General features: G+C 31.9%; 2 protein-coding genes and 1 long non-coding RNA gene across 3 annotated transcripts; all 3 read left to right on the forward strand.

Moving 5' to 3' along the window:
• The first annotated feature begins 2,454 nt into the window (after positions 1–2,454).
• Positions 2,455–12,634, forward strand: LOC128169742 (uncharacterized). The gene is made up of 3 exons (XR_008241588.1): positions 2,455–3,580; positions 3,895–3,927; positions 12,484–12,634. It is a non-coding gene; the product is annotated as an uncharacterized LOC128169742 (long non-coding RNA).
• Positions 12,635–25,046: 12,412 nt separating this feature from the next.
• On the forward strand, positions 25,047–26,264 carry LOC128169743 (uncharacterized). The gene has a single exon (XM_052835831.1). The coding sequence runs from the start codon at positions 25,047–25,049 to the stop codon at positions 25,917–25,919; it is 873 nt and encodes a 290-aa protein (XP_052691791.1). The 3' UTR covers positions 25,920–26,264.
• Positions 26,265–54,771: 28,507 nt separating this feature from the next.
• On the forward strand, positions 54,772–65,238 carry LOC128169744 (uncharacterized). The gene is made up of 4 exons (XM_052835832.1): positions 54,772–54,974; positions 56,316–56,927; positions 57,726–57,758; positions 63,335–65,238. Exons 1-4 carry the CDS (start codon positions 54,809–54,811, stop codon positions 64,144–64,146), a joined length of 1,623 nt encoding a protein of 540 aa, XP_052691792.1. The 5' UTR covers positions 54,772–54,808; the 3' UTR covers positions 64,147–65,238.
• Positions 65,239–65,704: the final 466 nt, after the last annotated feature.

Here is a 65,704-nt window from a genome sequence, read left to right on the forward strand (position 1 = left end):
CGACACGTTTTTGTTGTCGACTCGCGGAAGGAGCATGTGATGCAGCCAACGGGCCGAGTATATATATATATATATAGCACGTGGACTCTGAAACTCCTGGTTGAATTTCATCATAATAGGCTATTGTGCATTATTTTATCGATTAAAAGATTTAATATATGACAACTAGATTAGATAAATAGCTTATATTAGTGATTTGAAATTAAATGTACGTAAAGTTTAGGCTATCACACATTCTCTCTCTCTCTCTCTCTCTCTCTCTCTCTCTCTCTCTCTCTCTCTCTCTCTCTCTCTCGTTTCTTGGAACAAGTGATGTAGCCTATAAACAAAAGGTTTCTAAGTGGTTTGATAAAGATGAAGTCTAAAATTTTAGACAAGATCACGAAAGACACTTTATCTACTGATTCACTAATTCTGCGCGCTTAAAAAATGAATATTTACATTTTTCAGTGTCTTTGACTGTGATAACACTACGTATCGATTTTGTACTGTACAGTCCAATAAATTCAAATGACGTATAATTGGGGTGCAAGTTGGGTTTGATTATTTATATTCAAATAATTATTCGTACAATTGCTGAAAATTATATGAATATAAGTAATAAGATATCATTCTTTGAATATTATGAGGTGATAATTTCAGTGGGGCATGATCAAATCTATCATAAAGCCTGTTGGGCTTTATTGGATTTGATCACGCCCCGACCTAAATTATCACCTCATAATACTCAAAGAATAATTCCTTATTCCTTTATTATACCGGTGTATGAAACATGTGCATAATTTATAGGGGTGGGGGGGGGGGGTTGGGGAAGTAGATACTAGTAAATATAAAAATGTTTTATAGAAAGAAAATATAAGTTCAAATTAACTGCATATATTGTTCTTATCGAGAAGGTATAATTGTTTTCATTAATATTTTAGATTTGATATCGCTGAATAGAGTAGAGCCCGAGACACATTTCCAAAAACGAGTAACGGCGGACTCTTTTTTTTTTTTGGGGGGGGGGGGGTAAAAATGGGAATAATCGGGTGACAGTCGGCAGTTCATCAGCCGTTGTCTTGGACGATGTCGTTTTCATTTTTCGTCGGCCGACCAATTTTGTGTCCATCGGGCCAAGTTACATTTTTTTTCTGCGTCGGTGGCCGATTTCTTCAGTTAAACCAGTCGTTCAATACTAGTAGTCCATCGAGCAATTCTCGATCATCTTCCGAACTTCGGAAGACAGTTCTTATATCTGTCGGTCGATCGACATTTCGGCATTTGGATTTTCTTAAATGTCGGCCGACTGACGATCGAGGGTCAACTGGTCTTTGGGGCGATTTTGATAAATCGGCTGATGCACTGACTATCAACCGTATACGGATTAGGTTTAACATTTACCGGCTACCAGTTAATATATAAGCGGCGGTCAGGCGCGGAACCCTTTTCTTTCATAATTTGAAGCAATGCCCCGAAGTTACAGGTGAATATTCAGCAATTGCGAATTGTCTATTTAATCGGCCGACCATCGTTACTAGTCGAAAGTAAGAAAAGATTACGGAAGACGAAGACAATATGACAATATGTCTAACGTCTGTTCAGGTTATGTCGGCGATTATTTTCTGTTATGATCTCAACAAAAATCCACTTTAAAAATTTTATATAATCGTTTACATCTAAATAGTGTGTGTGTTGTAATTTTCTATTTATTTATTTATCAATTTATTTATTTCTATTTCTTTTTTCCTTTTGGCTTCTCTTACGTATATAAACAATTATTTTAGATTATTATAAGAAAAACCCTCTTTCACCGGTAAAAACCGCGTGTTACGCCGAGTAACTGTCCGTGTCGGATCGCGTTGTTTGAATTACGTTGTTAAAATGTGCAATTTTGTAATCTTTTTTGCTAAAATTCACATTGTTCACAGTTATTAACCGTCACTATTTTCAGTATATGAATTTGTTATGATACAGAAAATAAGTATGTTAAATATAAAAGTGGTTAATGCATGTGAAAGGTTTTAATTTCAACAAAGATTATTCATATTTCTATATATTATAACGATTTTTGGAGATCATTCAATGTTTAACGTACACTAGTGACGTCATAATGAAAAATGACGTCATTTTGGTGCCTGTAGAATTTAGCCAGTATCGAACTTAGTACAATGCACCCCATCAAAAAACAAAACTAAGACTTTGAAAATATAATAAATTTTGCGGCCAAATACGGCTAATAATATTACTTATTAGGTTAGTTACTGACTCACTACGGAAATATATTGGGTTGATCAATCTCATAGATGGCGAGGCGAAGCCGAGCCTTCTATGAGATTGATCAACCCAATATATTTTCGTAGTGAGTCAGTAACAAACCTAATAAGTGTTTTGTTTTCTCGAGGACTTCCAAGCGACATATTTATACACAAATAGCGATGATCTACCAAAGCCATGTACAAGATGCCTTACATCTCGTCCAATTTAACTTATTTAAACTCTTCAAATTTTCATTGTCACCTTTCAAATACTCTTTCAAAATCTTTGCTTCACCCATGTTTACTTACAATGTTTTGTTGCTATTCAATTTTAAATGTTTTCTCTCATTCCTCTGCAAAGATTTGAGCAAATTTCGACGCTGCCATTTTGTTCTGCTCCAGACAAAACAATGTGACGTCAATATTCTAAGGGCAACTACTCTAATTTTAAAGAATTTCAAAGGGCAACTACTCCAAATACTTTAAGAACTTACGGCATGCAGTTTCTGTATAAAATACTATGAAATGTCGAAATGAGTAAGCGAAACGTCTACCAATGACGGCCATATTGCCTAATATTATTTCTCACAGAACAAATATAGAGATATATGAGGCAATCACGTGCTATGTTTAAACCAATGAAAATGTAACATTTCAGTCCAAGGGAAAACAACGTCCCTTGTTCTTTAAAATATGAGCTTAAAACGATTTATTCAAAAAAATATTTAGTAAAGATATTCATATTTTATCATTTCATAACCTACAAACTGTTTTATTATTTTAAAAAATTAAAAAATAAAGAAAACCTTGAAAATGGTGGATAATTTTGACATTTTTTTCAAAAAACATATAGAGGTCACTAGTAGAAAAAGTTGGTCATTGACATAGTTATTTGAAAGTGAAAAATAGCACCACAATAGTGGGGCTACAATGAACAATAACTAGTTTTTCATTCCTATAAGTGGAATTTTTTTCACCCCCGAGTAAACGTAATCCTTAATAACTGTGCTTGCCAGAAGTGTTCTGTTCGTTGCTGAAATAAGAAACCAATTGATAATATAATTCTCGTTTTTAAATTAAAATAACCAGTATCAATGTTTTGTTTTTCAGTATCCTTAAATTTGACAACGCTCATGGAAGCGATAGTACTTGAGCATTGATTTACTATATGTATATGTATACTATATGTATATGTATATGTATATGGGTGCAATGAAATGTTGTCGTAAAGAATAAATACATTGTTACATATCTCTTCATAGTTCAAATCTGAGTTTAATTATATATCCTTTATTTAGGGTTGATACATGCACGGGTATCTGCGTTAGAGGAAAATATAAAGGGTATGTATTTCGAACAGTCAAAAGAGTGATAAACACAGACACCATATGTTTAATGACCTTTTTGCTTATCAATGACTTAATGTATCTGATGGCATTATTGATATGCATAGCACTCTATATCTAACTCTTACTTTTAGTTCCTTATCTTCACAAGTGAAGGCTATATTTAGAAAAAAAAATACTGCTTATAATGTGTTTCATTCTTTAAATTTTTAACTGCTTACATTCATGCTTTGGAACGACGAAAGTTTAAACGTGAAATAATAAATTTGTATTTAGTTCATTGTTAAGTTTGTTTTATCTTTATGAATCAGGCACGTTATCTAGAATGGAAGAGAAAATGGAAGGTATGTATTAATGTCAATTTTACTGCGTGTCAAAAGAGTGATATCAAAGATTGAATAGAATTATAACTTTTGCATCCAAAAAAAGTGATACCAAAAAGATTAAATTGTTTTTTCTTTTTGTTAAAATACGTAAAATCCAATACCCGTTAAAGAGCCACAATGGGTATCCACATGCATATTTCCAACTTTGATTAATTTAGGTAACGTAGAACACAATGAATACAAAATTGGTCACCGATTGAATTAATATATGAACGTGAAATGATTCGATAATTTAAGTTAGAAATTAATAAAATTAAATCCTGTTTATGTACCTGCACTGTTTTCAATGTTTACATGTACAAGGGTTGTTAGAAAAGTTCGCGGACAAGTTTTATTGTAAGCGGACTATTCGCATGATACCAGCGTAACTTTTCGTATTTAATCTTGGCGTTTTTTTTTCGTAAGAAATATGTAAAGATTAGTTTATTTTAAATGAACCTTAAAAAATATACAGATTATTTATTTTGATAAGATATGTTTCACGGAGCTTGTCAATTTTTAATTGTTTTATATTTTGTACGCAATATTCCTTATTAAGAAAATGTACACTTTAAGCGCATAAAAATAAATGATATTTCTAATGAGATCATGGTTAGTTCTGAAGGTCATTTGGTGAAAGTTTCTTTTAAATTGAAGAATTTCTTACCGTTTTATCGCCAACTATGGACGACCAACGCTAGAAAAATGAGTAAAAAACGTTCAGGTTAATGGATACCTTGGAGCACTGGGTCATGATTCAATTTTGTGTGCACGAGGAAAAATCTCCGACGGAGATCAAAAGGTTTTTAGATGCTGCTATTATTATAGGACAAAGGTTTACACATGGAACCACAATTGGCATTAAAGGTTTAAAATTGAAATTACTGATATATTGAGCTCTTTCATCACCCCGATCCCCCATACAGACTGGATCTTGCATCTTTAGAAACTGCGTGGACAGAGATTTTCGGACCTTAATGATCTACGATACCACACAAAAGACATTGCACAAAAATTGACAAACAATCGTTTGAACAGGCGTTTATAAATGGGTTAATGGCATGAAAAGTGTGTGAAATAAAAGGTGCTTATTTTGAAAAAAAGTGACAGGTTTAAATTGCCTTTTTAGTAGTTTGACATCACCTGACGTCGTGGAAATAAGACATGGTGCTCCGTAAATCCAATTCTTGCAAAATAAATATCACTGTATCTTTTGATATCAACTTCAAAACCATATGATTTTTTGCAAACTTAGTGCAATTGGCAGTCGTTTAATGAAACATACATCATCCTACAAAGTACACAGTAATTTTGCCGTAAATCCCTGTGTCCGCGAATTTTTTTAACAACCTTCGTACCATCAGTAAAGTGGTGTTAAAACTGGTATTTAGTGTGTAAAAGCCAAAAATATTCAAGGGTTGTTAGGACATTATTAAGACAACACAAACATTTCCTTTTCTATGCAACGAATGTTGGTGAAATTGGCATCAACATTGAAAAAACTCCAAAAATTAAACAAAGCAATTAAAAAAAACCCAATTAATATAGGCTTTAACATGGAAGAAACCCCAGCAAATAATTATACAAAGTAGTATAAAAAAATATTTCATATTTTGTTTATGACGGTAGATAAATCTGGCTGTGGTCGTTATACTTGGCGCATACATAAACTACAGTTTATGATAAAAGAAATCAAATAATATATGCTACTTTTGCGATTTATTGTGAGTAACTTTTGTTTAAGGTCCACTAGTGTTCGAGTTGAAATATGTACATGGTACAAATCAATTTACCAAGCAATAAAATTCGGACAAAGACAGTACATTAAATTTTGTTGTCAAAGCGGCGCTGCAAATATACATCAACTTGGTAGAAATCTTGGAAGAAGGATTATTCAGGTTACGCAACTGCTTTAACAAAAACTAAGCAATGGAAATGAATAAATAGTGGCAGTTGATCGTCTTCTTTCAATGATTGTTTAACTCTGATTAAGACAAAGGGATTGCAATTTTTTCACACAAACATAATAATAGAGACAGTAGATAATTGTTTACATCTTGAAATAAAAACAAAAGATGGGAAATGAAAAATAATTCAAAATACCATTTGTTTGTAAGGTATTAAAACATATGAAAAGTGTTAAGGTGATGTTGCGATAAGTTTACGGTTGCTCCTGGTCACTGTATGAAGGCAAGTTGGTCAGCTTACCAGGAATGATCTAATCTGGGCTTGGACTAGAAATGTTTCACATTGATAAACTCTATCCTGATTTTCGTTTTGATGAAATTTCAAGGGAGTATCTTTTTTCCCCAGGGAATAAGAGTTATTGTTATATTCAGTAGTATATTCTCACTATATAACTCTATATAGACAAATAGTCAATAACTGTAATATTAGCTCGTCCGAAAAATATTGACCGGTCAATATTTTTTTAATATTGACCGGCTAGGAATAATATCTAGAGAACATTCCCTCTATTTCAAATAATCGCCTCTGATTTGTTGATTCGTAAACGATGACGTAAATAACTTTTCGCGACTCCAAAACAAGGTGACGTCATAATAGACACTCAATCAAGGCAAGTAAACTAAAGACGCGCAATGCGACGATTTGCTATCATAACGGATATAAGGATTTGCGAATTACTGTGAAATGAAATCAGGTAGAACCTCTGTATGTTAATACTTACGGTCGGCGGAATATCGCATAGCACCCTAACTCCGTCACTACCCTAACTCCGTCACTTTCGGAAAACTCCTTGCAGTTTGAAATCAAGTGCGATTATGACGTCATTTTTTGCATGTCAAAAATCCTCAATCAAATGTCAACAATTTACAACGTTTATATTTAAGAATGTGTTCAAACATAACAAAATTACACCCTGTTCATTTTATGCAACAATAATTGCGTGAAATCAGCTAACACCTTTTTACGGGTGCACTAAAATAACGATATTTCTGACATGCGGGCCTATTTGATTATTTACTGTGGTCAGTCATTTTAAGAGAGGTCAAAATGAAACATTCACATGTAATTTATTTTTTATTAAGGTTATTAATACATTTTTTTCAGTCCGCAATAGCCTTTATGCACTAATCTTGATGATAACGTCAAATCGCTCATGCCGTAATTTTTGCCTTATACAGGGTTACAGATATATACGGTGTGTCGGTAATTATAGAATATGCTACATTTATTAAAAATGTAATAAATAAATAATATAACCATTAATATATTCATTATTGATATGATATATTTGAAACATGTAAGGACAGAAATCAAACGACATCCATACATTCTGAAAAGGTCATTGTGATTGTTGTTACATGGACCATTTTTTTTTTATTCTGGCGATCATTTCACTTTGATGAAATGATATACAATTTAAATTATAACTTGCCCTAAATACAAGTTGAGTTTAAACTAAATTGTTAATGTGTCTTCATTCCCTGGCGTATCATAGATCATGTGGGTGACGGAGTTAGGTTCATAAGTTATGATAGCACGTGTGATAAACGTCGTATTCAGAGGGCTTATTTGAATAATAATAAAAAAAGTTTCATGTTATATTTAGTGATTGCAAATGATAAAAACCGCAAAAAATAATTTGAAGAGAAACGCGGACTGTTTTCTGCATATGGTGACGGAATTTGGGTACTCGGGGATATCACCAGTGACCGTTTGATGCTGATGATATTTTGAAAATGAACTTTGCACAACATTGAAGTCGTGAATTGTTTGTTGAGCTGAAAAAATTACGGCAATCTGATTTCAATTACTTTCTTAAATTTTGGTTTGTTTCTTCATATAACAAAACAAATGTTGACTGTGTTTTCGGGCAACATTGATTATATTAGCCCCCGAGGGACGAAAATATTGCCCTCCGCTTCGCGTCGGGCAATATTTCGTCCCTCGGGGGCTAATATAATCAATGTTGCCCTCAACCCCAGTCAATATTTGTATAATGTCTCAATAATTTCCGAACAACCCTCTATGCTATTATAACAGTAACTTTGCTTTGCGTCTTTTTTGATCTGATAATCCTCACCTGGCGACTTCAAATTACTGTCATAATGATCAATTTATTACATAATATTGCCCATTTTAAAGTTTTAATTACAACTTTATCTTTTTTAAATCAATTGGGTACCGGGAACGTTCGCTCCATCTACCTGTTCGCCTGAGTCCGTGCGCTGTAACTATAGAAATCCTATTTCTTTATATTCGTGTAATATGTTTTGAAAACAAACGAAAAGAGAAATAAGGGCGTAATATAAACCAGGCCAAAATAGGAGATAAGCTATATACTTTTGATATAAAATACTTTTAGCTTACACAATTTACTCATAATCAATAAAATATCCTTGAAGTAGGTAATGCAGCTTATTAATTGACAATGTCTTAAGACATGATATTATTGTTTAATTACATACGGTTTTACATGCATTTTATTTGATATTTAACTCACCATAGCTGAAAGTTCAAATGAGCTTTCCTGATCACTTTTTGTTCGGCGTCAATCCGTCCGTCCGTCTGTTTGTCTGTCTGTCTATCTGTCCGTCCATCCTTCTTAAAGGTAAAGTGGATTCAAGTTTGTTAAAATAAAGGCTCACACCCTCTTTCTAGGGGAGATAATTAAAAATCATTGAAAATTTGTTAGTATTTTCTAAAATCTTCTTATCAAAAACCATTAGGACAGAAAAGCTAAACCTTGTGTGGAAGTATCCTCAGGCATTTTGTTTGTTCGTAACATGATCCCTGGGGGTAGGGTGGAGTCACAATGGGGGTTGGATATTTACATATACAGAGTAAATTTTTTTAAACTCTTCCTTGAAACTGATTAGCAAGAAATGCTGTAACTTGTGTTGAAGCATCCTCAGGTAGTGTAAGTGCAAGTTTCTTTAAATCATAATCCTCAAGGGAAGGTTGGGGCACAATGGGGATCATAATTTTACAAGAAATATATAGAGTAAATCTTTTAACATCTTCTTCTCTGAAACATCGGCTAGAAAAGCTGTAACTTGCGTGGAAGCATCCTCAGGTAGTGTAAATTAAAGTTTATTCAAACTATGATCCCCAAAGATAAGGTTGGGCCACAGTGAGGGGCAAATTTTTACATAGGAGTACATAGAGTAAATCTTTTAAATTGTTCTTCCCTGATCAGCCAGAAAAGCTGCGACTTGTGAGGAATTATCCCTAGGTTGTGTAGACTGAAATTTGTCAAAATCATGATTTTAAGGGGTAGGGTTGGGCTACAATGGTCGAATTTTACTTACATTTATAAAAAGATCTCTAAAAATCTTCTCAAAAACTGATCAGCCAGAAAAGTTGAAAATTGTGTGAAAGCATCCCCGGTTCGGGTATATTTCAGTTTGATAAAATCATGATCCCCAGGGGTAGGGTGGAGTCACAGTGGGGGGGGGGGGGCATTTTTCACAATTGAATGTATAGAGGAAAATTCTTAAAAATCTTCTGAGAAACCGATGGGCCAGAAAAGCTGCAACTTGTGTGGAAGCATCCTAGGGAAGGGAAGATTCAAGTTTTTTCAAATCATGATACCCGGGGGTATGATGGATTGGAACATAAAACAATGCAGGTTTTTTTAGCTCGCCTGAACCGAAGGTTCAAATGAGCTTTTCTGATCACCTGTTGTCCGTCGTCCGTCCGTCCGTCTGTTCGTCCGTCTGTAAACTTTTCACATTTTTGACTTCTTCTCTAAAACCACTGAGCCAAATTTAACCAAACTTGGTACAAAGCATCCTTATGGAAAGGGGATTCTAAATTGTTAAAATAAAAGGCACAACCCATTTAAAGGGGAGAAAATTGCGAAACTGCGAAAATTGGGTGGATGTCTTAAAAAATCTTCTTCTTAAGAACCACTGCACAAGATATGCCAATATTTACACCAAAGCTTGTATATATAGTGAAGATTCTAAATTGTAAAAATTGCGACCCCCGGGTCAAAAGACAAATTTAACATAGAAATATATGGGGTAAAATGTTTTTAAAAATGTATTCTCAAGGACTACAGTGCTAAAATTAGTGAGATTACTATACAAGTACCCTAAGATAGTGCAAATTCTAAATTGTGAAAACCGTGATCCCCTGACCAATACTACGTACGGCTCCAAAATATGTTCAAAGTTTAACATATATTTATATAATGGGAAAATGTTTCCAAACTCTTCTTTTTAAGAATTACATTGCTACAGTTTGTGAAATTACTATGCAATCATTCTAAGATAGTGCAGATTCTAAATTGTTTAAATCATTTTTTATTTAAAGAAGTATTAAAAAAAAAAAGAAAAAAAAAGAAAGAAATTTCCATGATAAGTTTATCATAGTTAAATTATCTGGAAATACATGTGTGTGTGTATCGACTAGTTTTTTGTTATTTTGGAATTTCGATCCTGACATCAATTACTCACATATCGGGATCCAAGTGATCTGGATCAAAGATCAGAAATTCAAACAACTTCAAAAAGGTGTGGATTTTAGTTTTTACGAAGTTTTGATTCACAAACGCACAGCTAGGAAAGATAAAGGAACAAAAGATAAAAAACTGGTTATGAAAAAAAAAGTAGAAATCATTGATAGACTTTTATAAATATATATAGACTTTCCATGTTTTTTGAGCTTAGTCCATAAGACAGATGATCGATGAGAATGCAAAATCTAACATGCCTAATGTCCTCATCACACCTGCAAGATTTTTATTTGATGAATCGATTAAGAAGCTTTTATTGATTGAAATACAAAACAGATACCAATATCATCTTTTAATTATTTCACGAAAATTTTCAAATTTTTTTCAGTGAAATGGGTTTTTTTTTTTTACTGCAAATGGGTATTTTAGAGCTTAAAAATCAGTCTCATTTGAGGTGTAAAATAACTATGAATAAAAACATGCCAAAGATAAAATTGTTTCTTTTTTTATGTATTGTTTAATATAGGGCAAAATCTTGAAATATGTGAGTTTTACAATGTTTTTTCAGAGTTCATTTCATAATAAACACTTTCGAAATAAGATGATACAAGAACTATTGTTCAGGTGAGCGATTTGTGGCCCATGGGCCTCTTGTTTTATTATAAAGGACCTATTATACGTCAGTGTTAAGATTTTTTTGTATATAAATCCACTAAGCTGAAGTTGTTATATCTGTTAAAAGCTGTTGCTCAGGTGAACAATGTGGCACATGGGCCTCTTGATTTTGATGTTTTCACACAGAAAATTAATTTTGAAATTCAATGTTTAAAATTTATGACGAACATGCTTCAGGCAAAAGAAATTCATGGCGAACGGTAATAAAGGCGTACGACGTCAAGGGAAACGATTTTTGGGCAAACGAACATACATTTAATCAATTATATGACATTAATTGTTCATCATTATTCATTTTTAAAAGATTTTTTTTTTACATAAAATACAGACGTTATTTATTCTGTTCTAAGTCATCAGTTTCATTAAAAGTGATATGGATTTAGATAAAAATCGGACCACACTATACAGTTGTTGACAGGTGTCGAGGGCAACAGTTGATCTGTCGGACGGGCTCGCAAACTGTTGCCCAAGGTCAAACAGTTGATTTGTCGGACCGACTCGCAACCTGTTGCCCAAGGCCAAACAGTTGATCTGTCGGACCTGCTCGCTAACTGTTGCCCAAGGCCTTCGGTCTCGGACAAAGTTTGCGAGCCAGTCCGACAGATCAACTGTTGCCCGAGACACAGTCAACAACTGTTTTGTTATACCCCTTCTAATTGATACCACGTTTCGCGGAATGTGACGTCATCATTCAACAATCTTTTTTTAACAGGCAATTTTAACAACTCCAATCTAACAGTTCCTGTCTAACAGTCAAAATGCTGGACTTTTTTCGGATAGAGTTATATAGTAATTGTTTTACAGGGGTATAACAATCTGTCATATTAGCAGTATCCAAAAAGAAAAAAAAATATGATAGATAATTAATAATATATAGTATACACTACATACTTTACTTTAACAATTAATCTCCCAAATAAGTATTTCGTTTGTCGAATTATTAGACACTGAAATAGTTAATTAACATTTGTAAATAAATAACACATATTGATCGCTCCTTAAATTTTACTTCCCTTTTATTTTTGTTGAGCCAACACCCAGATATTGTATACTTTCAATGTTCCCTCAGTGTGGCACCCTGCTAAAACTGCACTTTTTTACATGCAATATAAACTTTTTTTTGTCAATGTAAGTTTGTTGTCTTTTTGCTATTGTCTAGAATTTTTCTCCTTAGACAAATACTACCTTCCAATTAAAAGAAACCTAGGGCTTCTTTATCCTTGTTAATATAAATGTGTTTTCTTAACGTTGATATCATTTATAATTAAAGATGTCTCAAATGCAAGAAAAGTCATATATATCTAGTGTTAAATTTCAAACATTGCATATGAGAGTATGGAATGAAAACTATAAATGTAAATTGTTTGTTGGTGTGTTTCACATACTGTATCAGGGTATCAAATTATAATTTCAATACAATTTTTTACATTTAGAAAAAAACTCGAAGATGGAAAAGAAAATTCAACGTAAGTACAAAATTAGAATTACACATAAAGAGAGAAATTTGCATTTTTCGAGCACCCTCTCCGCACCGCAGAACTTAGCAAACTGGCCACGCTACACGCTCTTCAAGATTAAGGTGGAATACAGTTAAACGGCAATCTGAGTGGATCGTATATATATATATATATATATATATATATATATATATATATATATATATATATATATATATATATATATATATATATATATATATATATAAAGCACTGAATAGAATCAACAACACTAGGCATCTTTAAAGTGTCGGATCTAATATATAGATACTAAGCCAATAAACTGAATATAAAAAGCACTAAAAATGGCTAACGACACGAACAATAGAAATTGTCAAATTTTCGGGACAACCAGTCCCTTCTTCAGGACCAAAAAATAAATTACATGAGTACAAAACAAAATCTAAAGCTACTACTAAACTACTTAAGGAACTATAAAAAAAAAGAACAGCTACATTATAAACATATGTTCACATTCTTAATGACAGTAGCAACACCTTCTTTAAGAATGTGAACATATGTTTATAATGTAGCTGTTCTTTTTTTATAGTTTCTTAAGTAGTTTAGTAGTAGCTTTACATTTTTAGTGCTTTTTATACATACATATATATATATATATATATATATATATATATATATATATATATATATATATATATATATATATATATATATATATATATACATATATATATATATATATATATATATATATATATATATATATATATATATATATATATATATATATATATATATAAAGCACTAAAAATGGCTAACGACACGAACAATAGAAATTGTCAAATTTTCGGGACAACCAGTCCCTTCTTCAGGACCAAAAAATAAATTACATGAGTACAAAACAAAGAAAACAAAATCTAAAGCTACTACTAAACTACTTAAGAAACTATTAAAAAAGAACAGCAACATTATAAACATTTGTTCACATTCTTATAGAAGGTGTTGCTACTGTCGCCGATCGCTCCAAAGTAATCAATCGACTGCCAACTTCACGCCTGATTAAGTTAATTAGCTAATTAAAATTGGCGTCCGAGTTAACTAATGAAAATTTGAACCGTCGTTGTTAACTCGTACGGCACTAATGATATAGACTCGAATTTTGATTAAAGAGAGATAAAATTAAATTAAAATAAAAAAAAAAATAAAATTAAGAAAAAATGATTTACAAATAAAAGGTAGTATAGAAAATAATAAATGAATGGAAGAGGCGCAGTTGACAGATTTCATGAAATTACTATGTGGGTGTCAGGTGATGTATGGCTATGAGGCGTTCATTTTAGTGAAGTCCATTTGTTTGTTCATGCCATCAGGTCTGAATGATTTAAGTCTGTGCATCCATAACTTTTCCTTGCTCTTCCTCTCCGCGTCTGTCCAATGAAGATTATGGTCAATAACCAATACTGTCATGTCTTCCCATTTGTGGCCACTTGTAATATGTTTTACGGTGCGACCGTTGGGGCGAGCGCAGCATGTGATCAAATAATGAATCATGAAAAATCAATAAAATTAAAAGTATCAACGTAACGTAAATTAATTTGAATGCAAAATAAAATATAAACATGCCTATTTTTTCTAGTAAATTTTCATTATTCATAATTAATAAGATTGTTTATTTATTTAAATAGAAATCATCTCAGATACAATAGGTTGTTTAATAATAAAGATTTTAACATAATGTTTATTGCAGTTTATTTCCTCTTTTCTTGCAGCATACATTTTTCTTAAACTTGCATATAAAAAATTGACTTATCATAGAGCCCCCCCCCCACCCCCGCGTTTAAAAAAAAAATATAATTTACGTATAAAAAAAAATTTGCTGATCATATAAGAAAAACGGTTTTGGACCCCCCCCCCCCCGGAGGACGTAATAAATGTGAAAATAAAGATACTATTGAGCAGTTTAAGAGCTAAATGCATACTACGCACTCACCATTCCTCACCCGGATTAGAATTTCCCTGATTTTGAGAATTTCTTTTTCATTTTGCTTGTAAATATTTTTTGAATGATGCTGCCGCGCCCCCTTTTAAAAAACGTTCCTGGAAATTAATTACTGTAAATATATAGTGAATAAAATAAATGTGAGCATTCATCCAAATAAGAGCAAGTTACAACTGTTTCCTATTAAAAAAAAAAAGATGTCCCCATTCGTTAGCTTTGCAAGATTTTGAGAAGATTTTGGCATTTATATTTCAGCAGATTTACAATTTAACTACTTAGAGTAATTTCCCCTTATTGTGACGTCAAAGTTCACGTCGGTCAAGTGTCGTCTGTCTCTTTGAAAAAACCCTGAAAAAAAAAACTAAGTGAAATATACTGTTTTAGTTACTTAAAAAGCATGATATTCTTGAAATTACATAATTTATCTGTTTCTCAAAAGTTTTACTTTGATTCCTGCGAGAAGGAATCAAGTCTAGTGAGATCGTCCGACATTGATAAATTGCATTATGGGTCGAAGCGAGCTCTACCGGTGTAACGAAGAATATTGACCCGGGTTGAAAATTGACCCGGGGGTCATTTTTCAACGTTGAATATTGACCCGAGGGGTCATTTTTCAACGTTGAAAATTGAGACCAAGGTCGTGAAATTTATACCCGGGGTCATTTTTCAACGGTATGAATTTTTTTTTTACTAAACTTTGATGATCTCGACACGTTGAAAATTGATCCTGTTGAGAATTGACCCTAACTTCAGAGTTTTGATCTGAACTGGAACTTACTGTACACGGTTTAAATGTACAATCATGAACATCTTTGAAAGTTTCAGTTTTAAAATTTTCATCCAGGTTTAGCACCAGATGTAATTCAATCAATTTTTTTTCCAACTGAACATTCATATCATCTTAGGTTGAATGACCTTTTTTCCTGTCTACCACTATATCGTACTGTTTATTACTATAGCTTTGTTCCGTCTTCATGTAAATGTTGGAATAATCTTCATGCACAAACAAAAATGTCAAAAACTTTATCCATCAAAACTTCAAAACAAAATATACCAATAGCCTACAAACACTTCAGTTTGGGGCAATAGGAAATAAAATATTATTTTACGTCAGCTACGTAATAAAGCTAGTAATCTAAATAAAAAAAACTTACTTATTCAAGGATTTGTTATTAAGAGTCGATGTTTATACTGTGGGTTTGAATCTGCAGGAATTATGATTTTTTGGGGATGTCCAAAATACACTCAACAAAGAGAGGCGGTTTTTAATAGGTTTTTAATATTAACTATTATTCATATACATTATAGTAGTTCTGATTTTTGAGATAAATAAAATTGTGAAATTGTTCCCCATGTCTATAGTTATACTAGGGCTCCCAAGCGTTTTTGATTCTCTTAAGTTACACTGTTTAAGCCTATTTAAGTATTATACATGTATATTTCCTTATTATATAGTTCCCTTTTATTTACTGTTCTTTTCCAATGGGCTGGATCATGAATATCTCATTCTTTTGTTTGTATCTCTGCAAGTATAATTGAAGGTGATAGTTTGTTTAAAAAAAATGTTTTTTATTATAATGTAGGTGCCTATCATAACGGCACAAGTACAACACTAAAATAATATTGGCTATCAAGATATATAGTTAAAACAGTATCATTCATGAAAGAGTACATGTTAGCGTCTCATCATTCTGTACACTGTTATTGCCTGGATGGATGTGAATGAAAAATTCAGATAATCACATTTTCAACAAACTGAGTGGGTGCAAACACAAAAATCACAAATCGACATACTGTAAATTTTGTATTTACACCCACCCAGAAAATTTACAATAAACAGTATATTTTCAATTTACTGGGTGAATGTAAAACCAAATTAAACAACATGACGTATTGTAATTTCTAAAAAATTATTTATCTTTGTTCACTTGTCCAGCTAATTAAAGAAAAGGAGCTTTACTGTATTGAATAGTTTAACGTCTAACCATGTACACAAATATTCTGAAAAAACATTGTTTTAAATATAGATATCAGACAAAACATCATTATAAGCTAAAGGTTTATTGGATTTTGAATAAAACAGTTATTACATATTTAAAGAAATGATGCGTTAATTAAAAAAATGATTTTTTTTTGCCCCCCCCCCCCCCCCCCTGAACCATAAATAAACATGTAAATCTAAAGAATAAATACGTAAAAACTGATAATTTTTAATTAAATTGACTCAAGTTGTAAATATTGATTTGTTCATTTGTGCTTCTTTGCTGTGGAATTTTGAACCGGTTTCATGATCAAAATTCCACGATGCGGGTCAATTTTCAACAGATTAGGGTCTTTATTCAACACCTTTGGTCTCAATATTCAACGTTGAAAATATACCCCCGGGTCAATTTTCAACCCGGGTCAAAATTCTTCGTTACACCGGCAAGGCGTGTGTGAATAGAAAATTCGGAATAGTTGCACATTCATTCAACGGATTGTTTTGGCGTCAGTAAATCGGACCAGTAATGCCTTGTTTTAATCGTCCCAGTAATTCCCTGTAAATATTGTTTCCCATTTCACAGTCTCACGAGAACAAGATAAAAGACTATGTACATCATGCATTGTAAATAAAATAATTCCATTACATAAGACTAACAGAGTTGTCGTTCCTTCGAGTGACGTCACAATGTATTTCTTGCACATTGATCCCACAGAATTTTTCGGCGTCAGTAAATTTCGACCCACAATGCAGGAACGTTTTTTAAAAGGGGGCGCGGCAGCATCATTCAAAAAAATATTTACAAGCAAAATGAAAAAGAAATTCTCAAAATCAGGAAAATTCTAATCCGGGTGAGGAATGGTGAGTGCGTAGTATGCATTTAGCTCTTTAACTGCTCAATAGTATCTTTATTTTCACATTTATTACATCCTTCCGGGGGGGGGGGGGGGGTCCAAAACCGTTTTTCTTATATGATCAGCAAATTTTTTTTATACGTAAATTATAATGCAGTCATAGACTTGATATTGGCTAGAACAAATAATATATTTACACATATTTTACTCATTTGCTCTGTCTTGTACTTACACTCATTGCACACTCCATGTTTGCCCCAAGCCTGTTATTGCATGTTGACCCCATTACAACCCCTTTCTTTCTCTGTACACATCCTCTGCCATCTTCTGTGTTACCCTCTCTGTAGGCCTATGCCATCCCCTGTATGCCCTTGTCATCCCATGTGCATTTTGTTGTGTTTTTTTTTTGGTCATTGCTAAATTCAAGTGACAATAATTTAAAGTTTGTAGCCATAAATTATAATCAAAGTACTGAAGTATTGACGGGAATTGATTTTAGAGATCATTATTTATCCTAAAATCAACGATAGGTTAATTTGCTTGGCAAGTAGTATATAATCTGTATTTGAATTACGCAATATATGAATTCTCGGACTTTTCCGACAAGAATTTCGAGAAAACCTCTTATAAATCATGTTGTGTAATATTTTAAAATCGAATTGATTTCATCAAATTATGTATCGGTATTCAAAATATTTCAAATATTGTATGGATCCAACCAATAATGAACTCTAGTCTTGTTCAATCAGATGTTCGGCGGTCTCCGTTAATTCGACCTCTAAATATAGACTGACTCTGCTTGTCTGAGATGTACGGAGACAGCCGATGGTTGAACGAGACTACATTTAACTCTGGAGTAGGAATACATACGACTGCAAAAAACTTTTAAATTGTTCGTACTATTTAAAGTCTTCCTATTTCCAACGGTATTTGTAAATACGTTTCTTTAAAAAAAAAAAGCTTCAGCGTACATTACATCGAATTTATCGATTATGTTCAAGAAATAAGTCTTGTCAGCGGTGATGATTTATGCTTGGGTCCAAACACTGTTTCAGTGTCGTTTTGGCAGAGTAACTGCATAGGAGAGTTGATTAAAATCAATACCCAAAAATCATATAACAAGAATTCTTGATTTTCATTTTTATTAATATCATTATATCCAAAATATCATAGAAATTACCAAGATTACTTGATGAATATTTATAGAAAATGTTGATTTGTCGATGTACCTGAAGTTATATTTCGTACCTATTTTAAGTTTCATGCACATGTCTATTTAGACTAAAAGTACGCATGTCTTAAACAGCTAACAGTGGAACGTTTTGTGTACACAAGAACTATTTTACCCTTTCACTGCAATTCTCTTGAATACTGTTTCACTTATAAATATTTAATTCGCGATTATTTGCGTAACATCCCTTCTTTGCGATAGTATCGGCTGAAAGTTTAAAAAACATACTAATAATCAAAATTTGAACCTTCTGTTAATAAAAAATTAAAAAAAAAATTATACACAAAAATGTGTCCCCGTAAAACTTGTTAAAATTTGTAAAATACGGTACATCATTTAGCGCATCTGCATTTACGATTTAAATATTTCAAATATATGTTTTTTCATATACACGTAAAATTAAATGCTGTCAATAATGACAACAATACCCGCATCAAAGTGTTTGCCCCAAGAAACATTCCTTTATCAAAGAAAAGGCCTGGTAAATTCAATTTCCTCCTTAAACGTAAACATAATTGTTATGCATATAGAATTCAAATATATGCTGATATTCACAATAAACAAAGACACATTACTTGAATCGATAATCAATTTGTGCACAGAAGTAAACATGAAATTGTAAGAGTAGGTTACCGTTACCATATAAAACTAAACTAGTATTAGTATTGACTAAATCTAGCATAAATAATTGGTCAAACAAGTTGTTTCTAGCTCTAGAATAATTTTTTTTAAAAAACGAAAATGAAACATATCATCTGATTTACCACATTAACACAGTGGATAATTTTTAAATTCACGTTTATATAGATCATATTTTAATACATGTAGTTGAGTCGCAGCTTGGTGTGAATTTGAATTATGTTGGTAAAACGCATACTAGAAGAAAAATACTTATGGGGTTTCGAAACATTAGGCATATGTATACAGAACAATTGGTTGAGTTGGCTGTTCTGGCTTTTACATTTAATGAATTCAGCTGGTTAACAGCATTGATTACACATGATTTTTTTTTTAATAAATCTAATCTACATTTACTAACATTAAACTGATCATTTTTTCGTTTGTTATAGTGTAATAGGTCTTCAAGCTTGCTAGGAATAATATCAAATGAATACTTAGGTACAATTATCCCCATGACTTGGCTCTCGGATCAGTGATAAAACCAATTCTATGTACAATAAAATATTTATATACAATATTTACAAATATACCAAATGTCAGCAACATAGAACGCGAGAAGGTCCATCGCCTTATGCGTCAATCGTCTTATCTCCGCTACCCCAAACCATTGTCCACTGTGTCCACTTGTAACCTCCTGCTCCAGGTAATCCTCAAATTCCGGAAACTCTTCCGTACGTCCACCACGCGCTGTCAGTCACCATAGCCACTCTCATGCCAATGCATTAAATGAGACTAACCCCCCGGGAACCTTTAACAATAGAGCTTACATAAATATAATGTATTAATGACCCTAACCAGTCTCCGTGCAATACATTTAAACAAAGTGAATTCTCGACATTTAGAAATATTTTTACACTGTAGCGAACGGCACAGGGAGCTACACTATACTATATATTAAATAACTAAACATAACACTACACTATAAGACTATAATGCACAAATATTGCGACATACACGTGACACTGTTAAACATACAACGCTAAGGTAACATTCACCTGGCAACTCTTGTCCGCTATTTATAGTAATAGTAAAATTATCCTGTCAGGAGGTTTAGTTACCAGGCAATTACTAAACTATACGTTGTCAGATCCGTGTGTAGAAATCGTGCGCTTTTCCCAAAACTGCAAACCCTTAACCTTATAAAGCCCTAACAACGCGGGTAGAATGACCCAGGTTGAGTCTTTACTGCTGACCAATACCAAAACTGAAAAAATTAAGCTCCATACGGGATAAAAAAATTAATTTCTATGAAAACACTGGGGCTAAGTACAGGATAAATCCACAACATAAAAAACAACTGATACTACTGCAATTACTATTTTTTTACGATTTGGTCGTGACAACCATCCCCATTTTAATTTTGAACATAGTTGTTATCTCTGCAATGTAGCGTCTAGTTTAAAAGGTTTCCATCCTGTTTCTGAATAAAGCACATCCTTTGAGCTTATAATTGGCAGCGCAGTAAAAATTCCATCAGTGCATAATTGAACCTTTTCAAGTTTGTCAGAATCATGCACAGAACAGCCATCCAGCACAATTAAGGCATTTTCAAGAGATGTTCTCTACCAATTTTATACTTAAGATTTTGTAAGAGTCCTAATATTTTGTATGTAGACTTTACATTGCAATCAATGTATTCAGACCAGCTGAGATTTTGTGATGATAAAAGTAATTTCCGGTGTTATTTATAGATTATAACTTAAATAAACGATAAACCAACGTTAAATCCGCTTTTTATGCCGTGCTTCGCGGATCTACAGAGGGGGTAGGGTCTGGACCCCTCCTGCGAAAAATTCAAACACGACCTATTAGTAATATTACAGAAAATATGCCCTCACCCACGGCCAACGCATACACATTTATTGCTTTAATCTAACTCAGCTCCACCTCCCTGGAAATATTTCCTTGCTCCACACATTAACCGCTACTCCCTATGAGATAAAAAACATTATGTTTATTAGTGCTCAATAAAGGCTGTAGTATCAACAAAGAAAATATCAAGATGTTCACATGGCAATATAAAAGATGTCATGCGCAGTGTGTTTTACTGCCGTGCTGGAAGAGGAGAATATATATTTATTTATAACTACCACATGTGTTTTTCATGGTTTATTAGTCTCCTACCGGTTTTCACCGGAGATGACTATAACTTTCCTCTGCGTCCGTCAGTCTGGCTGACTGTCCGTCCGTCTATCCGTCCGCCTGTCTGTCCGACTTCAGTTTTCCACACTTTTTTCTTTATGCGTTTGAGGAATAATATTAACTTTGCTGAACAGCTTCAAAATATCAAACTACATATCAAGTTTACACTTTTGTAGCATCTGGTTGTCATATTGTCGAGAAAATTAATTTTTTTTATATTCCAATTGTTTAATGTTCGGGTTCGATATTCTGCATTGCATTGTTTTCACAATTTCCACAAACCGGTAGGGGACATGTATTGCTTATGCTAATTTAGTGATAGGGGGTTTAAGAACAAAAATGTATGAATGTTATAAGCAAACGATCTTTACCAGGGTTATTTACGCAACTCATCGTTTTGAGTTGTTCACGTGTTGAACATTGTGTTTTCGAAATGCAGAAAATGATTGATTAAAAAACATAATCGTAGGTATTCAGCTAAAGGAAATTCATATTGTGCTAAGTTTGACTATCATTATGATGTTGTAAATAAAGATATGTACAGTTATACGATAAGAAACGCAATATTATGAGACACTGGTATACATGTACATACATTTTAAAAACGTTATCTCTCTTTGCCAAAACGCTGTATTTAAACATGCAAATACCATTAATATTCGTGCATTTGTTATTTTTGACTTACATAATTTAATTAATCCAATACAGATTATCATACTCATTTTTGTGTTAAGATCAATTCTATGTAAGAATCAAAATTCGGTGGCCACGCATACTCTCGGATTTTTTTCATACTATACAATTTGATACTTTGATGAGTAAAAAAGGTTAACAGAATTTATTTGTTGTTATGTGGTCCCGTTGTCATGGTAACAGAGGGTAAAGATGTAAAAATGACATTTTAATACCTTTTTGAGAACATATTGTAAGTAATGTGCACAACTTAGAGCATTTAGGGTAGAATATATTATTAAACAAAATTGTCATTTTTCAAAAAAAAGAAAAACATTTATGTAGAAACACATTTAATTTGTTTCCATGGTAGCTAAAGAGAAATTCAAAAATATGATTTCTTCATTTAATTTGAATTAAGAATGCAAATCTTTAACTTATTGGTATACACTATTGCGGTTGTGCAATTATGAATTTATAAATAAAAATTGAGAACCGTTGCTATGGTAACAGACTAAAAAATATGGCGTATTCTAATATTTTGAGGAATATTTGAATGGGTATTATTCTTATAAAAAGTAAAGATAACTTTTATCAATGGGTAAGAAAATATCAAGTATGTCCTGAACTTGAAAGCTGCTTAAAAAAACCCTGACATTTGCTAAAAAAATTTTGCCGTTGCTATGAACTTTTCTAAAAGTAAATTTTCTGTGTGATTTTCTACGAAACTTAAATTTCCATATCAACAACACTTCTGTGTTATTAAAAAAAAACCTTTCGGGGTATACAATAAAAATTTAGGCATATTTTTACAAGTTCCAACAAAAACAATTGCTGAACATTTTCAAATCAGGAATTACAGCATATCAAAATCATTTTCAATTTTTCAGGTTTTTCTGTTTCTTGGCCTTGTTGCCAAAGCAACGGGTGTCAATTTTTCATAAATAAAATGTATTCTGCATGGACATTGATAACGATATAAAAAATAATTGTTTACCATTTCAGCTTAAAAAAACACAAAAGACGAATTTCAAAAATTTTAAACTGTTTTTATGGTAACATTTCAAAATTATTGGTTTGTTCATCAGTTTTTTTCTATAAAATAAGAATGGATAATAGAACATAGATTATTTAATGTCTTTGATGGTTAACATTAGTGGGCAAAATCTTCTAATATGGCTTTTAAGTAGATAAGTTTGGCTATTTTTCCATCTTTAGCCTCGGTTACCATGGCAACGGATACCCCTAGCCTCCTACCATTAGTGTATTTTTGCGTTTTAAACTTAGGTGTGTCCATGTATATATATAATAAAGAAAGAAAGTTAATATGCGTGGCCAGACCCTTTTATTAAATTAATCATTGATTCTTACATGGAATTGATCTTAAATAGCTTATTTTTCAAGAAAAATAAGTCATATGATTAGAAAAATGATGACCTTTCTTTTAAAATACATCTAAAGTTAGTTATAGAGAAAAAAGGAATTGACCTCCCTCCTCCCCCCCCCCCCCAGCTCCCCAGGTTCCGACGCCTATGAACAAAGTGTAATATAGGAGGAAACAAACTTCAAATTACACGTCAATACAATATTTAAAAACGAAAATGCATAAAAAAGAAAGAAATACGAAACATCTTAAACCAAGGGCGGAATACAACACGTCCGCTACGATATAAGAATGTGCAATTTGGTAAACGGAAATCACAGGGTTTATGTGTAACCGGTTTATGAGCCTTGTTCATCTTTAACTGAGTCATTACGTTACTGGACTTTTAAAGGCATTGAAATTGGACTTACTCAAGCCTCTTTATACCGGTATTATTTAATTCTGGTTGAAACGCGCTTTCGGATTGGCTAAAAAAAATTATCGTATAACGAACGTTGCTTACGTCATAGTAAGCTTAACGTCAAAAAATTAATACGCCTGACGTAACTTTTGAATTTCGTACAATTTTACGGCATTTTAAAGGTAAATGACCTTTTTTATCGACAATGAAGAATAAAAAAATTAAATCATCAGCAATGATTTCAATGTTTATTAGTTTTATACGATATAAAATGGTTTGAAACAGTTTAGTTAAGTTTTTTTTTTTTTTTTATAAACCCTAAACTGTTCCAAACCACTTTATATCGTATAATACAAAAAAATATTGAATTCATTCCTTAAGTAGTGTTTATATGTTTTTATATTTCTTACACATCTGCCATCCTTCATTCCCCTGAGGGACGCTTTAGACCTTTCTTTAAGAAATTGTATATGCGTTGTTGGAATCCATTCTTTAGCTCACAAACATAGCTACATGCACATGTTTTTCTGCTTTTGTTCAGTTTGCCTTATTTGATAACTTTTCTTTGAGTTTATAAGAGTGATTCTGGACTAGCAAAGGTAAATGTAACATCAGCAAAGTTTCATAATTCACTCAGATGATGAACACTAATAATGAGATCGTTTTGCTTTAGATACATTAGGCATGCATCTGCGATATATTCATGATTTTAAAGTGTTTTTGTTGAGGGGGAGTGCATATTGGAGAGCGTTTTGGATTTTTTGTCCCATTTCTATGTTTCAAAAGCACAGCATTTTTTTTATATACTTTTGATAAAATAACTGGTATCGGAAATGATTCGGTGTTGATCTAATTGGTCAGATATTTGAGAAAAAAAACCAGAACTGTCCTCTCAAGTGATATATTTGACTATATGAATGAGTTGAGAAAATAGAAATATATATTGACTCTTAATACACTATTTAGTATATTTAATAGAATAAAAAACAATAGATAAAATCGATGAACAGTCGATAACAAGGGATCACATATGTTAACAGAAAAAGACATTGGATTTCCGTATAGAAATAGGTCTTTGAACCAGTCGTGTAAACAATTTTAATGGCATGCAATCATTTTATATCAACTTGAGATGACATTGATTACCTGTTATTAATATTTATTTACTTTTACCTTGACAGACACCTTAGACAGAATGATTTTACTTCCGTCTGCCATTCCTACACTGACCATTGATACACCTGTTCAGAATACAACAAAACTTTTATATGTCAAATCAAAAAGACTGTGGGTGATGTCTGATTTGGATAATGACATAATTCAAGTCGACACTAAAGGAAATATGAAAGAAACAGTTTATTCATCAGGACCGTTCTGCGTTTCAAAAGATGATGCCTTGTTATATAAGTCAGATCCGTTTATGGAATATGAAGATGAAGATGAGGATGAAGATGACGACAAATATGGCGATCGTATTAAGAAAAAGACTTCAGAAATATCTATCACACTGCTTAAAACAAAAAAATCGGAGGATATAATTGGTCATTATAGTTCTTTTGTTAATGGTCACATCTTGGTATTAATACAAATATCTACTGTAACAGAAAGTCCTTGGCAACGTCATTTATCTCATAAGATAACAAGGTACGATGAAAATGGACTGAAGATTGAGGACATCTGGATAAACGACAGAATACAAGGATGGCGGTTTTCGTCATTTGAATATGCATATATCACGGAGAACAAGAACGGAGACATCATCATATCTAGTAAGAAATATAAGACAGTAGTGGGGATGGACAGGTCAGGAGAACATCGGTTTCGGTATTCACATCCTGAGGATTTGACTCCCATGGACATCTGTACAGACAAATACGGACACATACTTGTTGCTTTTGAATCTAGTATTCATCTCCTGGATGAAGACGGGGCTTTTAAGAAAATATTGCTGAAAAATATGTCATCAAACATAGTATTTACCTGTCTTTGTCTAGACGACAAACAAAATATATATGTAGGGAACGATCGTGGCATCGTGAACGTCTATAAGTATTTGAAAGACGAATAAATATCTTTTGATATAAATTAGACATAGAGTGGAGTTAAAACTAAAAGAAAGTTTCACTTTTAATCTTATTTTTTTTATGTCAATGTGCTTTGTGTTATACATATGTAAATATTATCATATAGTTATCAATACATGCACGGCTCTGTATAAATATGTACGACAATTCCCTATTATACTTTATTCAAAGTGTTAAGAACATTTCAAAATTTGAGAAATTTGATTTGCTGTCAAAGTGAAGATAATTGGTTTATTGTTTGAAATAAAATTGATACCTTCTATTTATATTAATTGCTTTATAGTAGTTAAAGTTCACTACTTATATTGATGGGTTTATATTATTTAAAATATTAGTTTTTTTTTTCAATTAGGATAGGGTTTTAAGCAAAAAGGTAAATCCTTGACATATAGAGATACTAAATAACGAATAGCTTGTCGCATTGTTGTCATTAAGTACGCCGAGGTATAAATGTTAAAATTAACCAATTTTTCATCTACATGATATATTGTATGCCTGATTACATTTCTTGTATTTATAATATTAATTTCATGATAACATCTTAAACCACATAATAAAAGAATATTAAAGCTAGTATAAACTTTTTTGATTTCCATATCATACTAATTGCTATTGGTTTTTTTCCTTGTTTTGTTCGCAAGAGTTTACGCGACTATGTAGGCTTTACTGGTCAGGATTTCTCCGGTTTTTGTAGTAACTGTCTGTGTTGTTTTTAAAACAGTATTTCTATGTATGTCGTTAATGTGTATAATCAAAATGATGTAAATTTTGGATGGGAAAAAACCTGGGTCCGTTTCAGTACATGTTAATGTTACTAGTCTTGTTCCACGAGGTATGCTGAAAATTGGTCGGGCTTAGTTTTTAGATTTATCTTAAGTCTTTGACAACGCGGTATTGATTATGCGCAAAATGTTTCTGTCAATAGTATAGATATATATAATGTTTATTAACAATAAATAACCGGCGTGAATGTCATTATTTGGTTTTTTTGTAACTGGCATTTGCAAATATGAGACAATATTTTTTCTTCTACAAATGATCTACTTATGTTGTAATCTTATGTTTAACTGACGAATATTTTTCACAAATATGTTAAAAACAAAATAAACAAAAAAGTAAAAACAATATTGATTCTTAGGTCTGTAAACTTTGTTCATGTAATTCAAGATGTCAATTTATTTGTGTACACATAAGTTTGTATTTGAGAGATAAACAGCAGTAAAATAAAATTTCGATTATCACTATCAGGCACACAAATGGATATCCTTAAATATAATAGTTAATGCAAAACAAATCACCTAAATAAACCTTTTATTTAAAATATTTTAGACAAACTTTGACTGGAATAATTCACAAAATTCGCAACGTGTCGCATACATGTAAAACAGCAAAGGCCAACAATTGCTTACATAGATTATTTATGATTTATTCTTATTTTTCATTTTCAATCCTATGAAAAGCAAAAGACAAATACATACAGTATAAGAAGAATATCACAAGCACAGTTATAGATAAATACATTTTGAAGCAAGGCATGCTGTTTTATTTGAAGGCATCATTATTTGTATTAATAGCAAAGCACACTAGATGGTTGGCGGTAAAGTGCAATTGTTTAAAGAAATCAATAAACAGAAAAATAATTGTTTCTTTCCGTAATGTAAGTCGAGATGTAAAGGACGCACACATGAAAGTATAAAACATCAATATAGATTACTTCTCTTCATTTTATAAATTTACTCGTGTCACATTTGGCGTTGCCAGGCACGGATCTTCAATTGCATGTACTTGAGTATTTGATTCGGTTGAACAGATCTTCCTATCTAATGAAGAATATTGACCCGTGTTTAAAATTGACCTGATGTTTATTACATATTTCAACGCTTTCTATTGCAATAATTCAAGGGTATTTTTAAACATTAAATATGGAGATCTAAAGTTGAAATACTTTAATAATGAATTTTTTTAAAGTCATATAAAAAGGTTTTTTTCTAATATCTGATGACGTCAACAAGTTGAAATTTACCCTTGTGAAATTGACTCCTAAATTGCTCAGACAGTCTTTGTACCAGAATTTCTTAAAGCAATTTTTATAAATCTACGGAAATTTTAGTTTTAAGCTGCTATAGTACCCGAAACTTTCTTCTTTTTCACCATGCTTTGGCTCACTATTCGCTCAGCGTGTAATAGCCGTGTATTCTGCGTTCAGTCACCGTGCGTATAACCTGCTCAGGCGGTGCATTTTTAGTTCACATTTGTGTGCTATCCGCTCCGCTTGCGCTCATCGTCACAAAGAGTTCATGATCATTGTTCACTCACAGTGCGTTGTGTACATAAATGCGCTCAGAAATTATTAAGCGTTTTTTTTTTATTTTCATTCGAAAGATAAAGGTGTTTAGAAAAAAGGACACAAAATGATAACTTGTTCTTAGTAACATTAGGAAATTCATCTCACGTGTCGTACTTATATGCGAATTGTGTAGTCCATCATCAGGAAAAAAGCAGTAAGTAAATACATCTATTATTAATTAATTCGTTCATGAATTTTTGTCTGTAAAGCTCATATTAAAAAACAATTCTTAAAACTACGGAGTAATCAATGTTAAGGATTTTTAGAAATGAGGATAAGATAAATGTGCTCTAAGCGATACTCACAGAGCAATATGAGTTGATATTTCTACATTAGATATATTTATAAAGTTTTTATTCGCGTCATAAACAATATTTTTGAAACATTTTCCTTATTTTTGAATGTGATATTTATAAGAACCACATGAAATTTATATAAATAACGGTCTGGTGATTAAAGATCATGACTCCAATTAAGCAGAATTTAGAATGACAACAAAAGAAAATTAGAGGGGAAAATATGAAAAGAAAAGACAATCAACATACGACATTCATTTAACAGCAAATCGGAAAACATGGAATTAAATAAACTTGGTTTAATTTTATGCAAACATTTTGCGGCAAATTTTCCGATTTTAAGTATTTACTATTATATAATATATCTACTGATAAAAGAGTTAATAATTTGAACAAATTGTCAACCATCTAAATTATCCACGTAGCGAAATATAAATTCCATACAGTCTGAGCATAACTCCGGAGTAATTTCGATTAAACCCTTCATCTTAAGTTCACCGTGCGTTCAACATCGACTCTGCGCTCCACTCGTGTTCACAGTGCAGTCACCATCAACTTCGCGCTCCATTCATGTTCACAGTGCAGTCACCTTTCATCGTTCACCAACCGCTCAACAAAGTCTGCTCAGCGTTTACTCACAGTTCGAGTTGCATTCGCACACCGTTCGTTCATCGTTCACTCACTATATAAGTTGGACTTTATAGCGTTTAAGGTAATGTAATTCTTTTAACTGTCCGATTTTTATGCCAACTAGGCTGATTTTTTCATTGATTTGTCAAATTTCAATTAATAAAAACTAGATATGTTTCATAAAACCTAAATGTAATCACAACAAAGAAGGACGATCCAATGATTCTGAATTAGAGAAGAGTTTGATAGTACTAAAACTTTTCTGAACATTTGACTTATTAAGGTTTTCCGCTGGGAGCGGAAAACCTTACAATTATTCTGAAAAATTTTCAAATTTCTTATTATTTTTTTTTTCTTCTAGACGCCAACTTTGATCCTTAATATCTCGCTCGTTTGTTCACTGATTGTTTTGAAATTTTCAGGACTGATAACATGCCGCGTGGTGTTGTCGTTGCATATTTTAGTTGAGGAAAATCTTTATCCGGTTTTGAGTTATTCCCCTTTTAGTAAAATTTAACGACTTCTTTTGTCCAGGGGGTTTAGCTTTAACGATGACTGGCAGAGTTTCAAAGATGGGCTGGTTTGAAAGCTAATACATTGAATTTGTGCGAGATATATTTTATTTATTATTTAAACGCAAATAAAAGGGGTGGTATAGATGTTGAAATAAAGGTAAGAAAAAAAATCAAAAAAATTCGCGTATTTTACGTGTTAGTTTTCTACCTGATAAAAATTTGTTATAACATGTATTTTAAAAGTTCTTGGTCTTACTCAGACCTTTCATTCGGTATGCCGAAAAAAGGGCTGGCCTTTATAATTAGGGAGTTAGAGGCGTCCAAAGTTTCTTGTCAATAACTTAAAAAGGAATAAACATTTCTAATGCATTATTGAAGCAAAGTTGTAAAGAAATTAATTTTGAATCCTTCTATAGTATTCAATTTAATGTTTTCGTAATTTATAGTCAGTATTTGCAGACACAATTGTTGTCAGTTCGGTCCATTTTTGTGGGGGTGCGCAAGTTTATGAGGTTATGGAAGGGCTTCTTGTAATGCACTAACTGATACATGTAGTGCGCAAAAATAATTCCACATAAAATTCCCAAATGTTTTTATTCATATGTACATTCTCATTTCATATAGATGAACCTCTTTGACCTTATTTTTGTTGTTTGTTTCATAACTGTGCCCCTGTCTATATTTAGATGCATTACGAGACTCAGGTAACCGATCGATAGGAGAGTCGCTAGCTTTATTCAGGCCGTCGCCTAGACGATAGTGCATGTGATTGTAGAGCTGGGCGTACACGTTTAACGCCCCACTGTGTTACTGTAACAGAGACATTTTGAATTGTTTCAGTACTGGGAGATGTGTTAATAAAATGGTTCCAATGCATGGTAATTAAACTCAACTTTTCTACAATACGTATACACGGCCGTCTTACAAAGCACAATGTGTATTACTGACATGACAAATGTACGCTGGCAATTTAAACGAACGCGGGATTGCTCCCGATAGAACAATTCTTTTAAAGCAAAAAAAAAAAAATAAAACAAATACTGATTTGCGATGGATATAATATAATTATCATCGTGGATATGATTTTAAAAAGTGAACTTAATATTCGTATACGATAATATTTGAATCCAAAGCCGCTAGTTTTAAGTTACGGTTATTAGGATATTAATTATGACTTGCCCCGCGTTTCAGGTTTTTTACTTGCAAAACATCTACAAACGAAAATACCAAACAACCTTCAGCAGCAACTAATAAATTATTTATTCCATACACAATTCTAAAGAGGTAATTAAATAAATTTTATAAATGCTTTATACTTGTATACATTCGCTATCTTCCATGGAAAAAAGTGGCATGGAAAAAATGTTGTTCAATGTTCATCAAATACGCTGTAGCCTTAGCAATCGAAAATAATTAACAAACTGTATATTGATAGATTGACATATCAACAAACATTCAGACCCGCAATGTTTTTTGTTTTACAAGTTCTATAAAATGTAGACTCAATGACTGAATTCTTTACCGTTTTCCGTGTTGGTTATTTTGAATCACGTGTGTACGTTATGTGTAGCCATATAGATGAACACTTTAAGTGTTTAATTTTTAAAAGAAATTGTGTACATGCAGAGCAATGCAATGCTAGGACAATTTAATTCCAACAATGTATATGGTGAGGCCGGTCAGACTTATACTGGTTCTGCTTGTTCTACAAATAGCGGGTGTTGGGTGTTATATTTTAAACAAATAAAAGTATTGCTTTCTTAAAAGCTTGCATTACTCAACAAAGTATTTTATTGGAATCATTCTTAGTTACCTTAACTGCAAATATGTACCGCTCGGTCTGTATCCCGGAAAAATTGACTACCATCCGAAATTTTTCATACAAGGTCTACAGACTTGCAGCTAACATTACCTTTAAAAATACATTTTAGAATTTGCCGCTGTTTATAAATTCATTAAAAAGACGCGCAGAATCAAGTTGTAATATGTCGTTTGATATGGGATTGATGACGTCTATTTATAGTTTTCATTAAAATTATTTCATTATTTCAAGCTTGTGGGTGGAATGAATTCAGTTTCAGATGTTATATGACATAAAGATGTCCTCTCCCCACTTTTTCTCGCAGCAACTATTTTTTAAAAATTTACATCAAAAATTAAATTATCATGGAGTTGCCCCCCCCCCCCTCCCCCCATTTTTGTAGCATGTAAAAAAAATGGTATGAAAATCATGAAATAATGATTGAAATTTTGAAAATTTTGGAAAATTCTAAAAAAAAAATTTCTTTTTTAGCTTGTCAAGATTTGTTGGATGAGTTTGCCCCCCCCCCCCCACTTTCAAAAACGATGCTGCGTGCTTGGATATTACTCATTACTTTATTCCCCTCTTTAATAAACAAAACAAACTAACAAACATAACCGATCCAGATAAATATAATTACATGTATCAAAAATAAGCTTCAAAAACAAACTACACATTCATCCTTCACCCACAATATTGCCTTTTCGATATTTGTCATCGTTGTAGACCCGTGTGACAATCTGTTACATAATATATGTAAGTAGGTGCTTGCACGACAAAAAACCCCTTGCTGATCTACATTTTCATTAACGCATACAAAGAAAAAATATATTCTGATTTATTTTTGAATTTCTTTTGATGTAAAAAAAAATAGAAGAAATTGGTTCTAAGTCTCTCTTTATGCCTGTTTGTTAGCGGTTAATCCAAGTTCATTTTGAATATCCTTTTGTAATTTAAAAAATGCGATGTAATTTTTTTTTCATGCAATATTTCGGATAAAGCAATGAAGAGTTGTTTCTTGAAATTTTTTTAGACCATAAAATTGTAAAATGCTAACATTGAAAATTGTGCCCGATTTCTTTCTTTTTTAAAGGTAAAACTTTATTGATTTAAAAAATGATTCTTTGAGACAAACAAATTGACATAATCAATAAGAGTTTGACAATCTCTAACTGCAGGTCTGTAGCTTTTAGTCAGAAAAAGAATCGGATGGACGACCTAGGACACAGATCGTCCATCCGAATTTCTTGAAAATTGCCATTATTTTCGTACGCGGACGCAATACTCACCGAGACTAAATGATGCGTATCTTAAGTTTTAACTGCTTTGAAAGGTAATATTGGTTTTCTGATAATTATGAACATGAATAATTAAATAAAAATGGTTAAAATTATAGTAAAATAACCGGCATCGGTCTTCTCCGTGCGCGGATCTAGAAGGGGAAGGGTTCCAGACCCCCCCCCCTCCCCAGCGAAATTTCTTTCAATTACGTGTACATTATAACCTTACCAAATATGCCTCGGACATCCCTTGGCAAACTCAAATAACCGTCTGACTTTTCAACCCCCACCCCGGAAAATTTTTCTGATACGCGCATGTTCCCCCTCCTCGAAATACAAAATTATTCTTCAAAACCACTTGTAAAATTTTAAAAATCTCCACATATATACTAAGAGATTCATTGGCGCTTGCGTTCGATAAAAATGCGTGTAAAACATTTGCCAATGGTCTTTTTACCTTCGTACCGGGCATAACCACAGTCCCACTCTGTGAATAAAATGCGGCGAATCAAACTAGAGACAACGTGTTAAGATCTGTATTTGGTTATAAACATGTAGTATCATCGTGCAAAATGCACTATTCAATTATAATTTTTTTTTTACTTTACTTGTAAAATTCGTAACTTTTTCTCACAGTTTATTTCTTACAAAGTTACTTTTTTATTTAGTGTTTGACACTTTTCAGACTTTATATGTGTTTTTAAAGAGACAGAGTGTCATGTCTCAAGGACTGTTAATCTCTTAAAACAACATTGTGCAATTATCAGATTTTCATTTCTTGGACATCAAAGACTCATTGAGTTTATTTAATTATTTTATATCTGTGAACCTTTCACTCAGCTTACTTATATCATTACCTGTCAATGTATACTCATTGTTAAGATTCTTATAAATAGTTATGTACAATTGTCAATGCGCAGTCTGGAATACGGCGGCCAGCCCCAGCCACGTCCGACTCTCCAAGAGTCTTGAGTCCGGAGGCCACTACTGGCCATATCCGAATTGTTTGTAACATGTCTGTCTGTTAGATTGTTATGTTGCCATCGTTGAGTCTCTTCTAATAATGTGGAATCCTGCATCAATTGCCTGTTTATTTCTCTGGAACTGTATGCTGGTGGACCTTCGGGAATACGGCAAACCTACCCTTCGTTTTAACTTACGGCCCACAGCGCGCCACAGCCTTATACACTTTACGCCAACAGTCCCTCACCCCGTTCTTACTGCACACGACCGATGCAGATCCAGACGAATTCTCTATCACCGTAAAATCTACGCGGTCACAGAAATATAATACTTTGTTTCTCAGTGTTTACACATCTAATATTGCACTATGGTCAGCTATCAATTTTTTGTAATACGTCACAAGTATGACGCAGCTACGACGGAAAACCTAATCGTTGCTTGCAACGAGCTCGTCTCTAGTTTCAACTCCTTTTCTTCTTGAGCCATAATTCCTATGTTAAGGTTATCAAGAAGCAGAGGTAATGCTGAATGTAATGATAATGCATTGCAATGCATTCCACATTTTCAACGTAGGCTAGTAATTTCTAATGCAATAAATTTAGCATTACAAGTAATGGTAATATAATGCATTACTATTCAAAATATAGTGTAACGATGGCAATAAAATGCATTACTTTTCTTATATACACATATTATTGAGTATTGATATAATATTAAGTCAACTTTCCTTACTTATGTAGCAATATACCTTTGTCACCTTCATATGATGTTTTTGTCTCTCAATTAATTCGATACGCAAGGGCATGCTCTACGTTTTAACAGTTTCTAAGGCGAGGCAAGCTACTGACGAACAAAGAATATCAACAGTCTCGTTTCAAGTCATCTTATCGTATGTTCTATGGTTGATAGAACGGCCTTGTCGGCAAATACAATCTTCCACTGGGTCGCATGCTGACTGAGGTTTTTATACTAATTGTTAGACAATAATTAATCACCTAATTGTCCACGGACCTTTCCATTTTTCCCCAATTACGACAAAGAGCACACGGTGGGTGTTGTTGTCATTTTCATGAAAGTACTTCAGATATTGGTTACCATTTTATAACAGGAAGGGATATCAAAAGGTATCATATATTTTAAAAAAAAACTAAAAACATTTTATCAAAATGGTGTACCAGAACTCTTGTACCTCCTGTTGCCAGTATTTTTGGAAACCCTTACATTCTATCGGCTGTGACTGTCATGTCTCCTCTCTTAATTGTAATGAGTTTGTAAGCCAGATTACGATATGCATTTGTGCAACGTTACCCTGTCGATGTGACGTCACCCCGGATTGGAGTACAAAATGCTATTGACCTTTAAATGTATATCAGGGTTGTTGACGACGATATGCGTTTTGTTTTATATTTACCCTTTATATTACATAAAGGAAAATTTGATGAACATTCTTGCTTGGTGCAAGCATACAGATTCTTTATGAAGGTTGTTTCTCCAAGTAGGTTTTATTGTATATCGTTGTTCACTACTTTGTCAATAAATCAAAACTAAGTTTGAGATGCAGGGTCTTTTCCTGGGACCGCCAATATATAGTTTCAAGCATACCTTTCGGATGTTTTTGCTAATATTTTTACAACTATCATTCACTTCTATTACGGGCATCTATTTGAAGTCAAACAAAACAATGCTTATCATCTTACTGTTTACCAAGAAATATGCATTATCGAACATTTTTGTTTCTTTTTTAGCTCACCTGAGCTGAAAGCTCAAGTGAGCTATTCTGATCACATTTTGTCCGTCGTCCGTCTGTCCGTCTGTAAACTTTTTACATTTTGAACTTCTTCTCTAAAATCGCTTATCCAATTTCAACCAAATTTGGCACAAAGCACCCTTATGGGAGGGCAAATATAAATTGCAGAAATAAAAGTCTGATCTGTATTCAAAGCGGAGAAAACCTTGAAACTGTAGAAAAAGGGGGGTGCATTTTTAAAAATCTTCTTCTCAAGAACTACCGAGGCAAATTCAACGTAGTTTAGCATAAATTATCCTTATGGGAAGGAAAATATAAATTGCAAAAGGTAAGGGGTAATTCTGTTTCAAATCTGAGTTATTACGAAAATAATAGTAAAGGAAAGGCGTGTTTCAATCAGTTTAATAGCTTCGGGATCGGCATCCGGTAAAATGAGTAGGCAAGACTCGGCCTGGGCAAAAAAAAAAAAAAGATTGGCAGTTAATAATCTGCCAATCTCATTAAAATTTCAGGATATTTGATGGACTAGTATATTTGTATTCGCTGTAAATATTGCTGCAAAATAATGCGTATTTGGAATTGACGATTGCCGATCTGTCCCGGCTTTTATTTTGCCACGGCCCGGGTTTGCATACCCATTTTACCAAGACTCGTATTCCATTCTTCTAAAACGAGGTTCTTTGTTTAAAGCAGCCATGACATTATACGAAAAAGGGTCGATCTGACTATGATGAATTTGCTTGTTGTGCAACAGTTCGCGTATGAAGGGAAATTTTGAAACATGCAAAATATATTGGTGCCGATTTTGTGAAGTAAATTGAGGCTAAATATTTCAATGCGTTGAAAGTTTTCACACATGACGTTGGTGTTAGCTTGCTCTGATTTTCGTTTCGTTTTCATTATTTGTGCTTTGTAACCTGGAAACTATCGTCTGTATTTCGTGATTTTTACGTACACAGGATGAATGACCATCTTTAAGTTCTCCTTAAAGATAGCTTAAAGATGCTAAAAGGTAGCTTAAAGACGATCTTTAAGCCACCTTTAAGCTATATGTGTTGCTTAAAGAAGGCTTAAAGAAAGCGTAAAGATGGCTTAAAGGCAGCTTAAAGACTATCTTTAAGCCACCTTTAAGCCACCTTTAAGGACAACTTATAGGTCATTAATGTCCAAACTTCTTTAAGCTACCTTTAAGCTACCTTTAAGCCATCTTTAAGCCACCTTTAAGCCATTAAAAATCTTTTAATTCAATATTGTGCTTAATTTACCAACAAAATATATTAACTATATGATAATGGAAGAAAAGATATTAAAAACGGTTTTTGTTCTAAAAAATAAAATGAAAAAAAAATATAATCAAAACGCCCAAGACGAGGATTGAACCCGGGACCCTTCGTTTACCAGCATCACTTCGCTTCCTCTGCGCCACGGCTACTTACATATTGAGGGAGGGTTTTATATTCTATATATCAGTGGATATTGAATCAATGTATTCAATGTGTATTTTTTACTTGTAAAGATTTTGACTTCCATTCAAATTGTAACAATCAATCATATCTAATTTATAAATTACATGCATGCATATATTTATCTTTTGCGTAATGGTAGATTAATGCAATAGGTTTTGTTGAGATGCTCGGCATTTTCTCGAGTTTACTAAGTTTAAATAGTTTGATATCACTGACGGAAATATGTAGGCATATACATGTATATATATGATTCATTTCGAAAAAATAAATTGTTCTTTATTTGTTAAATATGTATTGCATGTTTCTTGTGTTTAATTGTTTACAATTTCTATTTACTAACCATATTTGAGTGTTAAGCTTCGAATTATGAGCAAGATACAGAGATTTGCTCACAATTCTATGTTTGAACACAGATCTTAAAAACTAAAGATTAAAAAAGTAAAAAATTTGTCAATATTTATTAAGAAAATTTTCAAAGTCTGTTCTTCCAGAAACCAACTTAAACAACTTATTGTATTGTAAACTTAACCTTTTTAGCTCACCTGAGGATGGGACCACAATGGGGGGTCGAAGTTTAACAAATGAATATGTAGAGTAAATCTTTATAAATCTTCTTCTCAGACACTAATCAGCCAGGAAAGCTGAAACTTGTGTGAAAGCATCATCAGGTAATGTAGATTCAAATTTGTGAAAATCATGACCCCCGGGGGTAGGGTGGGGCCACAATGGGAGATCGAAGTTTTACATAGGAATATATAGAGTAAATCTTAAAAAATCTTCTTCTCAGAAACTAATCGGCCAGGAAAGCTGACACTTGTGTGGAAGCATCCTCAGGTAATGTAGATTCAAAGTTATGAAAATCATGACCCCCGGGGGTAGGGTGGGACCACAATGGGGGGTCGAAGTTTTACATATGAATATATAGAGTAAATCTTTAAAAATCTTCTTCTCAGAAACTAATCAGCCAGGAAAGCTGACACTTGTGTGGAAGCATCATCAGGTAATGTAGATTCAAAGTTGTGAAAATCATGACCCCCGGGGGTAGGGTGGGGACACAATGGGGAATCGAAGTTTTACATAGGAATATATAGAGTAAATCTTTAAAAACCTTCTTCTCAGAAACTAATCAGCCGGCAAAGCTGAAACTTGTATGGAAGCATCCTCAGGTAGTGTAGATTCAAAGTTGTGAAAATAATAACACCTGGGGATAGGTTGGAGCCACAATGGGGGGGGGGGGGTCGAAGTTTAACATATGATTATATAGAGTAAATCTTTAAAAATCTTCTTCTCAGAAACTAATTAGCCAGGAAAGCTGAAACTTGTGTGAAAGCATCCTCAGGTAGTGTAAATTCAAAGTTGTGAAAATCATGACCCGTGGGGGTAGGTTTGGGCCACAATGGAAGGTCGATATTTTGAATAGGAATAAACAGCGTAAATCTTTAAAAACCTTCTCAGAAACTTATCAGCCAGGAAAGCTGAAACTTGTGTGAAAGCATCCTCAGGTAGTGTAGATTCAAAGTTGTGAAAATCATGATCCCCAGAGGTAGGGTGGGGCCACAATGGGGGGGGGGTCAAAGTTTAACAAAGAAATATATAGGGTAAATCTTTAAAAATCTTTTCAGAAACTAATCAGCCAGATGATTCTTTATAATTGTTAAAACTTTGGCCCCAGGACAATTCTTTGGCCTCACGAGAAGGTCCAGAGTTTGATGTACGTTTATATCCCATATATAAACTATTGTTAAGAATCTTTTAGAGAACTGCAATACTTAACATATGATATGACTATAAAATCATCCTGTTAGAAAAGGGACTAATGATTATAAACATAAGAATATCCAGGGGAAAATCGATTTTTTTTATACAGGATCTACATGTATTATTTTATCATACCTATTGTTCCTCAGGTGAGCGATGTGGCCCATGGGCCTCTTGTTTAGTAATAAACACCACTGTTACAGAGCTTTTGTTAAAGACTTCATACCTTATCCTAATATGAATAGCTACTTTCTTTCAATTTATTTCAACAGTTATTATTGTTCCTACTCAATGACATTCACTGTACCATTCTCTACGCCACTGTACTTCGTGTTCAAATCGAACAATTGTCTCGTCCATACAGAGTGCATACCTTTGTATCATATTTTATACCCGGCATCACAACAAAGCAATAAGAAATTCAAGGTGTGGTCATTTGTATTAGTTTACACAAATAAAAACAGCACCACACAAGGACACGTGATACAATGATCAAGGCATTTTAAAGATGTGCCTGGATTTTAGTCCGTGTTGTTTAAGTTTTTCATTCCTAAACAATGCAAAAGTTGTCATATTTTATGAAATTCGTTTTTTCCAAATTTTTGTATCGTGATTTTATCTGTAAAACCCCTGAAGTGAAGCTCGTATAGTTTTATCGGCCTTACAGCGAAAAGCGTAACTAAAGAGATGAGAACTAATATGACGGTTGTCGGATATGAAATGTGAATAATGGGTACATGTATCATTGAATTAATGTCACTTTAGATACTGTAAATTCCTAATAAAATGCAATAAATTAATATCCACGTATAATCTTATTTTTCGGACATGTGTAAACTATATGAAACTATGATAACAATTCGTGATTTTATGTTCTCCCTATATGATGGAAAATGGTAGAATCGCGAAATTATGTACTCGCATAAATTAAAGGTATCTATAGTATGTATTTGAACAATATATGGTTCTTCTTCGTATATTCTTCATATCACCAATGCTTTTGATATTACCTGTACTGTGGAGTCTCATGTAGAACCGTTATCATCAATTATAACTACAATACAAGCAAACATTATACCTTAGACCTCCTTACCCAACTACCTATCTAGGAATCTACTTGAGTTAACCTAGCATTCAAGAATCAATGACAATTGCATATTTAAAAAGATATTTCTAAAATTTCATTTTTTTAAATAGAAGGTTACTGAATTAGAATATTTGTTTAAGTTTCACTCCATAGGAAAATCAAAAAAGGCATTAACTGCACAAAGTATATTAACATTCGACAAATGAAAAGGTAAACAGTGATAAACATTTGAACCGTCATTGTGCACCCTTAATTAAGATATAATCATAACGATATGCCTAATTCGACTAATACGGATATTTTAAATAGTATAAATAAAAAAAAATGTCCCTAACTCTGACACAAATATTGTAAATTTGACAGAATGATTGTTGTGTCCATCATTTTTTGTTCGTCATTTAACGGATGCTTGAGAACAGGACCCCCATCCCAATTTACACCCGGGGAAGTTGACTTTTTAAATTAAGATTTCTTTACAGCTAGGGAATTTCTTTCAAAAAAGCGACCATTATCTCGGGGGCTTAAATTTGTATTTCAATACTCCTAAACAAGCGGCGAAACCTATGACAAAACCCAGAACGTGACACTTCAAAAATTATATATTGCAATTATTTACTGATTTAAACACCACAATCGTCTCTTTTTGATGCCGATTCTTTCATTATATTTCCTTTACCTTAAATGTTAATATTAATGACTAAAAATGCTCTAAAACTAAATGCTGTTGTAACATCTATCAATTGAAGTAAAACACTCTTAAAGCAAAATATTTTACAAATATATGTACTCTCTAGATGGTGACATTGTTAACCCGCATTGTTTCTTCGGTCAGAAACTTACAGTTACAGTATTTCTTGTAGAACTCTTGATATAATCTCCATTACTAAGAGTTCGATTCGAGTTGCAGCCCTTTGTATTTCAATAAGTTCAACTTCTCTGTTTCGAAGGCGGTTTCACGCCTTCTTTGGAGTAAAAAAATGCACTTAAATTGTTCATCAAAGATACAGTAGTCTTAGTAATAAGTACAATTAACTGGTTCACTAGGTTCAGACGATCATTTCCTTTGTAATTCGAGAACATGAAACCGCTAAGGAAAATGTCAGCAGGTACTATAAGATAAGTAAAGAGAAAAGCGATTTGATCTTCCGTGTACAAATATTGTTTGATACATCTACTTTTCATTGAAAATTACATTAACAGGTTAAACTAGAAACAACTATGATTTCATTTTTTATCCACTCGTTAAGTAAAAACGAATTATGTTTCTTTATTCCGTGCTTATTCTTTTCGGGAGGTGATCTTTATTTTTAATGAAAACTTGTCTATTCGATTGTTTACACAGCGATAAGTTCGAGGATTCACAGAAAGGTCTATTAAATAAGTCAGGCGTGCCATTAATAACAAACTTTCATGAAGTTGTTTTTTTATCCTATAAAACGGATTTTTGATCTAATTAAGTTGATGTCCCTTGTAAGAAAACACAATATCTTATAAGTTCAAATTCCGATTATAAATGACAAAATGTAACAATTATTTAATAGAATTTAAAATTCACAACCAGGTGTATTGATCCATATTTTTTTGCCGATCCATAACGTCAAAAAATGAACTAGTATCGTTATACGCGTTTGATAAAAGTCTTAATATATTTGAATGAATGCTTCCTTGAATATGTAAATAATTAATTTGCTTCAGATTTAAAAAAAAAACTGGTTGCATATTTCAATGACATGTGGTGATAACAAACAGTAATCAAAATCAAAAATCTAAAAGACAAATACAAAACAGGAGCAAAGTAAACAAGGACCTCTTAAAAATAGAGGTAGGATCAGGTGCCATGGAGGACTGAGTAGTGTCTGCTGACCTGTCACACCCGCCGTTTTCTCTTTGTCATAATCAGGAAAAAAGAAAATCCATTGACAATTAGGTGTAACAATTAAAAAAAAAATAACCATACATTTGGTTTTTTTATTGTATTGGTTTTATTCTTTGCATTTTTTTTATTTGCCTGTCGTTTAGGAAAACTCCTTCTAAATAGAAAAGAAATATCATCTAGATCATTCTCAACTTTTTTTTTTAGACTACTGCAGTTTCATAACATGCATTGTAATATTATACCGATGAATAAAAACTAAATATTGAAGATTTTACCCGCCACGATATGTGATATACTTAGAATTTTATCTTTTAAATCATCAGACATATAAAATGTATAACAGCGGGACATAAGTATCTGTTTCATCGAATGCTTGTGTGTTCTGTTTGGTTTTATTATCTTTGACATAATTAAGGGGATTTTTGATACTGCTTATCTTTTACGTGTGTTTAATTTCAAGACAAATTTAAATAAGCATGAGTAATGTAATTACATTAGCAAACTTGTCAAAAACTTTAATATTTCGCTCCTCCAACACACCCACGCATAAACTTTACATTCCGTACATTTTAACTTATGTGTCATCAAGACATCGCTCTCCTTTAAAAAACAAAACGTTATAATTCTCTTTAATTTCCCAGCATTTCTTTTTGAAGTTAGATTGTCAAATGCACTTAGACCGGAGACCGATTCCTTATTTTCCCATGTCGTTCATGCCTTTAAATTTGCTTTTTATGTTTATGTATTTGATTGCAATCAAAATCCTTATGTAAGTTCAAAAATGTGTTTAATGATCTTCAAAGTGCAAGGATTACAAATCGCTTAAAACGCAAAAAACAAAAAAAAAACCCAAAAAACAAAACTACACAATTTGCCAATTTAAGTGAAATGCATGTTTAGATTAATCAGGACAATATCGTTGTGTATAATCAACGAGTATCTATGTTTGCCGGTGTTCAATACACAATCGAAAACTAGTTAGCAACTGTACGATGTCCGTGGAGAAGAATAGTGCCTACCTTTTCCTCCTAGACACTAGCAATTGTAAGAACAAATGCATGAAAATAATGTGTCTTTCGATATCAAAGTGTGAAAAAAGCAGCTTCAAATTTTATTGGTGTTAAATGTATCTAAAGTGTTATTTGATTTCCGATAAAACAAACTACACATTAGCAGTATATTTACGTTTGTCTCAAACCAACTTTTACCGGCTTAACACGGATTCTGAAGTAACGTCACTGTATATATGAAAAACAAAAACGTCTTATATAAACGTTCATATAGAACTCGACACATTTTAGAGTGTATTGGGATCTACTATAAAGGTCTATACTTGAAGGTGTCTAAAATATAATTTGTTATATTGGGACGATATTTAGAGCTATTTTTGGAGTATAGATAAACACTTAAATCATCGTATGTCTGTTTTAAAGATAAAAGAAAAAAAATTTGAATTAAAATAGGCAATAAAATGTTTCAGAAAATTGTCCGTTGCATTTTAAAGTGACAAAGGACACCATGTTCACAATACCGAATTCACTAGCATAACAACAGTCAATAAGGTGCGTATAACAAAATTTTGTTAATTCGTCTTATATTTCTGAAATTGACATAAAGCGTGAGACAAACAATGAATATTCAGTCCAGTTAAGTTTTTAATCATAACTTACGTGTGGATAGTCAGGAATAATATGCAATTTTCAAGAAAATGTCGTAAATTATCTTTTAAAATAAAATGGCGATTCATAACGGTAGGCATCCAGATTTTATATTTTTCCCCTTTAGTTTCTTAAATGGTAAAAAAAAAGAAGCGAGAAACAAACAATTATAATCTTTTAAATAAATTTTCAGATCATAAATAAGACGTGCTATGCCTTAGGAATCATGCTGGTTTCCACTAAAGCGTTGCTTTTCATGTCAAAATGCCGGACAGCCAGATTTCATATTTTTTTCTTTAAAATTTCTTAAAACGGAAAAAAGCATGAGACCAACAAGTTTAATTTGGTCCAGCAAAGTTTAATAATATAACTAAGACATGCTGAGTCTTAAGAAATTTGCTAGCTATGACGGAAATTCCCTAAAATAGGTCGAAATGCCGATTTATTCAGTGATTTCATCACTTTCTATTAACAAAGTATTAACACAATTATAGTCCGGTCTAACAAAAAGTTTTTATTCATAATTAAGGTATACTGAGTTTGACGACATATGCTTACTTTTACAAAAATAGCGTTGTTTGGCTCAAAATGGCGTTTCAAAATGGCCGCCAGCCAGAATTCATACTTCTCTTTTAAAGCCGTTTACAGGGATGAAACGTGTAAGTATTACATTATACAAACATGCACATGAAAAATTAGATTGGAACACTTTAACGATGAAAAAGAACAGTTGCATATTTGACTAAAAATTTTAATTTTTTTCCGTTTTGTCTTATTAAGGTGTATACCGGTATCATATTTAAACATTATGTGTGCATGCTTTTCAATATCCGACTTGTTCCTAAACCTTTCAGGGTTTTTTTTTTGGGTAAATTATACTTTATCTACCAATTTCTTCGACCTGCAAGTTCGTGAAATACAACAAATGCTTACAAAGCAAAGTTTGAGAGAGGAGAAATACTTCTGCACTATGAAACTGGTGTTTTTAGGCTTTAACGACATACATCGATGTTAAGCTCATATGATAACAGAGATACAATCAGATACTTAGGAACAACTAGTGTACGATATGAAGAACTATTCTAGTATATGTCTGTCGCTTCCTTTAATACATTTCCAGCAAATAAATCTAACTAATACATCATCATAAACACTGGAAAATCTCGTGATTCATAATTAGCCGCGATCAACATATCGTCCAGCTTTATACATTGTAATAAGTATGCGCAATATGTTTTGGGCAACCAAAAGAATTTTCTCTTTTTAACATTACTAGGGATAATTTATATATTGTATAAGGAACGAAGCTCTATGTCTTCGTTAAAGATAAAAGAACCTCTTGCAAAATTGTTAACATGTGTTTGACCAAATGTGCTGAGGAAAGTATAGCAATGCGTAGCCATATTCAAAGGAAAAGCCGAGGCTTTTTTATGCTAGACCATGCCACTGTTAATTTGCAACATCTCCTCACAACTAAGTTTGCTGATGGATGTATGAACTTCTTTAAAGCCGATAAACATCCCTGTCTATGTGGTTGAAGAGGAAATGTTCCCCTTTTATAGAACTTTGAATTAGCACTTGGTTCTTTTCATTCACTGATGTGGTGGTGGGACACAACTTCTTATTTCTACAGCATATTGAGAAAATCAACATAATAAGTGAACAGAAACAAGTATGAAAGGGGGAATTAACTAACCAGAAAATCAAAGAGTTCGAGAAGTTGTTTAGTTATATGAATAACCAAGACACAATGCCAACTGACACGGTTTAATTTGCTTCACCACCCCCCCCCCCCACTTTTTTTTGCAAAGTTAGACCTAACCAATAAGCACATAGCTTCATAGAGGGTTAACCCCCCCCCCCCCACTTCTCGCAGCAAACATAATTGTTCCTTGTTCCTAAATTAACCTTGAAATGATTGAAATATTGACGTCATTTTCATGAAGACCAACACATTTCACCAAACTTGGCACAACCTAATTATGATAAATATGTTTGCTAGACCAATTAGTAATTTTGTATTTTATTTTTTTTCCTTTAAAGAGACTATGAGACGAAAAATGATGAAATCTGGTTGTCCACCATTTTTAGCTATATATCGCGATTAACATATTTTGTTGGACTCGGCACACTTTGGCTATGATAAAATGCTATGCTGAGCCAATTTATAATCGTTTGTTACTTCAATTTTTAAGACTTAAGAGAATTATAGAATTTGTCTGTCGACCATTTTGACCGCCATTTTGACCTAAGTAGCGCCATTTTTGTCATAGCAAGCATATTTTTCAGATTAAGCACGCCTTAATTAATATGCAAAAGTAACTTTGCTGGACTGAATTATTATTGTTTTTATGCGTTTTCTCTAGTTTAAATATTTTAGGAATTTTTTTTATTAAACCTCGGTATCTGCCATTTCAAATCGCCATGTTGACCTAATTAACGCCTTTTGGGGAAAGCCAGCAAATTTTTTAAACTTAGCTGACTTTAGATATGATAAAATATTAAGCTGGATCATTTCATTATTGTTTGTCAATAATGAAAAGACTTCAAGAAAAAAATGTAAAATTTAGTTGTCCGCCATTTTGAGCTATTTAACGCCATTTTCATGAATGCCAGCATATTTTTTTGGAATCAGCACACTTTAATTAATTTTTAAAAAACCATGCTGGACCAGATAATAATTATTTACCGTAAAAAGTTTGTTTCCGACTAAATCGGACTACATTATGTCACGATAATTTTGTTTTTAATTATATTGCAGTTCAGCATTTGTGATTTTTTTTACATTGCATGTCTTTCAGAACTCTTTTGAAAAAAAGATATCTATTAGATCATTTTTAATGTATTCATCAGACTACTGCATTTTCATAGCATGCCTTGTAATATTATAGCAATGAATAGAAACTTAATATATAAGACTTTACTAGTCACGCTATAATTTACAATCTTTAAAGTTTATCTTTATAAACATCGCAGATATAAGACAGATGATACCGGGACACAAGTATTTTTTTCTTTGGATTCCTTTGCGTTTTGTTTGTTTTTATTTTTTTTGACAAGATTCGGGTGAATTTTAGTACTGCTCGTCTAAAATTTGTGTTTGATAGCAAGACGGATTTGAATAAGGATGTGTAATGCCAGTATATTAGCAATCATGACAAATACTCCAACAGCTCGACCCCAACCCAGTCACACACAATATCTTTACATTCCTTTTATTTCAACATATGTGTTATTAAGGAACATATTCCTTAAAAAAACAAAACAATATACTTAATATTCATCTATTACTTTCCAGCATTTCTTTTTCGATAGATTGGCACTTGCGTATGAGGTCAATTCACGCATTTCCCATTAACTTTTTTTTTCAAATTTGCTTATTACATATATATGTCATTGCAATCAAAAACTACATGTAACTAAAAATAATTATCTTATAATCATCAAAATGCAAAGAAAAAAACAGCTAAATACTCGAAAGACTTCTCGATTTACTAATGCCGGTATAAATGTTATGCATGTCAAATATAACCAGGACGATAATGTGGTGTGTTACATTTGTAGCACCAAGTATATCTGTTTGCCAGAGTTCAATACATGATATAACTATTTTGAAACTGTTAGCAGTCACAGGACAAGAATGGTGACACCTCATTTCTCTCAAACCCTGGCGACTGTAAGGTCAAAAGCATACAAATAATGTGACTTCTGATATCCAAATGTGAACAATCCAGGTTTGAATTTTAGTTGCTGTTAAATGTATCTAAAGTGCTATTTGATTTCCGATAAAACAAACTACACATTAGCAGTATATTTACGTTTGTCTCAAACCTACTTTTACCGGATTTACACGGATTCTGAAGTAACGTCACTGTATATATGAAAAACGCCTACGTTCATATAGAACTCGACACATTTTATATTGCACTGGGGTCTACTATAAAGGCTATACTTGGAGGTCCCTAAACTATATTTTGATATATTAGGACGATAGTTTGTGCTATTTTTGGAGTATCGATTAACACTTAAATTATCGTATGTCTGTTTTTTAAAGATTAAGGAACAACTTAATTGAATTAAACTAGGCAGTTGTAATATATTTCATAAATTAGTCCACTGCATTTTAAATGACTAAGGACACCGTGTTCACAATACCGAATTCATTAGCAAAACAACTGTTAATAAGGTGCAAGATTAAACCGATAGTTGTGTAATCAAGATTAGAAGAGTTTTTGAATTTTTTTTATTCAAAGAATATATTCTGATGAGATAATAAACTGCTTCAAAAGACAACAATTAAACAAAAAATGATCAAAATAGGGAGGTGAAATACCTTACATGTAATACATTAGTTTCATGGAATGTTATAGTGATTTTTTACTCTTATCCAATATATTGCAATAGTTATGATTCGTTAACCTTTAGTGTCACTCTTGACGGAAAATTTAGTTCACATGAATAAAGAATTAAATTTAAGGCAACCTTGCCATAATACAGAAAGGAGAAGAAATCTTGCGATGCAAATTGAGTAATTTATGTAGTTATGTTTGTTACAATGACTATTTGATGTGTCATTTCGGTCATCTATATTTACCATACCTCAAATATTTGTAAGTCTTTTCTTTTGAGGTCCAAAAGTTAACTGGATCGCATTACATTCTGAACGCCCGACAAAGAAACATTTTACTTAAATCAGGTATTACCGTCTTTCTGATTCTTGAGCTCTACAACAACTGTTCAGAAACTAAGACTGTCAGCAATAAGTCATCAATATCAGTTTCAAAACATGTTATCATATTTTGTATGTGTGCATTTTTCATAAACGAAAAAAAGAAAAGAAAAGGAAGTTTCGAAAAAAGCTATCAATTTAGTTGTCCAAGGTATTATGCATGACTTACCAAAACCAAAATCGTTAGGCCAGGAGTGAATTATAATTGGCGATATAAGGCATACCAACTCTTTAATATGTGTGAGTTTTTCATAAAAAAAGAATGAAGTAGAAGTCTCAAAGAAGCTATTAATTGGGTTATCCAAGCTATTTATACGTTGTTATCAGAACCAAAATACACTTGTGATGTCAGGGGTTTATAATCACAACTGATATTTATAAAACAACTCCATACATAATTACAGAGTGCTTTAGTAAATTATTACTAGTATCATTTCACTACAATATGCCGTAGAAGAGGACATATTTAAAGACAGCAAACCAGAATTGTCTATATTTGTTGGACAATAACTGAACAGATATTGACGAATAGCTATAAACTATAACAATATTTTACCGATAAATCAATACTACAGGCAAAACACCAAATGTACAAAGGATGATTTTTTTGTATCATTAAAAACTTAAAAAACATTTAGTACAGATAAGATTGTTGATTCTGCACAATCCACCCATTATTGATTTCAAACTAAGAAAAATAATTGCCGTATTTGCAGCAAGCAATGATTAACCACTTCAACTATAATCATTGAGGTCAATTTCTGATAAGAATATTAACAATTAGAAATTCGCCAGACAATCCTAATCATAGTTTTCAATGTTACAACATTTCCAATTTATAGAAACTCAGCATGTATCATTTTAATGGATCCTATGAAGTATTTCAAATTATTTGTATTTTTATGACATATTATTTCCTTGGTCTTTTCTTGTATTCTGCATATTGAATATTGCGTGTATGCTTAATTAAAATGTTAAAATTATAAATAAATTTGAACTTTTCCTTGATCCATCCTTGTCTCAGTTTAAGACACATTATTTCTTTGTTCTTTTCTTGGTATTCTGCATTTAGAATATTGCATCTGTACTTGATTAAAATGTTTCAATTATAAATCAATTTAAATTAAATAATTTCCGGGAACATACTCCGATAACGATACATTTCACCGTAATTTCATAGTCAATTACAAATTCAATAAAATAATGGGGATGGACACTTTCACTTTTAAATTTTGCATCGGATTCATCAAAATTAGTCTTTCACACTTGAGAAATAAAATTGTCAGACTGATGTTTCCTTGCGCATTTGTTTTGTTGAAACATTTAAGATTTGTTGTCACTTTTTATTTGAAGAAATGTTCCTTTATACACCTGAAAGTTTTAAATTGAAAAACCACGAGGCCATAATTCTGAAAATTATATCAAACATACATTATCATATGACACTATATTTTTGAAGAAAAAAATGTGAAGTAAGGTTAAACCCTATTTTCATTATTGTTATCTTTTTTGACTGAAGAATTTAAGAAACAAAGTTGTAAACAATCTCCGAAACCTTACAAAAAAAATCGAAAAAATAAACCCGTTCTATTAGTAGATATTTGCATTACTCAATGTATTTGTCTGTGATAACACAATGAATTTATAGACATTATAGTTATATCATCTGATACGATCTTGTTACGAGTAACGAGTAAGTCTTCCGTTCAATTTCTAAACAATACGATTAAAATATCAATTAAATTTCAGATTTCCCCCTCAACCACTCCCTGTCAGATAATGTATACGGTTATCAATATCTTTTTTTATGCTTAACAAAGTGTTTTGCTTTTTCACATACAGCACATTAAATATTTAAGAATTTAGATCCCTAAAATTCATAATTACGTCATGGCAATGAGTTTAACAAACTGATATTGTTGCGATCAACAACTTTGTTTCTATAATGCATTACAAAATCTTTATTCTTTAGTAAGGTATATAAAATACTTTACGAGTGTCTTGGTCCCTAAATTAAGGGGCCAGCCCCTTTTCTTAAGTTCATTCGAAAGGTCTCACGAATACTAACCTTTTTTTGTTCCTACACGTATCTAAACTTTTTGTTTAATTTTAAGATACAAATGATTGATTTGTTTAGGAACCAATTAACCCTCCACCATCCCCATTACACCCTCCTAAATGTTTTGTTTCTGTCACAGTAAATTCTACATTGTTTTGTTTTCAAAATGTTTTGTATATGCCACCTTAATTTTTACGTTGTTTTGGTTTTTCATATGACAGGGAGATCCCCCTGCCATTGTTGTAGACTAGTTTGGATATATGTTATCTTGGGATCTCCCATCTTCTAAATGTGTATTCATCAATGATAATTATGTCTTACTTAGTCTTTAGGGAGATCCCACTGCCTGTCTGAAATTAGGTGCTTAATAAGTCTCTTATCTGGGATCTCCCTAGTAGTTAAGGTAGTTTATTTGTAGTTATTTGTTTATCTTCCTCATTAATAAATGACAATATTCATCAAATCATAACTTGTAGTGTTTAAAAGAGTAAAAATTAACAAAGCTGCAGGACGAAGATGGAACTGGCTTCCACACATTTTAGCATAAGATAAATGGAGGACATAAAGTTAATTCTTTCTTTTTTGCCAATTCAAAATGTTGCAATGATTACGATTTTTTTTTTTTTTTTTTTTTTTTTTTTTACTCGCAAGAAACATAATAAATAAATTCAATACAGTTTTTTAAATATTCTTTCACGCATGCTCACTCTCTCACACTCAATCTAATTGGTAGCGGCATCTTAAATTGAAAAAATAACAAAAGAATTAAACCAAAAAAAAAACAAAAACAAAAGAAAAACAAAAACAAAAAAATCATATGGTAAATATAAAAGAGTAAGAATATTAGAACGGATGAAAGCACATAAATTGGTAATTAATGAACAAAGTGTTAATTAAGACAAATAACATGACTAAGATTGAATCATAGTGTCAAAGATAGAATACCAGGGTTGCTAGGTATTGACAAATTTTTGCATTTCAAAATTTTTACAAGCTATATATTTTTCAACCTTGTATTTGTTAAATAAATAAGATAAAAGTCCAGAAAGGCATGGCAGTTTGCCTTTTTTTAATCAAGTAAACAAATATTGTTTCGAACATAGAATAATTAAATTATTATTCAATGGTTACGATTTATTAACCGTTTGTTCTACTTTCAATATTGAAACAGACTTGGTGCAATTTTGCTTCATATGAATTTAATGACAAGATTGCCCTGGTACAGAAAGGAAAGAAAATCTTGATATGTAAGTGGAGTAAGTTACGTATTTATTTTAATTAAAATGGCTTTTTAAAAGCCACGTCGACTATCTGATACCTTACCTCAAATGTTTCTATTCACGTTCAGAAGAAATCTGGATCGTGTTACATTCTGAAGGCCCGACCAAACGACAGTTTATTAATTCAAGCATGATCATCTTTCGTATCCTAAAGTTTTCAACAATACTGTTCAGAAACTAAGACTGTCTGCAATGAGTCATCTATATCAGTTTAAAACATGTTCTTGTATCCAGTATGTGTGTATTTTTCATCAAGTTAAAAAAAAAGAAAAAAGGGAGTCTAAAAAAGTCCTTGATATAATAAATATAAAAAACAATAAATATTCTGGTCAGGAGTAAGTAATCACTGCATATATATTTAAGGTACAATCTCTTTTTATCGTCATAAAATGCTCAGATAGATTATTGTCTAAATTGCCTTACAGTTTGCTGTAGAGAATGTCATATTTAAAGAAAGCAAACCATAGCCACATTTATGTGTTTTATTTTGAAAAATAACTGAAATGATATTGATGACTATCAATTTGTTATCCATACTTTAACAAACTTTCCCAAAAACAATGATACCACATAATGTTCAAAATATTGATTCTTTATTGATTGCTTAATGACTTGTAAAAAAAACCCTGTCACTAGGTATCTAATAATATGTGTTTGCCGGGTCTCAATGCATAACTTAAGTTTATAGCTGTAGCTGTGAGTAGTCTTGGAACAAAAATTGGAACTCTTTTTTATTTTATATCCAAACGATGGAAGAGACAAATGCTTGAAAACAATGTGACTTTTGGTATCAATGTTATAATAAAACAGCTTCGCTGTTTAACTTTTAGTAGTGAGTGTTGAATAAAAAACATAATGAAATGTATGAGCTTTTTTTTTATGTTACACTGTATGCATTTTGCATTAGAGGCGTAAGAGAGCGATTAAACCATTACCCTTAACCTTTTTTTAGATTTTCTTATTACATGTATGTTTTGCATGGGACTCATTTTCTAGTCTAGTTACAATTTTTTAAAATAATCATCAAAGTGCAATGAATAAAAATAATCTTAAACGCAAAAAAGGTCAATTTACTAATATTTAAAAAAAATTGTAATGCATGTTTGAATTAATCAGGACGATATTGTTGTGTATGGTTACCAATAATTTATCTTTGCTCAATAGATACTAAAAAACAATTTTGCAACTAAAAGCAGTCCTAGAACACTTTGACCCCTTAATCGTCCTAAACTCTAGCGATTGTAAGGACGAAGGCATAACAATAATGTGACTTTTGATGTCAAAGTGTAAACAAAACAGCTTTGATCAATTTAAGTAGTGAGTGGTAAAAAATTACATTACAATAGAATTAGTTTACGCTGACATTACCCGCATGTTTTGTAAATATGAGAAGATTTTAAAGTTGCTACGCTATAACGATCCCATTGACAAAGGTAGGCGTGAACATGATGTCCTAAAATTAAGTTGATTAACAGTTAATGTCAAAAAGATTTAAAATTGTCTACAAATTCCAAGGATAAACTTCTCCAGAAATCCTTGTTACAAGAACCTCAAAACGCAAAAATGGTCAGTTAATTCCAAGTGATTTCAAATTTGAATTGGTGTTTACATGTATTTAATGTTTTATATTATTTCCGATAAAACAAAGTACATATTAGTAGTTTATATACATTTTCTTAAACCCACTTTCACCGGCTGTCATGGATTCTGAAAGAAAAGTAACTGTATATCTTTAAAATTAAAGCCAACGTTCTGAAATTCCGACAAAGAAACAGATTACTTAAATCAGGTATTACCGTCTTTCTGATTCGTGAGCTCTCTACAACAGCTGTTCAGAAACTAAGACTGTCAGCAATGAGTCATCAGTATCAAAACATATTATCGTATTTTGTATTAGTGCATCTTCCTTCAATGAAAAGAGAAAAAAGGGATTTTTTTTAAAGCTATCAATTTAGTTGTTTAAGATATTAATTATTATTTATCAAAACCAACTATACTGGTCAGAGGCATATAATCATGGCTGATATATTATAAACCAACTCTTTGGTATGCGTGAGTTTTTCCTTAAAAAAAATAAAGATAAAGAAGCCTCAAATAAGCTATAAACCGGGTAATCCCAGATTTTTACAAATAGTTATCAAGACCAAAATGCACTTGCGGTGTCAGGAAGTTATAATCAGAGCTGATATTTATAAAACAACTCTTTATACCATTAGAGAGTGCTGAGGTAAATTATTACTAGAATGGCTGTAGGTGGGGAGGTAAAGGTGTATCGATGTACATGCAATGTATGACTGCACATACGGATTCCGGACCGTGGGTACAGACGATACCCATGATAGTCTTTTAAAACATCAATGCGCAGTTTGATCTAGAAATTGACCAGTTTCATATCTTCTTCAAATTTCTCTACAACGGACTGTCTAATTCCTGCACAGAATTCCAATTTACGCAAGCGCAATTGAAGTTTTTTGTCAATTTAATTAGTCAACCCACTGACATAAAAATAAGGATTTTGCATATTATTACATTGTCGAGAGAAGTAATATTCATTTCTGTAAATAAGATTATTTAATTCACGTTACATAGCGGTGTCTCTATGAAATAGCACCATCTGGTGTAACGTTTAGATGCTCGCTTTTGCATTAATTCTCCCGCTGATCTTTTTTTTTTTTTAGCTGATTATATATTATTTTGAATGTCCAAGTGTACTCGTATCATTAAATAATATAAGACGACACACATTTCCCTGTAAAAAAGCTCAGAGAAGCCATCAATTTTGACTAATTACTAAATTTTGTCAGCACGTAACAATTCTAAACTTGCACATAGTCTTCAAAAATTTAAAAAGATTTAAATAAAGAAGTTATCCCACAGAAAAGGTTAAGTGTTTTGTAGGCCGGTTCGGTTTAAAAAAAAATACAATTCCTGATATGAATCATGAGTACATACTGTTTATAACAATGCTTGCTACCCTTTGAAAATTTAACTCTCCATTAAACATCTCATTTTTTAAAGAATGTTTGAAACGATTACACAAACTGTGTTCGACAAATAGTTTCCTAAAACATTTTCTTCCTTTCTTTTTGAAAACACGTTCTATATACAGACTTTTAATCACAACACGTTTTTATAACAAAAGCAGAACTGAAAGTTTAGTCATAATAATCGTTTGACACCATATCACATATATTTTCAACCCGCAGCAACAACGGAAGACCTACTCGTGACTTTGCCACGAGCTCTGCTCTAGTTTTTTTTATCTATTTTTTTTTTTAATTTCCAAAAAATTGAATAAAGCCTTAAAAGGTCTATAAATATCTATATAGGTTAACAGATCTATAAACGGTCCTTTACAAAATCCGGACAATTTTTGCATGCATGCAATGTATTTTCAAAACAAACAGTTTAACGCTAAAGGGTTATTTGCCCTTGAGTAAAGACGCCGCCGCTAGAGAATTCTATATGCACTTATATCCAGCACAAGCCATCCTAATCACACTTGTTAAATTTTACGCAAGAAATAAGGGACTTGATTTGCTAAAAGGTACGTGTCTTTAAAAAGTTAACTGTGGTGTAAATATTTTGTAAGAGTAACCTTTCAACTAAATATATATATATATATATATATATATATATATATATATATATATATATATATATATATATATATATATATATATATATATATATATATATATATATATATATATATATATAAATCTATATATATATATATATATATATATATATATATATATATATATATATATATATAAATCTATATATATATATATATATATATATATATATATATATATATATATATATATATATATATATATATATATATATATATATATATAGAAAAGCTATATAGCATTTATTTTTATATTCATAGTGATCGATTTTGATAGGCATTTTTCAAAAAAAGTAACAAGATATCATTTCAGTTTGATCTATTATTCTACGTTTCCTTTTAGTTATTATAACACAAAATAGGGAAACGAAACTTTTTTAAAATTTTATGTTTTCTCTCATATAATATCTGAGATATAAATACGTTATATTCTTGTTAGAAATCCCTAATTACATGAAACTTATTATTTTGACTGCTGAATGAAGTGCCCCCAAGGCGTACACTTTTTACTTCTTCTTTTATGTCAATTCCTACAACGAATATAATATAATAATTATATTTCTTGTCTTTAAATGTTCTTTATCCGTTTGATTTTATTTTTGTTTTTATATTTGAATAAAAAAAATATAAATACTAAAAACTGCAAGAAAAGTTATTGACAACACATTGAAGCATTAAATAAATATTCCGCCAGAGTCAATCAATGCCATCCACACAGATCTATATATTTTTTTACATTCCATTCCCCGCATTTACTTTGAATTTTAATTTTCTTATATGTAATTTAGCCTCTATGTGTTTACTTTTATTGTATCAATGATCTTTCTTCATGATTCTTCAAGAGACTTATTGTGAACAATAAAGACCGTGAATATTTTCGTTGCAATTATGTCTGGTTAGAACGTTAACTCTTCACATTGCATGTTACATTGTGCATGTTGTGCATATATTGACTTTAAATAGAAGGTTATATTCCCGGTATTAAATGAAAGTACTAAGCGCGGCAACTTTTTTTGGTCACCCGGACACGTTTGAAAATTAAAATTCACGAAACAAATTAGAATGTTTTGTAAAGTTGGTGTATACAATGTAATGTAAATATTAACAACTGGTTTCTTTTAGAGACAATCCATTGATATAGGGTCCCAAATTTCCGAAAATTAGTATGACATATATCGCATACTAATATGTGCCTGTTTATTGAATTATTGTTTAACTAAGATACGCCTAAATGAAATTATCTTTTAGTTTTTATTATGCCGAAAGATATGAAGAATACTGGATCATCTTCAACTTCTAACGAATACCAAAATGAAGCAACCGAAAATTTTCATCGTCTCTGCCAACTTTTTGTGACAATTTGTGGCGAATTGCTTAGAGAAGTTATAAGGTTGCGCATTAATGACCTTCGATTGAAACTAGATGAATACGAAAAGGTACTAAAACACATTTGCAACGCCTCACAGAGGAAAATTCTTTATCCGAATTCTGAAGACAAACAAACAGATCTCAAAGACATGGATGTAAGTTTACTTTACATACTTTTGCGGAACATTTGTGGTATTCCGGCCCCTAAAAATGGCTGGGGGGATAAACAAGAGAAATCTGATCTTAGTATAGGAGCTTGCATTGACAGAATCAGAGTAAAGAGGAGCGTTCTATTCGCTCATGCATATATAGGGACAATTGACACAGACAGTTTTGAGCACAACTGGGATTATCTCAAGAAGAACATTGTGGAAATTGCTACAGAATGCAATTCTGTAGAAACGTATGAGGAAAAAGTTGATGAGTTGTATGATTGCACGTTAAATTCGTCTGAAACCAAAACGTGCCTTGAAATTATCATAAAAATGGAAGGTAAGAAAAAAAATACATTATTTTTAAAATTTTTAAAAAAGTATTAACTGTTTGAATTCGAATTTACTTAACCTGGTATCTATACGTGTACAGCTGGTTATGTTAAGGCCAAGATAAGATAAATAAAAGGTACCTACAGGTTCATAAAATTTGAGATATAGATTCTTTTTATGATGCTTCATAACAATAGCTTTGGAGAGTGTACCTGGGCTAAACTATTTGGTAAACACAATGGAAAATCATGTATTAAACTGTTATTTTCAATTAAATATGAAGGAATTGAGGAACAAAATTACGGAGTTTTGTTCATTTTTGACTTATATATTTTTTGACTTATTAAATATATCTAGAATGCCCACAGTCTCCCCAAAAACGGAATTAAACAAGATCTTTACCTCCTCTTTAAAATAATGTCAAATTGAATATAAGTATCGAGACTATTTTTTACATGATCTAACATAGAATGTCAATTTTTTTTTTAATTTTCTACATAATTCCTTTAAAGCTGTAAAGTACGGGAAAGATATTCTTTAAATCAATTATGACGTCATTATGGTTCTAGCACCAAAACGACACTCTGGAATCATTTACTTAATCTTGATCTTACCAGTTGAAATTCAGACACAAGATAAAGATTGAAAATTCGATTGAAAAAAGAAACATTAAGCTTTAGAATACCAAAGTGAGCAAAACATTTATCAAATTTTTGAATAAAGTGTTAGTTTTTTATTTAAGTTTTGAATGATATGTTCTATCTAAGATTTTTATCTCAAATGTATGTTTTTTTTTCTGTTTTAGAGGAAATGAAAATGGATCTAGAAATTAAAAAAGGTAAAACTGACTATACAAAAATAAGAAAATATAAATACTAGATGGATAACATGGATAAATGGGATGGATGAATGAATGGATTGGATTGGATGAATATATGTCGTATAGATAGATAGATAGATAGATAGATAGATAGATAGATAGATAGATAGATAGATAGATAGATAGATAGATAGATAGATAGATAGATAGATAGATAGATAGATAGATAGATAGATAGACAGCTTAAAATATGTTAATAAAAAAGAAGTTGTTTTGATTTTTATGTAAAGAAAAACATCAACATTGAACACACCAAGCAGTATATAAACACCATGAAGAGAATAAACAACGTTAAACTATTAGTTTAAGATAAAAAAAATAATAACAACTAATATATAGATATTACAAAATTATTTTACATCAGCTTGTCAAAAATAATGTACAAACGCGGAAAAATTTGCTTGCCAAGCAGAACAATTTTTTTTTCAAAACCTAACTATCAGAAGACAATAAATAACCAATAACATCACTTCATGCAGAATTAAGAACAAATTTGCTTTAAGATATTTTCTCTTCTATTTTAGAAATTAGGCATCGTTTGTTATAATCTGTCACAAGATATTTATGCAGCATATTTCGACTATTTCTTATAGAAATACACCTCCCTGTGGAAGAAATGCAATTTAAACCAATGAAGGGGAAAATATCCGAGATTTCTTTATTGAAACATTGTAATTTATCACATAAAATATCACAGGAACGAAAACAGATTTCCTACGGAGATTATAATGGGTAATCTTAAAGAGCCATTCTTTGTAAGCTTTTCAACTCTTGTATAGGAGGTTCGGCACGCATAGTCACTAATTTTTGACGAATCGTAATAAGAGGCGTATTATCAAATGCCTACTGTAAAACACCTAAACTTGTTATATCACTCAAACAACTTGATTTTTTGATTAATAAATGAGCCCATTGGCTTATAACTAAGTAGTTTCACGGATAGTTTAAATAATTCTTAAAACATTTTCTGGAATCTGCTAGCTTGGTTATTTTTTCAGTTTCCAGATATACACTTTTAATACTTAATAATTCCTAGAACTTGATGTGAAACATTTCCTCTTGGATCGAATATATGTTTGGCCGCTAGTTTCCTTCCATTTTACCTATTTACCCATAATTAATAATCAAAAATTTTCAAATTCTCTTTATCGTAACTATGCACTTTAAATTGTAACATTACTACCTGATAAAAGACCTTCATTTACATTTAATAATTACAAAAATAAAGTTCTTTATTTCTGCAGGTAACACATACTGAGAATTTTTAAATATAGTCATCAATATATCTAAATGGTAAGTAAATAGACATTAAAAAAAGTTTGTATTTATCTTCACCCTACAACTATAGTCCTGTTGGACACGTCATGACTAGTGATGTTATTTTAGTTAACAACGAAGACTTAAGATTACTTATTATGAAAGGAACAAAATTAGGGAGCCTGGATTCTTCACATGGCGTGGTAATTTTATACATATCATTAATTCCGTTAAAATTTACGCCAAGCGATGGGCAAAATCTTCAAAAAAAGACCTTGATACCTTGTCAGAAAGAGTTAAAAGCATCAGATGTTTGTTAAAATCTCGTATTGTTTCTGTTTTCAATAAAGCAGAAGTAAGAAAAGAACTAGAAAGATTGCACGATTAGTTTCTACTTTTTCGTGCTGATAAGGCATTTAACAACATTGTCTTAGGTTTCAATTATACACATGGTAATCCTACTTACACCCAGAGCAGCCTTCTAAGCAGAAAATTCTTCAAAAATATAAATCTGTTTTGGATATCTTTAAAATCCCAAATAAAAAGAATAGACTTGATTTCCCTTATTTGTATTGGATTCCAAAGCTTCACAAAAGTCCTTACAAACAGAGATATATAGCAGATTTCAGTACTTGTTTAACCAAACCTCTCTCTTTTCTCCTTACTAAAATTCTTACAGCAGTGGAGAAACTTAAATATAACTGTACAACAATATACTTTAGAGGCGGTGTGAATCTTTTAAAAATGAATACACAAGAGCATGTGTGAAAGAAGTTTGTTTGTTGACAAATAACTCTCCAATTTACATATGATACATGCAAAAAAGTGTGTATATTTTGTAAGCATTTTGAGCTAGGGTGATGAAGGGGTACTACTAAGAATAAATAAAAGAATATAATTTTTATACTGAAATATATCATACTATATTATTTATTTGACATATCTTTGTCCATAGTGTTCTTTGCTTACAGATTTATTTAGTTTTAGTTTGATACAGGGGTAAATGTTTTGAAAGAGAAATAACATATTTGTATTTTGTAGGTTGTATTATTTTAGAATTGAAGGGAACATAATTAACACATTAAATAAGCTCCAGTTCCACATTGTATTTAAAATAACTAGGCTAATGATTTATTGTAATTTATGATTTACTCAGAAATATATAGGCAAAACCGATGATAAAAATTAAACCCCGAAGTAAAAAAGATTCATGAAGTCTAACCGGGCTATAATCTTCAATATGTTGGAAAAACACTTTGCTGACAATGTATTTTAACTCTTCTCTTTTGAAACTCTCAGCATAAAGATTTCTAAACTGCAAAAAGCGATAATATTATTTCTCGAAAACATGTAACCATTTTTTAACAAATTACATGTGTATTTCATAATAATAAAGTCGGCTTCCCCATCATGCGTTTACTCATTTAGATAGCCGAAGGTTTGCTGATTTTGAATTTTGTGAAATGCTTGTGAAACATGTAGCGTACTTTATTTGTTATAACACTGCAGAAAAAATTATTCACTTTGATAAAAATTTAAGTTTTGGTCGAGTTTCCATTGAAACTAGTCAGTAGAAAGACAATTTGGCACGTGAGTTTTAAAGAGTTTAATAAGGTCTTCATTTTGGAAATGGCTATTTAATTTTTCCTTCAATCAGTTATCACACAAAATACTTCGCTAATTTTTAACGGTATCATCTGGGTACTTTTATCTTATTTGCAATAATAACTTCCATAAATTGTTTTGGTCGTGTATTGCAACCTTACAAGCTAGATGGGAGGTTATTAAAAGGGAACGTTTGAGAATTTTTTATATTATTGAATCAACATCGTTTGTGCCCAGAGGTAATTATGCTTGTGCTTGCTCCAGTTTTCGCACAACATAACAAACTTTGTAACCGAGATTGAATTTATCTCAGTAATCAACAAAGAAATCAAAGTTCTTTTCCAACGTACAGAGTTGAAACCGCCTGCATTTTGTTATACCCTTTTACCAATTCAAGTACATTTGACGTCGGGTATTCAGTCTGCTTTATGGCTCGAATTTACTTTATTAACATTTATTTTTTTAAAATGCAATAACGTAGTTTTATGGATCCGTTGATGTTTACAAATTACGATTGGTGTTATCGGTTAATACAATGATTGTATTCTTAAAACGTGAACATAACATACATTTAATGGAAATGCAGAGTACAGAGAGTAAAAAATTCAAATACAAACATTCTCAAATAAACAAATGAAATATAAGTGAGAGTCTATTGTAAGCACATTGATAGCCGTAATTGGTACATAAACAAATGTTCATATGTTTTTGGCGCAATATTGTTGTATGACGTCACTTGCCAGGTTCTATTCATATTGTGACATCATAGTATATGTTATACGTTGGTTTGCTATAGACAATAAACAACGACTGATGAAGACTGGTAACGGTCGAAATATTTTGAAACAGTGTTTTAAAGTTGTTTTTTTTATTATGCATTGTAAAAGAGACTTTGTAATTATATATATATATATATATATATATATATATATATATATATATATATATATATATATATATATATATATATATATATATATATATAACAGAAAGCCGATTCTAAACTCTAGGCCTACCGGTTTCATTATAATCTTCAGGAGTTTTGAACAATCACCATAGATACATAAGTCCATACATTTCAAAAGATCATTGATCGCGAAACAACGCAAAGAACGCAAAACAAAAGAAAAACATTTCATTTCATTATATAAACCAAAACTAAATGCAGTTTAATTATAAATGTTTGAATATATTTTATGTTTTTCTTGTACAATTATAGAATATTTGAATATATTATATGTTTTTCCCGTACTATTACAAAACGCTTATACTATGACGTCATAACGAACTCTGAAAAGCGCAACATATACTTGATGTTATATGACGGCACAATGATCTTTTGAAATGTATGTACATATGTATCTATGGTGATTGTTTAAAACTCCTGAAGATTATAATGAAACCGGTAGAGTTTTGAATATCGGCCTTCTGTTATTTTTTTTCTATTATTTATTACTTGTGTGGATTAACTTTACTCATTTTGGATATATATATATAGATAGATAGATAGATAGATAGATAGATAGATAGATAGATAGATAGATAGATAGATAGATAGATAGATAGATAGATAGATAGATAGATAAATCCAAGAAAAATCCCAGTGGTCGGTGAAATATATATAAAACTTAAATAAATGAAAACACAAAAATCGAGTAAAACATAAGCGCTTTCATTTTCTTCAGATGTTTTACAATACTAACATGGTAACGTTTGTTATGACGTCATAAAAGTTTAACGGCGTCTTCAAGTCTCTGAATGACGTCATATTTTCCCGTATTTTTAAATATCACAATACTAATAATAACAGATTGTATTACACGGTTAAAACATGAATTAAACATATAGAATACTCAGAGGTTACATTAAGCTATTCAATTTAGGTTTAAAAGTTCTTATAAAATGTTTTTCTTTATCACGCCTTTCAACAGTATTAGAATTGTACATTTTATAGAACGGAAAAACAGTAAATGATTGTTTTCCCGCACAGGTCAAGGTGTTCACTAACTTTTAGTTTGCGGTATTCCGGTTGGTTGATGTGCTGTTTGTGAATTCGGATTCTTTCCCGTAAAGTACTTCCCGTTTCTCCAATATATAGTTCCCCGCAACCTGAGCACGTGATAACATAAAATAGATTTCTGGTTTGACACGACATGTTGTTGCTAACGATAAACTGTTTCCCACCATAATGACCTATGAAAGCGCGCGCGATTTCATAAATATGATAACTCGTGAACTCAAGTATGAAAAACTTATTATCGATTTCTTATCTTTAAAAAAAAAAGGGAAAGCAAACCCTAAAAAATTAAATACGTTATGTTCTAATACTCGAATATTGTCGTGCATATTTGTTTTGAAATGGATAGCTATTTAAAAGCCCAAGAAAACTGCTAATGGACTATCAAGTTTAAGGTCAAAAGTAATATAGTACGATATCGAAATGTGATTTGCAGGACCCTTAATTTTTTCTTTAGGACTGAGACTCTCAAACATTTGTGTTGATAGTGAATTTTTTGCTCATTATTATTGACACTTTGTCAGGAGACAGGCTTGCAGCGCGGTCTAGACGATTTCACTTAGACATCTTTAAATGAATATTATATTTTTTTTCCTAGTGGCAAATTGTAGCTTTGCATACGACTCCTCTTAACAACCATTTTTTATATTCCTAGTTATATTCATGGAGGATACATACGTACCACCTTCATCCGTCAACTTGACATCTACAATCACTGTACCTAATTTGTCAGCCATAAATCATATTGCTTACGTGAAACCGGGAAGTCTTTGGGTAGCTGGCGTTTGTACTCTCAAGCAAATTGACCTCGCTGGAAATCTTATCCAAACCGTGGATGATGCGCTGTGTTATCACGGATGTTTTGCCGTCACGGAAAATGGGGATCTGTTTTATATTGGCAAAGATAGACACAACATCAAAAGAAAAAGCTCCGTCGAAACCAGTACAATAGTGGACTTACCAGATTATGTATCCATACGCTGTATTTGCATTTCCCAGAAAAAAGGCAATCTGTTGGTAGTTACAAGAAATGATTTAAAAACCCAACGACACAGAATAGTAAGATACGACATTAATGAGAATATCAGTCACGTCGTTTTGGACGACAGTATAGGGGACCTGTATAAAGCTCCTTTTTATATCACAGAAAACAGGAACGGTGACATTGTCGTTTCTGACCAAGAAAACAAAGCAGTAATTGTTGTGAACAGTGCAGGTCAAAATAGGTTTATTATTAAAACGCGTAATTCTGCTTTTTTGCCCTGTGGTCTTGCTACCGACGACACTGGCAACATACTAGTTGTTGAGGGCCACAAAGAAACATATATCTACGTATTTGATCAAGACGGTATTCTTACTCGGCGATTAAGCGAAAAAAGGGACAGATGGTGGGGCGTGTGTTTGATCGACAAACGAAATCTTTATGTTGGAAATAGAAAAAGCACAATTGATGTGTACAGATACTAAAAGGAACAATCTCTAAAAAGAATTAGAAATATGTAGATATGTCAAAAATACTTCTGACTTCTTTGCTCTGCGGTCCGTGAAGACAACTACTTACTATCAACATATCAATTGTTGTGATTGACCAAATATGTTTTAACGTCATTTAGATTCTAACAAAATATCAAGGGGTATGAATATAGATATTATCAAAACAATTAGCACACAATTCACAATTTAACAAATTGATAAAACTTTTTTTTGTCATTGTTTAAAAACCTATTTTGGAGATATTTATACAGTGAAACATCATTTAGAGACATTCTTTATGTTTGTAGTTCTTGCAACTTTAATCAATGAAAAACTACTGAGAGGCTGTTTGGCAAGACTTGATATAACGATCTAAAACTATAGATTTGGATTTAGCAGGTAGAAGATATATTTGTTAGCAAATAAATCCAAAAAAATATGTATCATATATCTTGTTATTGCGCAGGGGTGTTAAAGAAGCATGTGAAGTATAACACAATTAGATATAACAAATTGTGCTATTATTATAATCTTTGTGTATGTTGCATTTATCCATTTTTGTACTCGTCTACCTGGAGAGTAATTTAAACCTGTGCAGGATTTATGGATGAGAGTACAAAAATCCGATAACAACCAAGAATAATTTTGACGTCGTGATGGTCATAAAAAACATACCTTTTGTGCCGGAATAATTTGATAGCCAGAGATACATCTTGACCATGGCGTGGTGATCATAATTGAACATTACGTGCTAAGTACCTCTTTTGGGTTTGATATGGACATCTTGACAATGGCGTGGTGATCATAAATGATTATTAAGTGCTTGGTACTTCTTTTGGGTTTGATATGGACATAGACTACGTGGAACCCCATGGCATAAACATCAAAGTAATTGGTGAATGTCCTTTCATCTATACACTTGTCAACTACGATATGAAAAGACATCGCCCTACTGTTTCCTCAGACGCATTTAATACCTGGTCAAGAAGAGTCAGTCCTCAACACACCACCAGTGAGGAAGGTTCCCATGTGCAAAGACTCCCGGCTTACCCCGCTCTCAATAACAATTGGACTTTAATTCTCTTACCATTCTCTTTGATTCAAAGGACAATTGATTATTTCAACATTATCTCAGTCTGTCTTATTTTTCAAAATAAAACAATATAGTCAGATTTAATGGATAATTGAAAAAGGCGCAAATCTAGCTTTAAAAAGGTTTGGGAAGGGGGGAATAATTAATAATTTGACGTATTTTTACATTGTCAAAGCAAATTGAATAAAATCCTTGCACTCATTGTATACAGAAACTGAAACAACCCTAGGCTTGTATTTATAAACGACATTTGAATCTAATATTTAAATCGGCCATATTCCTACATTACTTTTACTTTTCTCCGATTTTCCATACAAGTGTCCCAGGCATTTATACTCGTTTATAGCAGTTTCTAAAAGTAGAAAGAACATCTGTTTATTTATTACCATTTTCGAAAACCCCGGTATTTATAAATGACATTTAAATCTAGTAATTAATACGGCCATATTCCTATATAAC

The sequence above is a fragment of the Crassostrea angulata genome, unplaced genomic scaffold, assembly GCF_025612915.1.
Source record: "Crassostrea angulata isolate pt1a10 unplaced genomic scaffold, ASM2561291v2 HiC_scaffold_204, whole genome shotgun sequence".
Lineage (NCBI taxonomy): Eukaryota > Metazoa > Mollusca > Bivalvia > Ostreida > Ostreidae > Magallana > Magallana angulata.

What these genes read in the sequence shown, in the direction of transcription:
- LOC128169743 (XM_052835831.1), top strand. Translation starts at nt 25,047, where the DNA reads ATGATTTTACTTCCGTCTGCCATTCCTACACTGACCATTGATACACCT.
- LOC128169744 (XM_052835832.1), top strand. Translation starts at nt 54,809, where the DNA reads ATGCAATGTATTTTCAAAACAAACAGTTTAACGCTAAAGGGTTATTTG. An exon ending in GGGACTTGATTTGCTAAAAG is followed by an intron (nt 54,975 to 56,315) that starts GTACGTGTCTTT and finishes ATTATCTTTTAG; the next exon opens with TTTTTATTATGCCGAAAGAT. An exon ending in AATTATCATAAAAATGGAAG is followed by an intron (nt 56,928 to 57,725) that starts GTAAGAAAAAAA and finishes TTTCTGTTTTAG; the next exon opens with AGGAAATGAAAATGGATCTA.